Below are 72089 nucleotides of genomic sequence, written 5' to 3'. Positions count from 1 at the left end.
ATATATATATATACATAATCATAAAGATTGTAATTTTATATTCTGCATCTGAATAACTCTTTGTATATGTCTCAATACAACTTCAACCCGATAAATTTATGGGTTAAATTACTGTCTATATCCAATGTCTATCAACATATCATTACTTTATGCATATTACATTATTATATTATCATGTGTCTATATATTTGCTGAAGGCAAACCTAAAATTGACGAATTTTCCTCCAGATTATCCGAATTGTTTATGCGCTAAATAATATATAGTAATTATTTTATACTTTTATATTCTATTTCATTATTATACACCATTATATTGTTTAGATCTTTGCTTATAGTGTGTACATATTCTATATTAGATCTTTAATGGGCTTTTGTATATGTTTTCCCCGTGTATTTATTCTCTCAAAGTCATATTGTAACAATTGCCATTTCCACTTTAAGAACATGTCTTTAGATATCAATGCCAGTGTCTTAACGATAGTAGTGTACTGCATAAACGAACAATGTAAATCCTTAGATGGTTGAGTCTTTAAACATGTCTTTTTCTGAAGAAGAACTCAAATCTAATGAATGCCACTATTATTTACCCGATGAGTTTAATTCCTGTCATAATAACAACAAGTCTTATTTCAGCTTACTACATTTAAATGCCCGGAGTTTAAGTCGCAACTTTGACAATGTATCTAATCTACTTAAATCCCTGAACAATTCGCTATCCATCATTGGAGTAAGTGAATCATGGTTAAACCCTAATTCTCCTACTTTATTAAATTTAGAAGGTTATCAGATGTTACGGTCGGACAGATTACATGGACGTGGAGGAGGCGTAGTATTATATGTAAAAGAAGATATTTCCTTTCAATTAACGACCCCTCTGTCCGAATCACCAGACTTTGAGATGCTTTTTGTAGAAATTACAAATGTAAAAATGTAATTGTAGGAGTAGCATATCGTCCTCCCGGTACGAATATTGAATCATTCACTCTTCAATTAGAATCATGTATCAGTAATTTTTCGAAAGGTGGTAAACATATTTATCTAATGGGCGACTTTAATGTAAACTTACTTACAAAAAACGACCAGACTTATAATACATTCATGTCGTTTCTGAATAGTTACGCCCTCTATCCATTCATAGATAAGCCTACCAGAGTATCCCCGACATCCGCAACGCTTTTAGATAACATTTTCACAAATGTTGTAAGAGAAGATTTCCAAAGTGGTATTTTATACTCTGCTATATCAGATCACCTTCCTATTTTTACAATATCAAGAAAAACACAAGGTAAACGATGTGAATCTAATGAATATTTTAATAGACAATATTCAATCGAAAATATAAACTCCCTTAAAATCGACCTTATAAAAGAAACCTGGTCAGATGTATTTCAAGAAACACATGACGTGAACATAGCATATGACCTTTTTCTTCAAAAATTTAAGGAATATTATGATAAAAATATACATTGTTTGCTCCAAAAGAAAATAAAAAATAATATTCATAATCCCTGGATTACTAATGCGATAATGAATTCTATCCGCAAAAAGAACCGATTATATAAGTTGTATATACGCAATCCTAGCAATACCCTCCAACATAACATATTTAAGGCTTATCGTAACAAACTAACAACCGTTATTAGAGCATCACGCAAAATGTATTATACAAATAAACTTAAAAGAGTATCGGGAAATATGTCTGCTACCTGGTCCATCTTAAAAAATATCTTAGGTAGGGGCAAAAGAACAGAATTCACAAAAGAAATATACTCTGAAAAAGAAAAGACACGTGACCCACAGAAAATTGTAAACATCTTAAACAAATATTTTGTAAACATAGGGCCAACGTTATCAAAAACTTTTATAACTAATGAGCACTCTTTTAAAGATTTTTTTCCTGAACGAGCTGAAAACTCGATATTTTTCAAACCCGTAAGACCACACGAAGTTATAACCATAGTAAAATCCCTTAAAAATACCAAAACTTGTGGTCATGACGATATTAACTCACTTATCTTAAAACAAATACTATTTTTTATAGCTGAACCACTATGTCATATTTTCAACTTATCATTGTCTCTTGGATGCTATCCGAATTCTTTCAAATTAGCACGGGTCGCACCAATATTCAAAAAGGGAAATCGTATCCAATGTGAAAATTACCGACCTATATCTATCTTACCCTCTTTATCTAAAATCTTAGAAAGAATAATCCATATCCAGGTATATAATTTTTTAGACAAAAACAAATTACTTTGCACCGCCAAATATGGTTTTAGGAGACAACATTCAACTGAATTAGCAGTTGTGGACTTATATGATAGAATAACCAAATCCCTTGCAAAAAAACAATATATAACTGGATTATTTTTGGACCTTTCAAAAGCGTTCGACACGCTTGATCATTCAATATTAATACATAAACTTGAACGTTATGGTATAAGGAGTACGCCTCTTGCATGGTTCAAAGATTATTTAAAGAACAGAATTCAATACACTGAGGTCGACTTACATAAATCACAAATTTTAGAACTCCAGTGTGGCGTCCCACAAGGATCCATTCTTGGGCCGCTTCTTTTTATAATAAATATGAACGACATTGTAAATTCTTCCGAAATGCTTAGCTATGTGTTATTTGCAGATGATACGACACTGTTATATTCTCATCATGATTTTAATATAATGATCGTCACTATCAATGTAGAATTACGTAAACTAACCAACTGGCTACAATGTAATAAGTTATCTCTAAACCTCAGTAAAACCAATTATATTATATTTCACAACCCAATCAAAAAGATTATGGAAGACCAGTGCCAAATCTTAATAGACAATACCCTAATTGAAAGGAAAACTAATGTTAAATTTCTTGGCGTTGTTCTCGATCAACATTTAAACTGGAATTTGCATTTTCAGCATTTAAGAACTCATATTTCTAGAATTATTGGTATAATGTTTAAACTTAAAGATACGTTAATGCCAAAGTCTATTATATTATTGTACAATTCTTTCATATTATCTTATTTATCTTATGCTAATATTGCTTGGGGTTGGGGAACCAAAAGAAATGTTAATTCCTTATTGCTACTGCAGAAAATAGCCATAAGAATTTGCACAGGTTATCCTTACTTAGCCCATACTGATCCAATTTTAAAAAACTGAACATATTAAAAATATCTGATATCAATATCTTACAAACTGCACATTTTATGTTCAATTATACTAATCACTTGGTTCCAAGCAATTTTAATTCAATGTTTATACGCAATACCCAGGTTCATGAACACAATACCAGAGGTTCTAACAATTTTCATCTTAGTAATCCCAAAACAGTACTTGCTTATAAATCCATTAGACATAGAGGACCTGATGTTTGTGAAATAAAAAAATGTTCTTCGCTTTATTCTTTTAAACGTAAGCTAAAAAAACACATTATATCATCATATGACTCTTTAATCTTCTTAAAGTGTATTTTGATAATTTATATATTGTTACACTGGCTTCCAGTTTCCGATGGGGGAGGGGGGGGGGGTGTTAGGACATTTGTATTTATATTTTTTTCATCCTGTTCATGTTATCACCTATGCCAATATATGTATTGCCATGATGGCACTCGGGGTCTGCCTCGTCAAGACCTTTCGGTCTTTTGCAGTCTCCCAAATTTCATTTTATATTTATGTATGTTTAATTGTTTTGTTACTATGTATTTCTCTGATATTGTATCTTGTATTTTTATTGAATGGAATTTGAATAAATTGAATTGAATTGAATTGAATTGAATTGAATTGAATTGAATTGAATTGAAAATTCAGCAAGGTTTTGCGATCGTTATTACATTAAAAATTAGCAAGCTGTTTCAGACTTACTCATCACATTTTTTTCCTCCTGTTGTGTTCGTTTTATTTTTAACCTCCTCGATCGTCAACCCAGACGTGTTCTTATATGCCTAATTCAACTTTTCCTTAATCCCTTCTCTTCACTTTTCAATTCAGCTTTATTGCTATCTCATAGGTGGATCCAGGGGGCGAAGTTCCCGGGTCTCTCTAGGAGTGGCGTAGCAAAAAAAGGGAAAAGGGAAAGAGAGGAGAAAAAAGGAGGAAAAGAGGAGGAAGATATATATACATAATCATAAAGATTGTAATTTTATATTCTGCATCTGAATAACTCTTTGTATATGTCTCAATACAACTTCAACCCGATAAATTTATGGGTTAAATTACTGTCTATATCCAATGTCTATCAACATATCATTACTTTATGCATATTACATTATTATATTATCATGTGTCTATATATTTGCTGAAGGCAAACCTAAAATTGACGAATTTTCCTCCAGATTATCCGAATTGTTTATGCGCTAAATAATATATAGTAATTATTTTATACTTTTATATTCTATTTCATTATTATACACCATTATATTGTTTAGATCTTTGCTTATAGTGTGTACATATTCTATATTAGATCTTTAATGGGCTTTTGTATATGTTTTCCCCGTGTATTTATTCTCTCAAAGTCATATTGTAACAATTGCCATTTCCACTTTAAGAACATGTCTTTAGATATCAATGCCAGTGTCTTAACGATAGTAGTGTACTGCATAAACGAACAATGTAAATCCTTAGATGGTTGAGTCTTTAAACATGTCTTTTTCTGAAGAAGAACTCAAATCTAATGAATGCCACTATTATTTACCCGATGAGTTTAATTCCTGTCATAATAACAACAAGTCTTATTTCAGCTTACTACATTTAAATGCCCGGAGTTTAAGTCGCAACTTTGACAATGTATCTAATCTACTTAAATCCCTGAACAATTCGCTATCCATCATTGGAGTAAGTGAATCATGGTTAAACCCTAATTCTCCTACTTTATTAAATTTAGAAGGTTATCAGATGTTACGGTCGGACAGATTACATGGACGTGGAGGAGGCGTAGTATTATATGTAAAAGAAGATATTTCCTTTCAATTAACGACCCCTCTGTCCGAATCACCAGACTTTGAGATGCTTTTTGTAGAAATTACAAATGTAAAAATGTAATTGTAGGAGTAGCATATCGTCCTCCCGGTACGAATATTGAATCATTCACTCTTCAATTAGAATCATGTATCAGTAATTTTTCGAAAGGTGGTAAACATATTTATCTAATGGGCGACTTTAATGTAAACTTACTTACAAAAAACGACCAGACTTATAATACATTCATGTCGTTTCTGAATAGTTACGCCCTCTATCCATTCATAGATAAGCCTACCAGAGTATCCCCGACATCCGCAACGCTTTTAGATAACATTTTCACAAATGTTGTAAGAGAAGATTTCCAAAGTGGTATTTTATACTCTGCTATATCAGATCACCTTCCTATTTTTACAATATCAAGAAAAACACAAGGTAAACGATGTGAATCTAATGAATATTTTAATAGACAATATTCAATCGAAAATATAAACTCCCTTAAAATCGACCTTATAAAAGAAACCTGGTCAGATGTATTTCAAGAAACACATGACGTGAACATAGCATATGACCTTTTTCTTCAAAAATTTAAGGAATATTATGATAAAAATATACATTGTTTGCTCCAAAAGAAAAGAAAAAATAATATTCATAATCCCTGGATTACTAATGCGATAATGAATTCTATCCGCAAAAAGAACCGATTATATAAGTTGTATATACGCAATCCTAGCAATACCCTCCAACATAACATATTTAAGGCTTATCGTAACAAACTAACAACCGTTATTAGAGCATCACGCAAAATGTATTATACAAATAAACTTAAAAGAGTATCGGGAAATATGTCTGCTACCTGGTCCATCTTAAAAAATATCTTAGGTAGGGGCAAAAGAACAGAATTCACAAAAGAAATATACTCTGAAAAAGAAAAGACACGTGACCCACAGAAAATTGTAAACATCTTAAACAAATATTTTGTAAACATAGGGCCAACGTTATCAAAAACTTTTATAACTAATGAGCACTCTTTTAAAGATTTTTTTCCTGAACGAGCTGAAAACTCGATATTTTTCAAACCCGTAAGACCACACGAAGTTATAACCATAGTAAAATCCCTTAAAAATACCAAAACTTGTGGTCATGACGATATTAACTCACTTATCTTAAAACAAATACTATTTTTTATAGCTGAACCACTATGTCATATTTTCAACTTATCATTGTCTCTTGGATGCTATCCGAAATCTTTCAAATTAGCACGGGTCGCACCAATATTCAAAAAGGGAAATCGTATCCAATGTGAAAATTACCGACCTATATCTATCTTACCCTCTTTATCTAAAATCTTAGAAAGAATAATCCATATCCAGGTATATAATTTTTTAGACAAAAACAAATTACTTTGCACCGCCAAATATGGTTTTAGGAGACAACATTCAACTGAATTAGCAGTTTTGGACTTATATGATAGAATAACCAAATCCCTTGCAAAAAAACAATATATAACTGGATTATTTTTGGACCTTTCAAAAGCGTTCGACACGCTTGATCATTCAATATTAATACATAAACTTGAACGTTATGGTATAAGGGGTACGCCTCTTGCATGGTTCAAAGATTATTTAAAGAACAGAATTCAATACACTGAGGTCGACTTACATAAATCACAAATTTTAGAACTCCAGTGTGGCGTCCCACAAGGATCCATTCTTGGGCCGCTTCTTTTTATAATAAATATGAACGACATTGTAAATTCTTCCGAAATGCTTAGCTATGTGTTATTTGCAGATGATACGACACTGTTATATTCTCATCATGATTTTAATATAATGATCGTCACTATCAATGTAGAATTACGTAAACTAACCAACTGGCTACAATGTAATAAGTTATCTCTAAACCTCAGTAAAACCAATTATATTATATTTCACAACCCAATCAAAAAGATTATGGAAGACCAGTGCCAAATCTTAATAGACAATACCCTAATTGAAAGGAAAACTAATGTTAAATTTCTTGGCGTTGTTCTCGATCAACATTTAAACTGGAATTTGCATTTTCAGCATTTAAGAACTCATATTTCTAGAATTATTGGTATAATGTTTAAACTTAAAGATACGTTAATGCCAAAGTCTATTATATTATTGTACAATTCTTTCATATTATCTTATTTATCTTATGCTAATATTGCTTGGGGTTGGGGAACCAAAAGAAATGTTAATTCCTTATTGCTACTGCAGAAAATAGCCATAAGAATTTGCACAGGTTATCCTTACTTAGCCCATACTGATCCAATTTTAAAAAACTGAACATATTAAAAATATCTGATATCAATATCTTACAAACTGCACATTTTATGTTCAATTATACTAATCACTTGGTTCCAAGCAATTTTAATTCAATGTTTATACGCAATACCCAGGTTCATGAACACAATACCAGAGGTTCTAACAATTTTCATCTTAGTAATCCCAAAACAGTACTTGCTTATAAATCCATTAGACATAGAGGACCTGATGTTTGTGAAATAAAAAAATGTTCTTCGCTTTATTCTTTTAAACGTAAGCTAAAAAAAAAACATTATATCATCATATGACTCTTTAATCTTCTTAAAGTGTATTTTGATAATTTATATATTGTTACACTGGCTTCCAGTTTCCGATGGGGGAGGGGGGGGGGGGTGTTAGGACATTTGTATTTATATTTTTTTCATCCTGTTCATGTTATCACCTATGCCAATATATGTATTGCCATGATGGCACTCGGGGTCTGCCTCGTCAAGACCTTTCGGTCTTTTGCAGTCTCCCAAATTTCATTTTATATTTATGTATGTTTAATTGTTTTGTTACTATGTATTTCTCTGATATTGTATCTTGTATTTTTATTGAATGGAATTTGAATAAATTGAATTGAATTGAATTGAATTGAATTGAATTGAATTGAATTGAAAATTCAGCAAGGTTTTGCGATCGTTATTACATTAAAAATTAGCAAGCTGTTTCAGACTTACTCATCACATTTTTTTCCTCCTGTTGTGTTCGTTTTATTTTTAACCTCCTCGATCGTCAACCCAGACGTGTTCTTATATGCCTAATTCAACTTTTCCTTAATCCCTTCTCTTCACTTTTCAATTCAGCTTTATTGCTATCTCATAGGTGGATCCAGGGGGCGAAGTTCCCGGGTCTCTCTAGGAGTGGCGTAGCAAAAAAAAGGGAAAAGGGAAAGAGAGGAGAAAAAAGGAGGAAAAGAGGAGGAAGACAAATGAAAAAAATAAGGTGAGGGGAAGACTTGGAAAATACAAAAAAATAAGAATCTTTTTATATCACTATATGAGTTTTTCGCTCGCACTTGCATGTTTGATATCGAAATACAAATATTCCTCAATTGGCTGATATGGAGCTTAAAATATCACGTTGCTTGATTAACAAATTGATTTTTTTTTCATTGTGCAGCGTAGTCCGTTTATGGTCTGATCGAGTATCAATGAAGCTCGCGCTACGCCTTTGCATTATTTGTCAAGTACCCAATCTCTAGTCTTCGTATTTTCAATAAATTCTCAAAATATTCTTATTCAGGTCTGATTGTCAAAACATATCAGCTCTGATTGCCAAAACCTACCAGCTAGCGCTGCGCGCTCACATTTCGATTGGTTAGTTATTTATCTCTATAACAAACTATTTAAAATCCCTTTTTATTACAATTTATTAGAAAAATCGGTTCATGATTTGCGCTCGCATTAATTGTTAAAGATATATCAACCAATGCCTTCTATTCATAAATACAAAAATACTCAGAATATCCAGTTTTCAGAAATTAATATGAACATATTTCTCGCTCTCATTGGGCTTATTAGAGTAATGAATAAGATAATAACAATAACATTTTCATGAATTGCTAATAACTATATTAGAATTGAAAGAATTTTCATCTTGCGCTTGGGGACACTTAGTAGGTAGATAATTACTATTTTCATATGACAAAATGTCCTTAGAATGTTCCCGTCCTAGGTCAGAATAATTTCCGAAAAATATCCGCTCGCGCTTCGCGCTCTATTCATTTTTGAGTGCGATCCACATCCAATTTTCATTTTCAGTATTTGTAATAGTATTCAGATTAGAATATCAAAAATATTCTGCTCGTATTTCGCATTCGCATTACGTAGGAAGATGCCTAATTACCCATTTTCACGAATTACAAAACATGAACTATAGTGTCCCGCTTTTAGCTCTAAATCTTAATTTTTCCCATCGCGCTTAGCGCGCGTACTGTCTAGTTATATACCTACTCAGTTCAGGATGACAAAAAATGCTTAGAATGTCAATTTTCTTGGTTGGAATGTAAAAAATGTTCAGCCCCCACTTCGCGCTCACATTATTCCATTGTTGAAATAGGCCAACATGTATAGGCGTATGTATCGTCTTTATGGCTACAATTAGAACAGGTCCCTTGTTTAACAGGCCAGAATGTATATAAACAAAAATCTGCTCGTGCTTCGAATTTGCAGTATATTAGATGTTTTATTTTCAGGAAAAAAATACGTGTATATGACATTTACGAAAATTTTTAACTCGCGCTTTACTCTCGCACTATATTAAATAGTACGTATAGGATTATACATTTCAGGGGTCGCGGAAGCGAGGGGGGGGGGGGTGGCTCCAGCCCCTGCTTTTTTCCACAACTGTGTTCAAAAACGTAAAAATTACCATTTGATTGTGATTTTTTGCATGGTCACCCCCCAACAAAACCTTTTGACTCAGCCCCCCCCCCCCCCCACTTTGCGGCCCCTGCATGCATTTATGTTATTTTATAAGAATAAAGCCGACTGTTCGGTCTACACCCCTAAAAAAGAAAGAATCAAAAATCAACTCAGAGCGGTCGATCGTGGAAAATAATGGGTGAAAAAATTCTGCCCCCCCCCCTCATATTCGTGGATCTGCAGTGGCGTACCTAGGATTTTCCACAGGGGGGGCAACATCGCCCGCCAAAAAAATTGACAAGCAAAAAAAAAGTCTTCAATCTAAAATAAAGGTTTTCGTACCAGAAAAAATTGACAGGTCTTCAAGCTCGCCAGGGGGGGGGGGGGGGGACAATAAAGGTCTTCAAGCTCGTCGGGGGGGGGGGGGGCAGGGATATGTCTTTTGTATGGGTTGTGGCTCGTCAGGGGGGGCAGACTGCCCCCCCCCCCCCGTATGTACATCGTGAATTTCGTCGCCAATTTCGTCGCGAATTATTCACGACGAAATTCACGACGTCGCCAATTTCGTCGCCAATTTGAATATTGACGACGAAATTCACGACAAATTCGCGACATCGCGACGTCGTGAATTTCGTCGTGAATTTGTGTTGCTTGCCTGGGCGGTATGCGGGTTGGAACCAATTCGTCTGCTGCTAATTCCTCCACTCACAACAGGGTCTACATTCATTTAATCTAATGCAATTCTGTCCATTAACTTTTCGCCTAACAACCATGGTCCAATAACCATTTGGTCCAGTCGATCATCACTTCGTCTCATCACCAGTTTGTCTATGACCATTTCGTCTCATAACTAGTTGGTCTAATATCAATTTTATTTTCCTTAATATCGCCCAATTAACACTTAGTTCAATTAGACCAAATGGCATATGGAATAAATGGCAATTGGACCAACTTGGTTATTAGACGAAACGGCAGTTAGACCATGTGGATAGTGGACGAACTGATGGTAGACCAAATGATAGCAGACGAATACGCGAGTTGGCATTAGACCAATTGAAAATAAACCATTTAAACGACAGAACGATGTCCACTGCTATCCATATGCATATAGGCGGATCCAGGGGGATGAAAGGAAAGAAAGAAAAAAAGGAGGGAAAAGAGAGTAGAAAAAAGGAAGAGGAGGAGACGAGTGAATAAAATAAGATGAGGGAAGACATGGAAATAAAAATGTCAAAAGTTTTTAGCTCGCGCTTCGCGCTCGCATCAATTGTTTATTATATACCTATTCTGTTTAAGTTACAAAAAGTCCTTCGAATTTTCATTTTTTAGGTAAAAAAAAAATTCAGCTCGCGCATCGCGCTCTCATTATTTTATGTTTAAAATATATAACGTCTTCATGACTAACTGCATGCAGTCTTTAACAGGTAACTTTTCCACCAGTTCATTTCTGCTCGCGCTTCGCGTTCGTAGTAATTATTTATTTGCATACACATCTTTTTTAGGAAAACAAACATTGCCCAGAATGTTAAAATTTTAGGAAAAAATACATAAGATTTCCAAAAAGAATTAGCTCGCGCTTCGCGCTCACATTATATAAATAAGGATTATGATATTATATACTTATGTTGATTTATAAGAATAAAGCTAAGAAGACTACCCTTTCACAGAAATCAAAAATCATCTTCGAGCGGCCGATCGGGAAAAATATGGCTGAAAAATGATTCCGCCCCCCCCCCTATTGGCGAATGCTGTTTTGTGTTTAACAAGTCTTTACTATAACACTGTAGTCACAAACACTATACACACATGACTGCTCTCTCTGCTGGTCAAAGAACAAGTGCTTTATTCATACATATGAAACATGTGGTACCACGCAGGGTCCAGGGTATTATATCTACACGGTGGTGAGGGGTAACCATGGGAACAGATGAGATAGGGTAGGGGATGGAATGTGCTGACCCAGGGAAACGTATGCTACTGGGAAATAATGACATGAATGATTATATGCCAATGCTTGCATGGAGGCCTATACAAACACAATAGGCTGGATCCGCCCCTGGAACACCTAACAGGCAATGCGGCGCGAGCGAAAATTTGATATAGTGACATGAAAGATTCTTTTTATTTCCATGTCTTCCCCTCATCTTATTTTTTTCACTCGTCTTCCTCCTCTTCTTTTTTTCTCCTCTATTTACCCTCTTTTTGAATTTCTTTCTTTCTCCCCTTTTCATGTTGTTTGCTCCGCCAATGGAGGGGGGGGGGGGGGGGCCCTCGGCCCCCCTCCCCCTGGATCCGCCTATGCATATGGATAACAGTGGACATCGTTCTGTCGTTTCAATAGTTTATTTTCAATTGGTCTAATGCCAACTCGCGTATTCGTCTGCTATCATTTGGTCTACCATCAGTTCCTCCACTATCAACATGGTCTAACTGCCATTTCGTCTAATAACCAAGTTGGTCCAATTGTCATTTATTCCATATGCCATTTTGTCAAATTGAACTAAGTGTTAATTGGGCGAAATTAAGGAAATTAAAATTGATATTAGACCAACTAGTTATGAGACGAAATGGTCATAGACGAACTGGTGATGAGACGAAGTGATGATCGACTGGACCAAATGGTTATTGGACCATGGTTGTTAGGCGAAAAGTTAATGGACAGAATTGCATTAGACTAAATGAATGTAGACCCTGTTGTGAGTGGAGGAATTAGCAGCAGACGAATTGGTTTCAACCCGCATACCGCCCAGGCAAGCAAAACAAATTCACGACGAAATTGGCGACGAAATTCACGATGTCGCAAATTTCGTCGTGAATTTCGTCGTCAATATTCAAATTGGCGACGAAATTGGCGACGTCGCGAATATCGTCGTGAATAATTCGTGACGAAATTGGCGACGAAATTCACGATGTCGTTAATTTCGTCGTGAATATTCAAATTCACGACGAAATTGGCGACGTCGTGAATTTCGTCGCCAATTTCTTCGTGAATATTCGCGATTTGGTCTATATGCGATGTCCCTTCAGGGCCACCATACAAAATAAACTACTGTAACATGTGAACTACAGATTGGAGGGACAGCATAAGGGTAAGTTAGTCCACATATTTTTTTTTATTCTCTAACCAATCTAACGAAAACGCAACGATTTCCTGTGCTCCTCGCCGAACTCGCTGGGGGAGAAACTCGACGGAGGCAATGCTAAAACCAAGGAACAATGATCGACGAGCGTACACGGAATTAGCAGACTACGCTCACAGGGATATTTTGGTTTGCTAAAAGTGGAACGGCTAGTGATCAACGAACAGGGGGGGGGGGAATCAGTCGAGGACGAAAGTGGGCGCAATATTAGTGCGCATAAATTCAGCGAACTGTCTTATAAATTCAGCCGAGGAGAATGATTTTATTTCTCGGAGTTTATTTAAAATTTAATATTTCCAAGACGAAATTCTGTCAATTTCACATTGAATCATCATCAGCAATTGTTATTCAATAGAAAAGATCAATTCAACTGTAATTTGTGTATCCTTTACCAACACTATCCACGAGCTTTAAAAAGCCTTCACAGTTTTTCACCGTCAATAGAATGAGGTATTGGTTAGAGACAAAGAAGGAATCATCGCTATGTTTAGTTTATGAGATAGGGGGCTTTATTCTGAATTTTTGGTGGGGAAGGTTTGACAAGCTTATCCGGAGTAAAATTGTGCGCTGATTCCAAAAATGTCACTCTTATTGACCGTACTCACGCCATTTTGATGATTTTGGAAAATTTTAAACCAAAAATGACCATTTTGACCACTCTTTGGAAAATGGTCCCTTAACATAATGCTTTTGTAGCCACAAGCAATTAAAGTGGTCTATATTATGTAAAAATGCACCCAGATTTTATAAAAAAGGGTTTCATTTGCCAAATCACAATAGCAGTGGACATTTTAGCCCTGTTTTGGCAAAAAACTTACAATTTTCATGATTTTTTTGTCCGAAATGTGTTTCAAATAATGATCAGAGCTACGATTGGATGTCTTTAGAAATCCACATTTTTTTTCAAAATGTGTGCTGGATCATAATGATCAACCTCATGTAATTAATTCTGTCAGCTTTGACCTATGATGGTAATTTTGGGTACTTTAGACATAACTGACCATTCGCGCAGTTTTGAATTATTAACTGTTCAAATAGGCAGGAAATTGAGGTCTTCACCATGTTTTATCTTCTTCCCTTATAAAATGAGAATGCATTTAAAAGTCCTTCTTGTTAAGAATTTTATGCTGATCCCATATAATATATCAGCCTTAATGACCCTATTCAATAGCTTAAGGCCATTTTGGCCACTAATGGCCCTTAAAATGGCCAATAAAATTAGTTCAATTTATCCCAAAATACTTCGAATGTTACCAGAATCGTAACAAAGGTGTGCTGTGACACCTAACACTGGTGAATGAATCCTTAAACTTGAGCATCCCCAAAGTTGACTACCTCGGTCATTTTGGCCACCTTGACCCCCCGGGATTGAGCCCTGCTCTTTGTGTATGTTAATTCAGGCAATATCGAACGTGATGAGGATACATTAACGATTGCGTTAGCATCAATTATTGTTAAATGGGAAATGGATGTCTTTAGAAATCCACTTTTTTTTTCGAAATGTGCGCTGGATCATAATAATCAACTTAATGCAATTAATTCCGTCAGTTTTGACCTATGAGGGTGATTTTTGGTACTTTAGACATACTTTAGACATTCGCGCAGTTTTGCCTTATTAACTGTTCATATAGGCAGAAAATTGAGGTCTTCAGCATGTTTTATTTTCTTCCCTTATAAAATGAGAATGCATTTAAAAGTCCTTCTTGTTAAGAATTTTATGCTGATCCCATATAATATATCAGCCTTAATGACCCTATTCAATAGCTTAAGGCCATTTTGGCCACTAATGGCCCTTAAAATGGCCAATAAAATTAGTTCAATTTATCCCAAAATACTTCGAATGTTACCAGAATCGTAACAAAGGTGTGCTGTGACACCTAACACTGGTGAATGAATCCTTAAACTTGAGCATCCCCAAAGTTGACTACCTCGGTCATTTTGGCCACCTTGACCCCCCGGGATTGAGCCCTGCTCTTTGTGTATGTTAATTCAGGCAATATCGAACGTGATGAGGATACATTTACGATTGCGTTAGCATCAATTATTGTTAAATGGGAAATGGATGTCTTTAGAAATCCACTTTTTTTTTTCTCGAAATGTGCGCTGGATCATAATAATCAACTTAATGCAATTAATTCCGTCAGTTTTGACCTATGAGGGTGATTTTTGGTACTTTAGACATACTTTAGACATTCGCGCAGTTTTGCCTTATTAATTGTTCATATAGGCAGGAAATTGAGGTCTTCAGAATGTTTTATTTTCTTCCCTTATAAAATGGGAATGCATTTAATGATCCATCTTGTGTAGAATACTATGCTGATTCCAAATATATCAGTCTAAATGACCCTATTTGAAACCTATGTTCATTGCTTTTGTAGCCACATCCAATTAAAAGGGTCTATCTTTAGTGAAAAAATGCACCCAGATTCCAAATAAAGTGGTTTCATTTGCCAAATCACAAAAGCAGTGGTCATTTTCATGATTTTTTTTTCGAAATGTGATACAAATATTGATCAGAGCTACGATTGGATGTCTTTAGAAATCCATTTTTTTTTGAATGTGCGCTGGGTCATATTAATCAACCTCATGCAATTTATTCCATCAGTTTTGACCAATGAGGGTCATTTTGGGTACTTTAGACATAACTGACCATTCGCGCAGTTTTGCATAATAAACTGCTCATGTACATGTAGGCAGGGATTTGAGGTCTTCAGCGTGTTTTATCTTCTTCCCATATAAAATGCGAATGCATTCAAAAGTCAATCTTGTGCAGAATATTACGCTGATTCCAAATATATCAGTCTTAATGACCCTATTCAATAGCTTATGGTCATCTTGGCCACTTATTACCCTCAAAATGGCCAATAACATCAGTTACTTTTACCCCGAAAATACTTCGAATGTTACCAGAATCGTCACAGGGTGTGCTGTGACACCTTACATTGGTGTATTAATCCTTCAAATTTAACATCTCAAAATTATTTTAACCTCATGTAATTTATTCTATGAGTTTTGACATATGAGGGTAATTTAGGGTACTTTAGACATAACTGACCATTCTCGCAGTTTTGCATAATAAACAGCACTTTACACTGGGGAATTTGAGATCTTCAGCGTGTTTTATCTTCATCCCTTTAATGGGAATGTATTTAAAGGTCCATCTTGTATAGAATATTATGCTAATTCCAAATATGTCAGTCTTAATGACCCTAATTAACACCTTATTGTCATTTTGGCCACTTATGGCCTAAAATTACCAATATAAACATAAGTTCCATTTATCGAAAAAAATACTTCAATGTTACCAGAATCGTTACAAGGGTGTGCTGTGACATGTAACATTGCTGTATTAATCCTTTAAAATGAACATTTCAAAAAAAAAATATTTTGACCTCATGTAATTTATTTCATTAGTTTTGACTTTTGACATATGAGGGTCATTTTGGATATTTCAGACATAACTGACCGTTCGTGCATAATAACTGTGTAAATCGGCAGGAATTTGAGGACTTCAGTGTGCTTTATCTTCCTCCTTTATAAAATTGAAATGATGCATAGGTCCTTCTTGTGTAGAATTTCAAGTTGATTCCAAATATGTCAGTCTTAATGACCCCATTTAACAGATTATGGTGATTTCGGCCACTTTTTGCCCCTCCCCCAAATGACCACTACCATCTGTTCAATATTTCAAATTATCCCAAAATACTTTGAATGACAATCGTTAGTATACTACAATGAATAAATCTAAATCTAAATCGTCACACGAGTGTGCTGTGACACCTAAGACTTGTGTATTAATCATTTAAATTGCGCGTCCAAAAATATTTTGACCACCTCGGTAATTTTGGCCACATTGTCCCCTGCCCAATGTGTATACTTAATCAGCCTATAGCAACCATGGTGAGGAGACAATTCAGAATTGTGTTAATATTAGCATCAATTATTGTTAAAAGGGAAAAGTTGAAAGCCTTTGGGTGAAAATCAATGCAATGGTTCATATAAACCAGTGTTATTGGCCGAACTATTGGATCCTGTTGGCATTATGATCACTTTTTCCTCAATAATGTCTAGTGACCACACATTATTTGATTTAAAATGGGCTCAAGTGTTGTTTAATATCATCATCAGCTATACGACACAAAAAATCAAGAGTTTAATGAATGTGATAAAAAACTTCACATCAAGTATACACAAGGTTGTTTGACCACGCACTGTGGTCATTTTCATGATTTTAGGCACATTGACCATTTTGTAAATATTCATGGAAACAAATTCAGGAATGAGATATTATTAGCATCATTTAATGTTCGATAAGACATATCGCAAAACCTTTCTGAATCAGATTAATACAATGATTTCAAATATATCAGTCTTAATGACTATTTAGTGGTCATTTTGGTCACTTTTTGTCCCTAAAATTAGCAATAACAATTGTATGTATCAAAGGTATTCCAATGTTGTTGCTCTGTATTATTGTAAGATTTTTTGTATCAATTATAATCAGTGACAAATTATTTAATTCAATATGATATATCCAATAATACATAATCAACATGTGACAATTTTGGCTACTTTGACCGTTTATCCAATGTGTGAATTTTGAAATAAACATGACTGAGCAGCAATTGTAGGTTTATGAACTTGATGAAATGCATTAAATCCCTTTTGATGGGAAATATAAAAGGCTAACCTTGAGTAAGAATTGTGCCAAATATATTGCGACTGTCTACTGTGGCCCCTTTGGTCACTGTATGGTCCTTAATAGCCAGCATTATCTTCATTCTTTAAAGTCAAATAGTATTGAGAATTTACAAAGCGAAATAGGTCACAGTGAAGTTCTTTTTTTTTTTTTGTACAATGCTTCGCAAACCTCACATTGGCATGGTTGGTGAGCAGCAAATTTACCCTTAATTCTTTTGAAGAAGTACTGGGTAATAAAACACATTCTCTATATGAAATTATTCTCTGTGACGATTTTTGGTCACTCTTTAACAATTTAGGGCAAGTTTTCCACTCTCAACTTTAGCAATCATGCCAATGTGAGGTTTGTGAAACATTATACAAAATGGCAAAAGTAATAAAATTGCATCATGGTCAAATCTATTCGTGATATTCACTTTGACCAATTGCTTTGTAATGACGCACCTTTGAATTGAGGATTAGTGCCTTACTTTAGAACATAGTTCTCTTATAATGTAAATTAAAAAGGAGGGAATGATGCTATGGCTATTCAAGGACCATACATTGACCAATTGGGCCGTATTAGAAAGTGGTGAGGTATTTGGCATAATTTTTTTACTCAGGTGAGCTTTTAATATTTCCAATCGAAAGGGACTGAACGCATTTCTACAATTGCTCCTCAGTCATGTTTATTTAAAAAAGTCATACATGGGATAAATGGTCAAAATGGTTACAACATTTTGATTATGAAATATTAGTAATATCATATTGAAATCAATAATACATCTTATTAACAATACGGAGCGACAACAACATTTAAATCCTTTTTGATACATGCAGATGTGATTGGTCATTGTTGGAACCAAAAGCGACCAAAATGACCACTAGCCCATAAATGGTCGTTAAAACTGATATATTTGGAATCATAAATCTACATCAATCTAGAAAAATGTCTTAACATTACATGTAAATGTTGGTAACATGTGTCTTTCCTGAATTTGCTGCCCCATATATTTGAGGTTTCCAAAAACATTTACTGTGTGGTCAAGGGGCTAAAATAATATAAATGAACACAGTGCGTGGTCAAACAACCTTATGTATGCTCGATGTAAAGGATTTTATCACATTTATCAACACTCTTCACCGATTTATGGTAGCTCATGCTGATAATGATACTGACCAACATTTGAGCCCTTTTTAAATCATCAAAGCATGTGTGGTCACTAGTCAATATGGTCAAAATGACCACAGGATCCAATAGGAATGGAATCGTTCCATTGATTTCCACACAGAAGCTTTCAAACTTTCCCCATTTAACAATAATTGATGCTAAAATTAACGCAATCATAAATTTATCCTCATTACGTTCGATATTGCCTGAATTAACATAAACAAAGAGCAGGGCTCAATCCCGGGAGATCAAGGTGGCCAAAATGACCAAGGTAGTCAACTTTGGGGATGCTCAAGTTTAAGGATTCATTCACCAGTGTTAGGTGTCACAGCACACCCTTGTTACGATTCTGGTAACATTCGAAGTATTTTTGGATAAATTAAACGAATTTTATTGGCCATTTTAAGGGCCATAAGTGGCCAAAATTACCTTAAGCTATTAAATAGGGTCGTTAAGACTGATATATGTGGGATCAGCATAAAATTCTTAACAAGAAGAATTTTGAATGCATTCTCATTTTATAAGGGAAGAAGATAAAACATGGTGAAGACCTCAATTTCCTGCCTATTTGAACAGTTAATAATGCAAAACTGCGCGAATGGTCAGTTATGTCTAAAGTACCCAAAATGACCCTCATAGGTAAAAACCGACGGAATCAATTACTTGAGGTTGATCATTATGATCCAACGCACATTTTGAAAAGAAATGTAGATTTCTAAAGACATCCAATCGTAGCTCTGATCATTAGTTGTAACACATTTCGGACAAAATGAAAATTGTCATTTTGTGCCAAAACATGACCAAAATGACCACTGCTATTGTGATTTGGCAAATGAAACCACTTTATCTGGAATGTGGGTGCATTTTTACTTAAGATAGACCCTTTTAATTGCATGTGGCTACAAAACTATTCTGTTAAAGGACCATTTTCCAAAGAGTGGTCAAAAAGGTCAATTTTGGTTTAAAAAATTGCCAAAATGGCGTGAGTACGGCCAATACGAGTGACATTTTTAGAATCAGCGCACAATTTTACCCTGGATAAGCCTGTCAAACCTTCCCAACCCAAAAATCTGAATAAAGCCCCCTATCTCCTAGACTAGTTCTACACCAAAGCGCAAATGCACACAACAAAATCCAGGACCAGCAAAAACTCTCACATCCAAGCAGGAATTCATACTTGTGCTAATGAGGCTGAGATTAGGATTGACAATTGCATTTTTTTTGTAGCTTGTTTCAGGTATCATCTAGCACAGCTTCTCAGGTATTCAACACCTTGATTCAATTTCTTGCAGAAGAGTTGAAAAGCCTTGTACATTGGACAGATGTTCAAGCAGTGCGAAAAAACATTCCAGCTTATCTTAAAAAGAAATAAAAAAATATAAGGTGTACTGTTGATTGCACATAAATTTTTATAGAACGGCCATTTGCGTCTTCAAGCACAGACATGGTCTGATTACAAGCGTCATAACACTGTCAAATTTATTGAAGCAATAGCACCAAATTGATTAATATGTTTCTTATCAGATGCACGGGGAGGTAGAGCTACAGATGTACATATCACAAGGGAGTCTGGTTTCTTGAATTTGATTGACCCAGGAGATGTGATTCTTGCCGACAGGGGGTTCATAATCAAGGAAGACTTGCTTATTAGACAGGCCAAACTAGAAATTCCTCCACCCAGTAAAGGTTTTGAACAACAAACATCGGAAGATGTTGCAAAAACAAAAAAAAATATTATATTTACTAAATCAAAAAATTAAAGTTGATGCTTATAAAATGCAACAATCAGTTGACAGAATATGTGTTTACATCAACTCATTTTCCTTCAAGTATGCTTTTTAAACACATTTTCAAAGGACAGGACATGAATTGGGTTATTTAATTAGTAGACATACCTATCTTTTAAACCTTATGATTGTATAAAATAATGAACCATATTTACAACATTGATAGGAACATGCAGAAAAAAATGTTTATATGTTTGTATTTTTTTGCTTTAACAATGATGTACATGTATGACTAGTACACTGAATGAACGTACCCTATACAATGATAGTAAATGCAAATGAGACCAAGTGGGGAAAAGATCAAATGTTAAAAGTAATTAAAACACCACCAATTTATCAAACTGCCTCTTGTTGTCGAAAATGGTTTTGGATGTGCAATACAGATGTGATATTGTGGATGTATAACTTAACTGTTTGTAATCTTCAATTTCAAGTCACACAAGAATAACCAAGTTTGCAGATATCATTAATTAAAGTTGATGCTTATAAAATGCAACAATCAGTTGACAGAATATGTGTTTACATCAACTCATTTTCCTTCAAGTATGCTTTTTAAACACATTTTCAAAGGACAGGACATGAATTGGGTTATTTAATTAGTAGACATACATATCTTTTAAACCTTATGATTGTATAAAATAATGAACCATATTTACAACACTGATAGGAACATGCAGAAAAAAATGTTTATATGTTTGTATTTTTTTGCTTTAACAATGATGTACATATATGACTAGTACACTGAATGAATGTACCCTATACAATGATAGTAAATGCAAATGAGACCAAGTGGGGAAAAGATCAAATGTTAAAAGTAATTAAAACACCACCAATTTATCAAACTGCCTCTTGTTGTCGAAAATGGTTTTGGATGTGCAATACAGATGTGATGTTGTGGATGTATAACTTGACTATTTGTAATCTTCAATTTCAAGTCACACAAGAATAACCAAGTTTGCAGATATCATTAAAGAAATGTACAAAAAGAAATTTAATTCATAGGAACATGCATAAAAAAATTGTTTATATTTTTGTATTTTTCGGCTTTAACAATGATGTACATATATGACTAGTACACTGAATGAATGTACCCTATACAATGATAGTAAATGCAAATGAGACCAAGTGGGGAAAAGATCAAATGTTAAAAGTAATTAAAACACCACCAATTTTAATAACAAACTGCCTCTTCTTGTCGAAAATGGCTTTGGATGTGCAATACAGATGTGACATTGTGGATGTATAACTTGACTGTTTGTAATCTTCAATTTCAAGTCACTCAAGAATAACCAAGTTTGCAGATATCATTAAAGAAATGTACAAAAAGAAATTTAATTTGCTAATCACATTTGAAAAAATAATAATTAAAAATATATGGTAAGTGTATCATACATATAATATAAATGTTCCACTCCAACATATTGTCAAATGTTCAAAGGAAAGCTTTACCTTTCAAATATTCTCTGGTCACAAGCCTGCTGGCAAGCTACAATAAGTTTGATAAAAAGTTTGATACAATAGTTTGATACATTGGGTGTACATGTAGGTTTCTATTACTTATAAACACAATATATTTAAAAATTCATAATTTTTAGTTAATGCTTAAAAGATGCAATAATATGTTGACAGAATTTAGGTGATTCTCAACAAATCATTCCTAATTTTTTTTTCGAAGCACAAGATATGAATTAATGTTATTCGATATCATACATGTCTATCTTGTAAACTTTCTGATTGTATGAAATTGATAGAGCACTTTTACATTGATAGGAACATGCAGAAAAAAATGTCCGCATTTTTTGTTCCTTTTGACAAGTATGCAAATGAAGCCGAGTAGAAAAAAGATCAAATGCTAAAAGTAATTAAAACACCACCAATCCTCAGAGTGCCTCTTCCTGTTGAAAAAAGGGTTTTGGATGAGCAATACAGATGTGATATTCTGGATGTATAAATTAACTGTTTGTAATCTTGAATTTAAAATCACATGAAAATTTGGCCAAGTTGGCAAATATAAAAAGAAATGTATGAAGGCAATTCAATTTAATAATAACGCACATGTTCATAGTATGAAAAAATACAACAAATATGGTAAGTTTATCATACATACAATGTACGCAATTAAGTTTTAGGCAAGTAAAAACTCAGGCGATGTATTATTCCAGTATTTTTGCGACTTTGTACTCAATTTCATTTATGTGATGTATGCATGTTAAATTACTATCAATGATAACGCCAAGAAACCTAGTATTTTCAACTCTGGGAACAATTTGGTTGTTAAGCTTCACCACTACATGATCAAGATCAATACGCCTTGTGGAGTTACGGAATATAATGTAATTGCATTTTTTATAGTTAATGGTAAGCTTGTTTGCACAAAACCATTTACAAACATTTGTTAGTTCAGTATTTACAGTTTCACATAAGTGATAAAGATTTTTATCAAAATAAACAATATTGGTATCGTCGGCGTACATAATAAAGGAAAGGAGATTTGACGAACGATAAATGTCATTAATACATAAAATAAACAAAAGTGGGCCAAGTAATGATCCTTGTGGTACTACACATTCAATTTAGTTGAGACTGAACAGAGTCATAAATGGTGCATTGTTTACGATTTGAGAGGTAACTAGAAAAAAGGACGAGGGCAATTCCACGAATACCATAGTTATTTAGTTTTGATAAAAGTATATTATGATTAATTGTGTCAAACGCCTTTGACAAGTCAATAAATATCCCTATTGCGAATGAGTCGTGCTCAAAGGAGTCAATTATCGTATTTGTTAATTCAAGAATAGCTAGTTCTGCTGAGTGGTCACTACGAAATCCGTATTGAGATTCAAAAAGACACTTGTTATTTTTAAGAAAACTATAAGCCCTTTTATAAATGATCTTTTCCAATACTTTAGAAAAATAGAAAGCACTGATTTGGGCCTATAATTACCCAACTGCTCTTTGTCACCAGTTTTAAAAATTGGAGAAACTCGAGCAATTTTCATTTTGTCAGAAAAATACCCCCGAGGTTAACGATAAATTGAATATATGACATAAAGGTTTAACAATCTTGGGTGAGCATTCATCAAGACCCGGGGCTTTATTGTTATCGAAACGCATGACAATGTTACTTATTTCACGTGGGCTTACCGGATTTAAAAACAAAGATTTTGAATTTGGTTAAGATAGATAAGTTTTGGAATCTGTATCATTTGAGGAGTGATATTAGCTAACTTTGGACCTATTTCAACGAAAAAAATATTGAAAGTATTTGCTATTTGGAATGGGTCTGACGACCGACCTTCATCACAAACTATGGTGTTGGAGGTTGATTTTCTTCTTTTATCTAATATTGATTTGATCATTTGCCACGTACGGTTTATATTATTTCTATATTCTTCAAATTTAGATTTCTAATAATGTTTTTAGCCTGCCGTTTCAAATAGTTCACTTGTTTAAGAGAATCCTTGTATTGAATTTCATTTCTAACTGTTGGTTTATGGATATATTTTTAAATAGATTGTTTTTATGTGGAATAAATTGAAGCAAACCATCGGTCATCAAGCATTTCAGTTTAATTTTCTTACTGGGTTTTTTTTTATGGAAAATTGTTATTATACAATGTAGTAAATTTGGTTATGAATATGTCATATGATTGATCAGCATCCTGCATATAAAAAAAAATCATCCCAAATTGAATTTTGATTTAGTTTTTGAATTTCGCAATTTTTTGTGTTGTAAAAGACCTACGGAGTACGTAACGATTTGTCGATTTAGTTTTACTAACATTCATGTAAGTTACATGAAATATTGGCAAGTGATCTGACACGTCAGAGTATATCACTCCACCTTTAGTATCTAAGTCAAATTGATTTGTCAGAAAATTATCTAAAAGGGTGGTACTTGTCTTAGTAATTATTGTGGGCTGTGAATTATAGGGAGACAAAACTTACTGAAAAGACAGTTTACAAAGTTCTTACTTTGAGAATTGAGTTGTGTTTTAAAATATCTATGTTTAAGTCGCCCGTCAAAAATACCCTATTATTTTCCTTGGAAATACGGATCAAAAGGCTATCAAACTCCTCAATAAATGAATTGATGTCCAACGATGGGGCTCTATACAAGGTTCCTACAATTATATTTTTCCCTGAGCACTGTTCCAGTTCGATGAATAAAGAATCGGATGTTGCTTCGCTTAAATTGAGGTCAGTGCATACTAAGAATTTAAAAGAATCATGGATATACATTCCAACTCCACCACCTCTGGAATATTTCCTATTATTGCAAACGAACGAGTATTTGGGCATATAAACAAGGGGACTTTCGAATCTTAGCCAGGTTTCGGATATGGCAATCATATCAAATGTAAATTTCAAAGAGTTAATGCAGCTTGAAATGTCATCAAAATAATTCAAAAGACTTCTAGCATTAAAGTGAATGCTTGAAAATTTACCGCTGCTCGGGACACCAATATTTTCAAAGTTTGTATGAAATTCTTCATAACAATAGTACCGAGAGTCATTTGAACTCTCAGTATAGAACTGGAAATCTGGGTCAACATCGTCATTTGGGACAATGCTTTCATGCGCCAAAAAGGATAAAAATGTAAATGAGAAATTTTATCAAATTATTACATCATCGAGCTCGTTATCATTCAACTGGTTGAAAGGAAATAAGTGTTCAAGACAGTGTTTACAACAAGAAAAATATTCGTTCCAGTCATGGTTCCGACATATTTGCTTACACATGTAACAATATATTCGATTATGTAGTAGTTCACTGAATTCTTGTATAGGTTCACTCGTCATCAAAGTAAAAATTCGTCGCTTTATCATGTAGGAATTTTAATCCAGACTGATACCTAATTTGACAAATGTCATTAAAATATATTAGGTTACATGCTATGTGTATTGCAGCTTTGGCCATTGGAAAGATAACGAAACCTGTGAAAATTGTTGTTGCAAATTGAATGAGTGCAAACAAAATGAATACATATTGAACGTCAATTGCAAGTCGGTTGGTACACACAGTAAAGTCATGCCCACAAGAAGGTTGGAGAAAGAAAATAATGTTGGCAGAAAAGGAAATATGTGAAGAAGAAATTGCTCTTGTAATTAAGGTAATTTGGTACAAAATTATAAACATCGTGGGTATAAAAAAGATATAAAAATCCATCATATAACTTCTATAAGGAGCCAATTATAAGGCAAAAGAATAATTAAGTGGATGCGTCTGCATCAATAAGTAATATCCCTGATAGCAGAAACTGGTAAAAATGACGTTATATTTACGTCATTTTTACGACGAGTCTCACGTCATATTGACGTCGTAACATGAAGTCTTAAAGACGGGATCTTGCACCCGCGAATAACGTCATTATTACGTCGTATATTTACGTCATTATGACGTCTCTAAGAGTGACTACGACGTCCTAATGACGTCATTGCAACGTTTTTACAATTTCCTGACCAGTATCAAGGGTCAGATTGACGTCGTGTATTAACGTAATTATGACGTCTTCGAGAGTCAACCACGACGTCTTAATGACAACTTTGCAACATATTCCTGACCAATTTCAGACGTCATATTGATGTAATTATGACGTCTTTATAAGTCAACTACGACGTCTGAATTACGACTTTGTAGCATATTGCTAGTAATATATGTCATATTGACGTCGCATATTGAAATTAATATGACGACTTTTGGAGTCAACTATTATATCTGAACGTATTCTGACGTAATAATGACCTAAACATTAAATTATACATGCAATGTACATACACACATCACTTCAAAGACCTTTTCATTGAGGATTATCTATATTTGGTGAATACTGAGGTGGTCTGACAATGTCCAGCATTCCCAGTAACAATATAATGATCTTCCATGCTAGGGCCTTGCATAACTTGTCTCAGTCTCAAGAACATGACCCCCACCCCCCCGAAAAAGAATATATACAAAAATGGAAAACGAAATCAAATACATGTACGCATTTCAATTACGAAATCGTAGCGAATATTCTAATGATAAATAAAAGTTGCATAACATGATATTACCAGCAAAAAAAAAAGGAAAACAAAAGGTTGAAAACTCTAAATAGATTGAGAAAAAAACACTTTACTATGAAAATGCAGTATTAGGGTTAAAGGAATGAAATTACAATGTTTGTTATACCAATACATACAATTGTACATGTATAAATACACATTAATACATAACAGAGGCACAATGATCTCCAAGAATAAAGCTTTTTCGTTGAAATTGTAATCAAATATCAAATATAACTTCAACTTTAGACAACTACGTAATGTAGGTAAAAATATACTGCACGTAAAAAAAAAAATACCCGAGTTGGAATAATTTCAGGATTTATGGAAGCTCGCATTTAGGTGAAAGAATCATACATGTACATTAATTCTTATGAAAAGTTTGGGTTGTATTTAATTACAATATCACTTAGGGGTAAAATACAGTAGTTGCAGCAAACAATTATTTCTTCGGAAAGTCTTTTAAATTAAGGTTAATTGTCAAAATATTGTACATAATCTAGATCTGGGCCCCGCCTTACAAAGAGTTACGATTGATCCGATGAATCATAACTCTATGGAAATCCATCAGTGTCATAATTTTTTTCTACGAAAAATTTGCACAATGTACTTTGTATGCAAAGAGAAGCGCAGCGAATTTTTGAGAAAACAATGAATGCAAGAACATACATCATAGCTAGAAAATATTTTGAACAAACATGCTTAATAGATGTTAACGTTGCTGATCGTCCATAGTTGCGATTGATCGGATCAATCATAACTCTTTGTAAGACGGGGCCCTGGTAAATTAATGTAAACTTGTATCTTTGTAAAATTATGAATTTTGAACTTAAAATCAATAATTCTGATGATCACTAACACAGAAAAGCATATGTGGGACAGGACAGTGTATTATGATTGATTCGAAAAATACCCGACATTTGATAGAATTACATGCTTATTTTGCTCATTTCTCAGCAATTACACATTTTCTTCCCGAGCTATTTGGCACACATCTTTTATATATACATACACTTTGCTGGTAATTCTGTTAGATTCTGTTCGAACTCATTTTAAGATAGTTACTACTAGAGGTGGGCTATTAACTTAAGGCAACTATGTAATGTACTACAAAATATACTGTATGTAAAAAAAAATACCTGAGTTGCAAAGTTTTCAGGATTTATGGAAGCTTGCATTTGGGTGAAAGAATTATACATTAATAAGTCTGATGAAAATAGTTTGTGGAACTGTTGTATTACACTATCACTTAAAAGGAAAAGACAGTAGTTGCAGCAAACAATTATTTCTTGAGAAAATATGTAAAATCAAAGTTAATTGTCAATACATTATACATAATCTACATCTGGTACAAACTTGTCTCTTTGTAAAATCATGATTTTTTAAACTAAAAATAGATAATTCTGATGATCGCTATAAACACAGAAGAGCATATGTGGGACAGTGTATTATAATCGATTCGAAAAATACCTGACATTTGATAGAATTACATGCTTATTTTGCTCATTACTCAGTAATTGCGCATTTTCTTCCCTACATGTAGCTACGTAGGCTTTTTATGTGAGCTGAGAGATTTCATACCAGATTTCATACGCTTGATAAAGTTTTTATGATAGTCTGTGTATCAGCATAGCATGTATTTAGTGTTTTGAACCCACTGGAAATTGTGCATCATATCTTTATGTATGGAAGTCATTTTGCTTCTGCGGTCTCCATGTTTTTTTTTTTTGGATCTATGTGTTTACAAGACCAGTCCTATATTGATATTTTCGTACTGTGTAACTTTGGAAGGCCGTCTCAAATTGGTTGACTGGTGAGTTGACAGATGCACAGCCCATCCCACTTTTCAATTATATCATTACGTAATCTCTAACAACATGTCTAAGATATCCACCAGATCAAGAGGCCGCTTGCACTTGGCTAACGCGTGTACACAATCCTCTGTTTCATCATTAACTGGATCTAAACAAAACCCAGCATACCTAGATCATATTGAGACAGTCGTTGAAAGAGCGGTGGTTGTGGCAATGGAACGCGAGAGTCAAAAACTCAATGATGACATGGATAAGCGCGAAAATGAATTGCGTGAAATTCTTGATGAAAAGCTCACTAGTCTACACGTTCTTGAAATATCTATCTATACTAAATTGAAGCAACTCCGTGATTTTGAAAAATCGGTTTCTGATAACATGACTAACACCATAATGCTTTGTCAAATAGGCTTGACCACATCGAGCAGTACTCCTGTCGCAATAATATCCGTATCCGTATGAGATTGTTCGAAATGTAGCAAAGCAGATTGGTATCGATCTTACTCCATGCGACATTGATCGATACCATCATCTCCGCCGACCAACTAGCAGTCATGATGTTCAACCCCAAGGATCATACCCCGGCGTGCCCCTGTAATGCCAACTTAGCAGCTCTACCAATCAATGTGAAATTCACTTCATACAGTCCGAAACGAACGATGATGAAAAATAGAAGAAAATTAAAATGCTCAGGAACAGATGACTGGGTGCAGCAGGCAAGGCAGTTCAGGTGGGATGAAAATTTATTGGCAGGACACCTTCCGTTTCAAATTACAGCATCTGCAAAAATAACAGAAGAGGAGGAACATAAAAACCTTTTCTACATAAACTATTTATTAATCTTTATTAAAAACTAGATGGTTTCAATAATAATTTCCAATTTATTTTAAATGATTAAAAAACGATGTGGGGTTTGTTACATTTTTATACTTAAAATATTAACATGTAAAGTCGAGTGGGGGGGGGGGCATGATGCCATTAAGACCTTTAACCATCTCTGTATAAGGAAGGAAATTTTAGAATCAATTTATTTGACACATAAAACATATTATTTTTTTATAATTACGATTTTAATTTATGCCTTTTGTATGTGTTTTAAATGGTTATGGGTTAACCAGGACTGTCAGGACTGAGAATTTGAACTTCGAGACCGAAATACAGCCATTCCCTATGCCTGATTTGGCCTAAATTCATGTCAAGGATCAATTAAATAAATATTCTGCAAAAAAATCCGACAAATTTTGAGGTGGAATTAGTTTTCTGGCACCGCGAGATAGACCAATGCAAAATTTTATTAGCGCCAATTTACCATCTAAACTTGTCATTGAAATTAGAACGTCCAAACCGATCAACTACGTCAGCCTGGAATCTAGTACCAGTACAAGCACAATCAATCAGCTATGCATGTGCACCAGTTCTGTATTTCTTGCATACGTACGTCACTCGAGTTAAAGTTCATGTCGTTGCGTTATATAGCGTGGGAATTGTAAGTGCTCCTTCAAAATTTTTACCTTCCTACGATTAACATTTTTTTAAAGCCTTTGTATGCATTTAGAGTACAAAAGCTTACAAATTGGACAAATTAAATGTTTGCCCCAATATTATTGTGGGAAAGGTGGATTTTCTAAGGAAATCCATCTTAGTGTACAAAGTTCTACAGGCAACAGAGACTTGTCTAGGCTATGTGAATGAAAATACAATGAAAAAATATCACAGAGTCCTCGAAGTACAGTCAGGACCATTGACAGATTATAAGGTGCCCCGAGTTGGTACACACCCAAATCTGCGTGATTCTGATAATAGAGATTCCCAATGATCCCAAACAAAAAAATAAGCTTTACATCTGAAATAGCCTTCTTACTTACCTACTGCGATTCTAGGACATCTACCCCCTGGACATCTACCCCCCGGACATCCACCCCCCGGACATCAACCCCCCGAACATCCACCCCCTTAGGACAAGTACCCCCTAGGACAAGTACCCTCTAGGACATCCACCCCCCGGACATCCACCCCCTGGACATGTACCCCCCGGACATCTACCCCCCGGATATCCACCCCCGGACATCTACCCCCCGGACATCTACCTCCCGGACATCCACCCCCGGACATCTACCCCCCGGACATCTACCCCCCGGACATTTACCCCCCGGACATCTACCCCCCGGGTGGATGTCCTAGAGGGTACTTGTCCTAAGGGGGTGGATGTCCAGGGGGTGGAAGTCCGGGGGTTGGATATCCGGGGGGTAGATGTCCAGGGGGTAGATGTCCGGATAGGGTAAATGTCCGGGGGGTAGATGTCCGGGGGGTGGATGTCCGGGGGTGGATGTTCGGGGGTTAGATGTCCGGGGGGTGGATGTCCGGGGGGTGGATGTCCGGGGGGTGGATGTCCGGGGGGTGGATGTCCTAGAGGGTACTTGTCCTAAGGGGGTGGATGTCCAGGGGGTGGAAGTCCGGGGGGTGGATGTCCGGGGGGTAGATGTCCAGGGGGCAGATGTCCGGATACGACCTACTGCCCGATGCCTCCTAGCATGTAGGCCAGCAACGAAGGATCTCCACTCCTGGCATCCGGCGATTCTGGGCCTTCTTCTGGAAACTCCCACAGGCAAGGTCATATTCACCGACTTCATCTCCCCCTCAACTCCTCATGTGTGACACCGAGACAGGTGGTTTTGTGTCTCCCTCTCTTTCTCCTGAAACGTCAAACAGATCTATTCATTAAAAATCTTACTCAAAATGGTGCTTTTGGTAGAAATATAATGAATATAGGGCATTTCATGTGACGGCCTTAACCCTTATTAAACTGGGGGGGGGGGGGGGGTCAATTTGACCCCCCTCAACAAATGTCATCACTACGCTGTCGCACAAAATCTTTTGATCGCGCCGCTCACCGACCTTTTACTTTCAAGTCTCGCGCAAATTTTGAGACCAAATTTGTGACGCCCAGGTACGCGGTTACGACATTACGCAACATTATGTAAGTGCATGTCAGACCCAAAATTGCTCATAAACATGATTTCATGTACAAATCCAACGCAAATTGTGTATTTAGCAAAAATTCATAAATTTATCATTATTTCTACTTTTACTGATTAAACTTAATCAATTTTGCCTTGTTTTTTATTAGAATAAAGTCTGGAACGATTTCCATCGAAAATACAATAGAAACAAAAAGTGAAAAAACAAAGAAATACATTAGAAAAAAAAAAAATTAAATACATAAAAAATCGGTCTTGGTACCAGATTTTTTTTTCATTCACGATTGTAAGGAATGCTATAAAGAATATTTTTACCCCCAAAATAGCATTCTAGGAGCTTTATTTAGTGAATCAGAGCAAAAAGTATGATTTCATGAATAAATTAGCATAATTAATTCATGTAAAATGAAAATATATGAATTCAGTGAAATTTACCAATGCAACTACATAGATTACGTCATTCTCTAACATCATGCAAATTTTCGTTGTGATCGCGCAATCCGCGGCTGAGATCTTATAAGGGGGTGGCCCCCCCCCCCCCCCCGGAATGACAAGAATCAAAATACCCCCGGAGATTTAGGGTTAGTTGTCAGTATATCATCGAGGATCTACGTGTACATGTAGATCTGATACAGTTACATAAACTGAACTTTGTGAAATCTTGAAATCTACGCTGAAAAATGTTCACACTGAAAAACACCAACACAGATTAGAGCACGTGGGACAGTGTATTATTATTGCTCTGAATGTCGGCCCGATGCTTGACCCGAATCCTGTGTTTTTTTTTGCTGATTTCTCAGCAATTACACAATTTCTTCCAGAATCCTTTGGCACATATATTATTTATAAATATAGACAGACACTTTGGTGGTCATTTCATTGGATTCTGTACGAACTCATTTTGATATCGTTACCACATTGGGCCCTGAGCCCACCAGCGCAGCCTGTCCTATACAGCATACCGGCGCTCGGGGCAGCCACCGCGGCCGGGCAGTGATCTAACGAAATCTAAAGCCAAATGCAAGCTAGCTACGGTACGTATGTTACGGTCTTAAACTGTAAACTGCTGCTATAGAGTAACTCGCTCCCTAGCTTATTGAAAATGTGTCCAGTGTGTGCGCGCACTGCCTCTGTGTTATTTGGTACCATTATTTGTTGGCGATATTACATGCAGATTGCAGATATATCGACCGAATGAAGTATATAAGATCGTATAAATTCACGCCTGCAATTATATATTTACTCCCTGACATTACATAACCGATATAGTTCGATTCTTTTAATAATAATCACGTATTTATTGAAAATTGGTGGTACCGTTTCACTGACGTGATTTTCTCGCTCCAAGTCCCCATTCAGTGCGGGCGTGTACATTATTATTTGCAATAGAACACTTTTTCGCGAACTTACCCGGCGTTTTGCAGGTTGAGCGCGAGTCGTTTAACAGATCGTAACATACGTAGCTGCAAGCCGCGCTCCGAAAAGAAAATCTTAGAAAATGGTTATCTAACTTACTGTTTGGTCTACTGGGAATGCCTTCGAAGTCGTTGTCCAAATCTGACCCGTGTTTTTAAAGTAGTAGAACTATTATTAAATGCCATCTTCGTCGCACTTCATTCTCGATCCAAAATTAGGCTGCAACATTTAACGGCGAAAAACGGGCGCATACCCTTTTCAGATGATTGCGACTTGCCAGTTGCATGCAGTGCAGCGTGCATGCGCAGGCCCGACGCCCGGCGAATTTATTCTGCGGATCATGATTTTTTTTTATAGGGGGTGAGCCCGGTGGTGGGGGGAGAGTGAGCTAACTAGTTAAGGGGTTTGCATGACACCGGGGCATGACACCAATTACGAAAAATAAGTTTTAAATAGATATAAACTTATTTGACATATAAAGCTTCCTCTTTTTTGGTTTGGTTGGCAACCAGTTAAGAAATTTTTATTTTTGCCACTGCTTTTGAAGCTTTTTTCTTTGAAAAAAAAAAAAAAATGTACTATTTTCTTTTAGTTTTACTTTCCTTTTCTAAGTAGAAATAGCCTTGCTAACATGGCAAGGTTGAACAAATGGCAAAATAGTATGTGGCTTTGAAATTCGTATCATATTGGCATCTGTCTGTCTCGAGAGACAATATAGTTTGTGCTGGTAGTTTCCTTTTAGTTCCTTATTCATAAAGTGCAGCTCCTGCGATGACTAAATAGTCCAATCCGTGAGAGGCAGGTCTTGTTGCAGTTGTTGCATACAAATGTCACTTGTGGCTGAGCTGTTGGAGCCATGGCTAACTGTCGTTTTAGTTGTCTTTCTTGTCTTTTCTCCTCCCATTGTTCTACTCTTCTCTGTTCGCTCCTTTGGATGCCCATCTTCACAGCATGTCTCCATTTGGGGTGATCTGCAGCTAGGGCTTCCCAGTTTGTAGTGTTGATTTTACTGGTCTTCATATCCCTCTTGCACACAACCTTGAAGCGGAGGACAGGTCTTCCAACAGCCCTGGTCCCGGTCGCTAGCTCTCCGTACAATATGTCTTTCGGAATACGGCCGTCGTCCATTCTAGTGACATGCCCAAGCCATCTCAGTCGTCGTTGTGTAAGATAAGCATAGATGGTTGTCATTCCTCCCTTCTTGAGGACATCCTTGTTTGGGATGTGGTCCTGCCATTTGATGTTCAGGATTCGTCTCAGACAGCGGAGATTGAAGACGTTTAGACGACGCTCCTGGCGTGCATACAAGGTCCATGACTCACTGCCATACAGGAGAGTGCTTTGAAATTACACTTGTAAATTTCCTCGTCGTTGATTGACCTGATGTCATAATCACGTCATAATGTGGTCATATGAAAACGCAAATTTCTTTGTCGTTGTTTGGTAAATAAATGATGTCATAATCACGTCATAATGTGGTCATATAAAAATGCAAATTTATTTGTCGCAGATTGGTCAATAAATGACGTCGTAATCACGCCATAATCTGGTCATATAAGAAAGCAAATTTACTTGTCGTAAATTGGTCAGTAAATGACGTCGTAATCACGTCATAATCTGGTCATATAAGAAAGCAAATTTACTTGTCGTAAATTGGTCAGTAAATGACGTCGTAATCACGTCATAATTGCTGTTTGTTTGTTTTATTTCCGTATATAAAATAACAGATACAAAGTACATACAAATACATATAACATGAGATGATGAGGTCAATATTAAGATACAATAATAAAAGGTAACAAATAAAGTAAATTATACGGCTGGTAGTCCATATTTAGCTGCAATAATGCATTGCTGCTGGTCTTCCATGGAGCCAGTTTACTTACAAAAAGGCTATGATTACCATAAGATAAAGAAAGTTGACCATCAGGCATATAAGTGAAATCATTAAAAACAAAGAAAAATCATATAACCTACACCTACCCCCCTCCCCCCGGTACAAATCAGTGGTTTAATTCCATTTAGCACATATATATTTCAAAAATGTATTTTTAAAAGAATTGAAAGTGGTGACATTACGCACGCACAAAGGGATTCTGTTGAATTCAGATGCAGCTCGGTAAGAGAAAGATCTTTTACAACTATTGGTTCTAGGTCTGGGTAAACATATATTATTTTCATTTCTAAGAGGGTAAGGAGTTTCTTTTGTATGAAACAAATTTTTCATATATTCAGTGGACATGTTGTTACAAATCTTATACATGAATAATATCAAGTGAGTATACTGTCTCTTTTGAATAGTGTCCCAACCAAGAATAGAATGAATTTGAGAGGTTGAGGTGTGTGAATAGGGGTCAATTTTCAAGATTATTCTTCCAGCTCTATTTTGAATTTCTTTAAATACAGAAATTATATCATCAATAAATAAAATGAACAGTAAGGGTCCAAGGAGAGATCCCTGGGGTACTCCAAAAAATGTCACTTTCTTCAGATAAAATTCCATTAATGGATGTTCGTATTCTTCTATTAGTCAAATATTTTTTGAACCAATGCAATTCATCACCAGATATACCAATATTTTTAAGTCTGGATAGGAGAATTGCATGATCGACCAGGTCGAAATCCTTTTGAAGGTCTATAAAAAATAGCCCCTGTATACTGCCCATTGTCCATAGAATGAAACCAGTCATCCGTTACCTTAGCAAGAGCAGTAGTGGTAGAGTGTTTCGGACGGAATCCAGATTGAAAAGCAGAAAGTAACGAATGAGTTTGAATATCACGAAGCAATTGCTTTTGCACAATTTTTTCCATTAATTTAGACACACAGGGTAGAATCGATATCGGTCTATAGTTGTTAAATTCAAACTTATCACCTTTCTTGAGAATAGGAACAATTTTGGCTACTTTCCATTTCTCAGGTACAACACCATCACATAAAAATTTATTTATCAAGAAATTAATAGGTTCGATTAAAACCGGAATTGATTCTTTGATTATATATATTGAAATACCATCTAGACCAACAGACCTTGTATTCTTCAAATTATGAACCTCTTTCAAGACATCGTTTTCAGAGACAGGCGAAAATTTAAAGTTTTCATGCTGAGTGGACGCTACATGATCATGGTGTACATTTGTTGACTCGTCAGCAATTTCCAACGCCACATTAGCAAAGTGATTGTTAAAACCATTAGCCACTTCATCTGACATTACTTTGGGAAAAGTGCTATTAGACGAGTTGTTGTTTTTGCCCCTAACGGATTTTAGTATTTTCCAAGAGTCATTTCTATTTGTTACATTTGATAATTTGTCACAATAATATCTACGTTTAGATTTCCGGATAACAAAAGTGACCTTATTTTTCAGAGTTTTATATAATTTCCATAAATCATTATCGTTTTTAGTTTTGGCCTTTCTTTTAGCTTTATCTCTTTCTTTCATTAAAGACAAGATCTCATTATTCATCCAAGGAGAAGATTTTTTACGAATGCGCTTAGATTTTAAGGGCATATGTTTATTAACAACTTTTAATAGCATTATTTCCCACTTATTGACAGCGTCATTAATATCATAAAAATCTTTTCTTATCCTCCAGTTTTGATTACGAAGGTCATTTCTGAAAGACTCCAAATCAACATTTCTGGATTTTCTATACCTTATATAAGTTTCAGCAGATGAGAATTTTTGTTGGGATTTCCATATAAAATAACGAATGTAATGATCACTCATCCCATTACATAACACACCGTGAGCTTACAATTTATTCATGTTATTAGTTAACATGTGGTCAACAAGCGTAGAAGACGAATCTGTCACTCTGGTACATGAAGAGTCATTTATAAATTTTAGCGAGTATACAGTATTAATTTGGTCAACGATCTTGGTGTTTCCATAAAAAGGTTTTTTCGTAATATCGCAGTTAATATCACCCATTACAATAATGTCACAAACAAAACTACAAGCAAATTATAAAAATTGCTCATATTGATGAAATACCTCAATTCTACTATTAGGCGGCCTGTACCAATTAATTAATAATAACGGTTTAGTGTTTTTTAAGTGGACCGTAAACATATTGCCTCTAACCCAGAAAGAGAATTATGATTAATCAACTAAACATGTAAAGATTCGTGCACATAAACTGCCACCCCGCCTCCGTTCCTATCACGGTCCGCACGAATGATAGTGTAATGAGGTATTTCAACTTCTCTATCTAGTCCTTTTCAATACAAAGGGGAATCAGACAAGGTTGTCCACTTTTAGCATTACTTTTTGTCCTCGCAGCAGAATTTATGTCTAACAAAATAAGAAATAATAAATGTATAAGAGGAATACCTGTTTTGAAACCAGAAGATAATTGTGAGGTTAAAGTACTACAATATGCTGACGATACCCTGTTTTTTGTGTTAGATAAAAGATCACTAGAATTGATAAATGAAGAACTTGAGTTATTTGGGAATGTAGCAGGTCCAAAACTTAATAAAACTTAGACAGTAATCATGTGGGTGGGGGGAAGTAACTCCAAATGGTCACTCAATGATATTGGTTTATCATGGACAAATATTCCTACAAAATACTTAGGGTTTTACATCTCACCTGATATAGAAAAAGCACGTCAAATGAACTGAGAAAATAAACTAACGAAATTGCAAAGATTATTAGATAATTGGAGAAAAAGAAAGCTTACTATTTTTGGAAGAGTAACCATTGTCAAAACTCTAGGTTTAAAGGAGAATGAAACCCTTGAAACCAGCTGAATCCATATCAAAGAGAAAAATCAAAGGAACACATTGTTGAAAGTTTGAGGAAGATTGAATGAATAATAAGAAAGTTATGAGCATTTGAATATTGAGATCACTAGTGCCATGTAGATCCTCCCGTCGGCAATGCGACCAAGATCTGTGATATCACACACGTACAACTCCCTCATTACTTTAGTACTTATTTCACTTATATTCTCACTTTTATAGAGTCTATCACAAGGTGAGGTGTTCTCTTTATGAGATGACAAGTACAGAGGTTTCACAACATTATACCATTGATGAATCGTTTGTCATATGATTAGAATGAGCAAAAAGAAATGTTTTGGGGTATATTTTCAGTGTCCAAAAGGGAGAGTTGTACGTGTGTGACATCACAGATCTTGGTCGCATTGCCAATGGGAGGATCTACATGGCACTAGTGATCTCAATATTCAAATGCTCATAACTTTCTTATTATTCATTCAATCTTCCTCAAACTTTCAACAATGTGTTCCTTTGATTTTTCTCTTTGATATGGATTCAGCTGGTTTCAAGGGTTTCATTCTCCTTTAAGTCAGTTAGTACATATTCTCATGGTTGACATTATTCCTGAGAAAATGTTAAAAAGACTGAATTCTTTAATATATACTTTTATTTGGCAAACAAAGATAGAAAAAGTGAAAAGAACTATAATGACCAACAAACTGGACAATGGAGGGGTCAACATGATTGATCTATATACCCAAAAATTGAGCTTTCGACTAAGATGGCTGGGGCGCACTCTTGCGTCTCGTAAAGGAATGTGGTGTAAATTCAGCCTTTATTGGTTTAATATTTTAGGTGGTTTGAAACTACTCCTTAATTCAGACTTTGATGCTTGGAATATTAAACATATATGCAAGCACCATCTTCCAGTCTTTTACATTGAAATATTACAGGCCTGGTTAAAGATAAAGAATAATGCTTGTTTAAAATATCACCCTAAAGTATATGGTATACAATACGAAATTTTGTGGCACAATAAAAATGTAACCTTTCGCAACATCACCCTATTTTTTGAAGGATGGTATAAATCTAGGATAGTATTTTTGAAAGATATTCTCAGGAATGGAAATTTCTTTCCTACAATGGAAATTTATTCCCTTCTTAAATCGCAGAAGAGTAAGCAAAGATTGATATTTGACTATACTTTATTACGTCAGGCTATACCTAAAATTTTGATAAATGATATTACAACACATTGTACCAACCGCAATAATAAACCTTTTTTAGAGTTTCCCAAAATAGATGTAGGAACAAAAAATATTCATGATATTTCAAGTAAACAATTATATAGACTATTATCCTTAGATTCATCGAGCATTAACATATGCTATTTGTATTGGGAACAGATAACAGGGTCACCATTAGATTGGACAAAAACTTTTAAAAGAAATTTGTGTCACTGTAAAGAAAATAAACTGAAATAATTCAATTTTAAGGTTATATATAATATATTGCCAGTAAGAAAGAATTTGTTTAAATGGAATGCTGTAACAGATGGGAGATGACCGCATTGTTACGTGGACGAAGATGTTGTACATGCTTTCGTTGAGTGTAAGCTAAATAAGAGATTCTTTTCTTATTTGACAACAGTAGCTAAGAATGAATACAATGTCGACCTTCAAATAACAGAATTGCATTTACTTAAGGCTCACAAAGAAACCGAACTCGATTCATTTCTTACAATTGCTTTTTGGTGCATTTATAAATGTATACTTATAAGAAACAAAACAGGAAAAGATTGTCGAGAACTTAATTTTGAATATTTGTTTGAAAAAGATATATGTAAACATGTGATGTTATTTTGAATGTTCAATTATGTATATAATAAATGCCCATGGTGGGTAAAAAAAAGCAAGCTATCCAATCTAGTTTCGTTTAAAGCAAAAACGTGTATGTCATTTACATTCAAAATATGTTTAATTTCATCGTAATTTTTCAGAAGGCTGGCTACATTCAAGTGAACAAACTTAATACCTTTATCAGACATCTGATCATATTTCAAACAAACGCTATCTTTCTTTTTACGATGATGTGTATTACTTTCATTTTCATTATATGCTTCATTGCTTTCTTCTATAAAACATGGTAGATGCTTGAAAATACATTTTGTACACTCCCAGTTGAAAAAAGACCATTGAAGTATCATTATACACCTTAACTGGAATCCGTGCGCAAGATATGTGTACCCATTTACAACACGTAGTGCATTTAAGTGATTTATGATTTGAATTTACATTTTTGTTACAAAGAACACAAGGAAATTGTACCATTACCCCCAACAAGTATATGCAATAACAATAAAACAAAGTTAAAACATATGATACAACTATGATATTAGAAAAGTAAATGAATAAATGAATAAATAAATACAATATACATAAAAGTTTGTTCAAAAGTACCAAAAATTAACCGAAACAGTGACCCAAAGGTCTGTGTGGTAACAAACGGCTACGTTTAGAATATTACAAAATGGTTCCTCAACAGTTCATAGAACAACACCACTTCATCACTTCATTAGGCAAACCCAAAAGGTATACTAAATACGTTACAGTCAGTGTTCTTTCAGAGAAGATCAGATTAGAAGCTGAAATCAGTAATTGTTTACGTGCGATCAACTATAATCCTGGGTGTGAAGGATAATCCTGCATAGTACGTCGGACAAGCTTAAAAGTTAAAAAGAAAAGTTCAATGGTAACAAGGTAAATCCGAGATCAGGGCCGACTTCTATAAAATAAAGTAGTTTGACCACGACAACCTATAATGAACAATATGTAGTTCACTGTATCCAAAACCCTGAAGAGATGCTATTGTAGATGCTTCCACTGTTGTAGATGATTCCAGTAGATTATAATCTTCGAATATGGGCTTCCTTTGTCAGCGTATGTCGATGACCATCGTTTGTTATGACGCAAATGCGGCCATCTTGAGTCCATATACTTTTATATTTGTTTTTGTATTTGGACTTGATTTCCCAAAACAGAGTAGATCTCGACTTAGTCAGGCTCTCCTGTATGAAGACGGGGTCTCCTTCGAGACCTCTCAAGATCCTCCTAGCTTGGTAGATTCGGTTACGAATGTCGTAGCTAGTAAAGCGCGCGATGATCCCACGTGACTTCTCCCTTTTGGCGCCCAATCGGTGGGACCTATCGAAGTCGCCATCTTGAATGTTAATTTTCAGTTTCTCCTCACATACTTCTTTCACAATCTCATTTGTGTTGTCATCCTCACTCTCCTTCAAACCATGAAACACAAGACAGTTCCTTCATGAGTACTGCTCGGCTTCATCCTGCTGCTCCTTTATCATTTCTATCTCCTTTTCTAGTTTGTTTATCTTTTCATCCCTCGACGCAATTTCGAAATTCAAGTTTTCCCTTAGGTTGTCACCAACCTTTTGGGTAATCAATGTAGTTAATTCATCAATAATAGTAGCCTTGATCTTACTTACAAGGGGGTCGAGGAATTCACTGTTGGCCTCAAGTACTCTCTGAACTTCCTCCCTTATATCCTTAGCAAGGTCATCAGCGGCGTTCCGTTTGCTCCTTGTCATGGCTATGTACACTCATTACAAGTGGTCCAGAATGAAGAGAAAATTATCATCAACGATGATAAAGATGGAATGTAGATACTATCCACTATAAGATGAGAATGAGGCGATATAATTTAATGAGGAGAAAATAAGAATCTCAGCCGTTCAAACACACAAAGTCCATGGATCACGGAGCTCAAATCAGACACGCCTGTTCACGACCATGGTCACTCGAAGTTTTGTCAAATAAAAATGCAAAAGAAAGTTGCCATTCTAAGTCGTCAAAATGACGTCGTAAGAACGTCATAAATACGACGACATGACGAGTATTACCACTTTACGATCAGTTAATGACGTCATTACGACCGTGTCTGCTATCAGGGATGCATTACGACATGAATTATTCAAAATAAATTGCCTTGAATGCTATCATATCTCTTTTCTTATACACATTTGGTGAGTAAAAATGAATACCATTAATCAGATTTTTAAAAAATACATTATTCATAGTCTTGTCATAAGTAAGGACTGAGATCTTCTTAAGAAATTAAGAGTTGTTGGACAAGATAAACTTCATACAATCAAAACTATTACTATTAGAATATATTAAATCAAAAGGCGAGACTATCTGCATACACCACAGTTTGATGATTGTTTTATAAAGACAATGTAACAACTAAAAAACGCAAATACCTGCAGTTATCTTTACATATATTTTACTAAACTGATATGTGCATCTTTAATCTGTAACTAAGTGAATTGCCACAAATTTTGAAAGTGCAACGTTGCAATATAGACATAAATACTTTATATTCTCGAAAATTTGTGATAAAGAAACTTCATCAAACAGTAATAAAATCCTTCAGCAGATTCTTGTTTTATCTAAGTTAATTTTATCTTTTATTTTAATATGTTTTATCTTATTCTTTTTTTACACGCTAAGGTATATCATTTTGCTTACAATAGTTTTGTTTCATAGCTCAAAGTTGCACATCTGAGCAGAGAAGAAAACAAATAAATATCCGTTTAGTTAGATGTGTTAACATAAGCCTTTATATATTGTAAACAACATATTTCAAAAACTCATTAGGCCTGAATATGGCTGAAAAGGAATGATCTAAGGATAGATGGGAATACATGTACGATACATTCGATTGAATATTATTATTTAAAATGGATTGATATGTATTAAAAAAAAATGAGAGAACCTAAAAACCATGATATGGGATGCGCATGCCCAATAAAAACTTGAACACGGGAATGCTAGGCTTTTGGTATAATAATGTAAACATTTTCATTCAAAGTGGTGTAACAAATTTGTTTACATCTCTAAGAAAGGGCACACATTGTAGATACAATATCTCACCATCCGGGATCAAAGCCTACATCATGATTCAAGACACCCTCAATCTCATACCTAACATAAAAAATAAAGGACAATGTGCATCACTCGCCAGAATGGAAAGGATACTCCAACGTGTCCAAGGATCCGTGTTTAAAAATAAATGCGAGATATCCACCAACAGTTTCCAGTTGATATTAAAAATTGAAAAAAAAAAATAAATCAGGCTACAGATTTTCATTAGCATAATCACTATTATTTTCGTGTGATTACTGTCTGAATGCATCCTAGAGGCGAATAATAAACATGTACGTTTTATGGACATTTTGTTACAATTTTTTTCAATATGAATTTATAACTGCTGCACTGAAATGAATAGGGTGGATTCAAACAACATGTTAGAATAATTGGCAAGTGATGTACTGACTGCAGTGATAGCCTACATGGCCTATAGAATAATTATATGTACATTGAGTCAATTTTTTTTTAAATGTAAGAAATATTTGGGCACAATTTTATAAACGTTTCCTTAAAGGAGAATGAAACCCTTGAAACCAGCTGAATCCATATCAAAGAGAAAAATCAAAAAAACATATTGTTGAAAGTTTGAGGAAGATTGAATGAATAATAAGAAAGTTATGAGCATTTGAATATTGAGATCACTAATGCCATGTAGATCCTCCTATTGGCAATGAGACCAAGATCTGTGATGTCACACACGTACAACTCCCTCATTGCTTTAGTACTTATTCTACTTATATTATCACTTTTATAGAATCTATCACAAGGTGCGGTGTTCTCTTTATGAGAGGACAAGTACAGAGGTTTCACAACGTTATACCATTGATGAATCGTTTGTCATATGATTAGAATGAGCAAAAAGAGATGTTTTGGGGCATATTTTCAGTGTCCAAAAGGGGAGAGTTGTTCATCTGTGATATCATAGATCTTGGTTGCGTTGCCAATGGGAGGATCTCCCTAGCATTAGTGATCTCGACATTCAAATGCTCATAACTCTTCTATTGCTAGTCCTATTTTACTCAAACTTTTGTTGATCTTATTCTTTGATTTTTTCTGCTTTCACAAAAGCTAACTTGCTCCAAGAGTTTCATTCTTCTTTAATAAAAACCAGGACACAATAGTGGAAAAAGGTATTTAAACTTAGTAACATACATCAGAGGTAATTATCAAGATACAGAAAAGTTATGTCAAGGATTAATCTCAATACCAGGTATTATTTAATGTAAATGCCCATGAACATGATGGAGCTGACGTATTAATCAATAAAAAAAAACCTTAGTTAAAAAAAATACTTATTGAAAGACAGTAAAGAGAGCATAGGCAATGACCTTACATGCTACATGTTATGTCTTTCATTGATTATCAATAATACAAGACATAGTATATATGCGTATCATAAAAGTATCATAATTATAGGGCAGAGTTCACGCTCTCTGTTACTGATCTTTTTCTTTTTATATATTGTGCATTATCGGATCTGACTGAATAAAGGTTAGATTAAAAATGCATCAATTCAAAATTACAAATAGGCAATTGACAGCTTGACTGGTATTGATATCATGAGTTACTAGAATGCAGCTACTAGCAACAGACTATTGAAATTATATAGTTAATAAATTGCATTAGGTCAAGTGTTCAACATGTTCAATGCAAGGAATATTTGGACGCCAACGTAAGCAACATGGCCAAAAAAATGATTCAATTTTGGGATCAAATTTTTAGGCCTTTGCTAAAAGGTACACCTGCTGAAGTGAAGTAAATGAAATAAATTGAGTTTTCATTTATGTGTATAAAAAAGGCTGGTTCAAGGCAAGCTTCATAGAATGTTGATTAATATGATAGTCTAATAAGCAAAGCCAGTGAGGTATAGCGTTTAGCTTTTAATTAAAAGAATCTCTATTTGTTACACATGCCTCAAAGCGTGGACCTACCATGCTCAAATGAAAACAAATACTATTGACAACTAACGTCAATGTGAGTCAATGGTGATGTACAGTGCGTCCCACAAAAAACGAAACCGAGATTTATAGATGATTTATCATAACTTAATCACAAATACAATAGACAAATGACCTACCATTGTAAAGCTTAGAATCTCCTCTTTCATCTGGAATTTATTTTTGTATGTTTCATTCACGCATAAGTGAGCAAAAACAACTTGAAGAGGGGATACCAAAAGTCATTTAGCGGGCCGTATCTGGGTTTCAAAAAAAAAAAACCACATTTTTAAAAAGTTCAATATCTGCTCTTTAATTTGATACCTCAATTACAGAAAATGGTCAAGAAAAAACAAAGTTCTGCTTATTTGAAATAAGGCTTGAATTTCAATGATTTCATAAAATGAAGAGGTTTTACAGGCTAGCGTTCAAACTCACTCGACATTCCGTTTTTTTGACGATCAGCCATGCATTAAGTCTTTTGTTAACCGTGCGATAGCTTCTTAGGAAACCGGTTAAAACACGTTTATTTAATGAAATTATGGAAATACAAACATTGTTTCGAGGGAACATAACTTTTTACTTCTTGCCCATTTTTTGTGATTAAGGTATCAAATAAAAGAGCAGATATTGAACTTTTTAGGCATGTGATTTTCTTTTTGAAATTCAGATCCCCCTCCCCCCGCCAAATGAGTTTTTGGTGTCCTTTCTTCAAATTGTTTTTGCTCACTCATGCGTGAATGAAAAATAAACTAATCAATTTTAGATGAGGGAGGAGATTCTAAGCTTTACACTGATAGGTTATTTGTCTATTGTATTTATGATTAAGTTATGATAAATCTTCGCTAAATGTCGGTTTCGTTTTTTGTGGGACGCACTGTATAATAACTAAAAAAAACAAAGGTCTAGTGTGTAAAGGATGTAGATTTACCAAGCAAAATGTTGCATCAATAGTTACAAAATACACGAGTGATACATAATCATCATAAGTTAGTGTCAACATCCAAAAGAGGCCTGGCCACTGGTGGGGGGGGGGGGTGTCTGAGTCTTAGGTTAGTAAGGTATATTAATATATAATTCTCCTTGAGGGTTTTCCGTAATCCATGATGGCGTCCAATATCACAATATCAAGTTTATATATTCAAAACCAAAAACATCACATCATAATCAAAATAGATGTATATACAACGTAAATGAATACATAAACATACGTAAATTAGATTATAGCATAGACGAATTGGTTTTAGGACCCCCTTTAAAGCAAAGCTTGTGAGTAGGGCCCTGTAATACTTATGATTATTAACATTAAACATATGATATACTAATCTACAAGATACAAAAGGACAGAAAAAAATATATATAATAAGGTTAAGATGCTAAAAATAGAATGGAACACTATTACAAACACACATATATACACACACCCACAAACACAACCACATCCACCCATTATGCACATATTAAACATAAATTCTGAGTAGGTCATCAACTTAAATGCAAATACATCAACTTAAAATACATATTGAAGGAAAAAAATCATAATCTGTCATGAAAGCAAGATTTGGATAATCTTTTTAACATGAAAAGAGTTTTACTATTTTCCATATCATCAGGTAAATTATTCCACTCTTTGATACATGATATATGAAAGGAGGTCAGAGTGACATTTGTTCTCGCAAATGGCTGACGAATAAGATCCTTTTGTGCTCATCGATATATAACCCAAGAACAAAATATTCGCACTTGGTTCAACATCATGACCCCCTATATGAAGACAAGTTATACGCCCTGGAAGCCTTTTACCTTTAGAGCGGAAAATTATGCACTTGGTTTTTTTAATATTCAACAATAGCTTATTGCAACAAAACCATGAATACAGCTTCTTAATTTCTTGATTTGCAACCAGTAACAATTTTTCTACTGACTTATCAAATAGTATCAGACTGGTATCATCAGCAAACAGGGAGTATGAGAATAATGTTGATGAATGTATTATTAGTAGAGCGGATTAGCCGAACAATTGTGCAAATTTTGACTAAAGCATGAAACTTTCACAAGTATAAGTATATGCCGTAAGATTTATTTTAAAGATGGGAGGTAAATTTTAAAATGCCATTTTCGGCCGTTGCCATGGCAACGGATTAATTTCTCGAAAATGACATACATTCCCATGTAAATGGTAAATAAACATGATATAGATGACCAAAATGATAATTTTCAAGTTCCCAATTGAATATATATAAAATTTAGAAACATTCAAAATTAACAAGATAGTTCCAATTGGTCCGTTGCCATGGCAACGACTTGTTTTTCCCCAGAAAAATTAAAAAATTGATTAAAAAAACGTTGTAGAATAGGATTTATCTTTAATTTCCCCTAATTTTACAGTGTTAAACAATTATATTTTGGTTGCTCAATGTATAAACTGCATCTCAAGTCATTGCCATGGCAACCAAATAACATCAATTTACAAAAATAACATGGTTAACAAGACAATGGACAGGTGGAAAATACAACTGGAAATGACTTAATCTGTAAGCTTAAGTTTTGACCCCCTCATTTGAACAAAAAATACAGAAAGTGTTCTGCAGGAGTTCTTTATAAAGATAAAACATTATGTTGCCTTGGTAATGCTTGAATTAAATTAAAAAAAACGAATGTTGCAAAGGGCCCGTTGCCATGGCAACAGCTTATTTCCCTCTAGAAAGGTAAAAATATTGATAAGAATGTAGAATACAGACATGTATGATCATCTTTCCATTTTCAATAATTTTAAGGTACTAATCGAGATATATTTGTGACTAAATTTATAAATATAACATCTTAAGCCATTGCCATGGCAACCAGATAACATCTAATTAAAAAAAAAACATGGATGACAAGGATATGGACAGGTGAAAAAAAATGAAAATTAACTTGATGTGCATCACTGTATGCATCAGGATTGACCTCAATTAATCTAGGGGAAACAATACAATGAGTGTTCTGCATGAACTAATTAGAATGATAAACATTGATGTTACCTTGGTAATACTTGAATTCGATAAACATCAACGTTGCAAATGACCTGTTGCCATAGCAACTACTCATTTCCCCAAGAAAAGTACCAGTTTTGATCAGAAAATCTGTAGAATCTGATTTTTTCCTTTCATTTCCCCTAATTTTAGGGTAAGAGTGGATATGTTTCCTGTTAACATTCAAATTACATCTTAATTAAGCCATTGTCATGGCAACCAAATAACATCTAATTTGAAAAAAATAACATGGTTGACATGATAATGGACAGGTGGAAAATGCAATCTATTAACTCAAGGTTTGACCCAGTCAATTAATTTTGAACAAAGATTACAGTGGTTCGCATTAGTTCATTAGAATGATAAAATTTGAGGTTACCTTGGTAATGCTTGAATTTAATGATAAATATCACTGTTACATATAGCCCGTTGCCATGGCAATGACTCCTTTTTTCCCGTATAAAGTACCAAATTTGATCGAAAAACAGTTTAGAATCTGCATTTTGTCATAAATTTACCCTAATTTTAGAGTGCAAAGCATTATGTTTGCTGTTGATATACAAATAACTTATGCCATTGCCATGACAACCAAATGACATCTAATTTCAGTGGCTTAATGGGGTTTCTATGCAATGGTTTTAAGGGTGAAGTAGTATATTGTGACTAGTTACAAGGACAGCCAGTGGTCTGATGTGTCCAAGACCCTGAGAAAATGGAGTTTGAAATGGCTGTTGATATATAAATGGACATAGCTTATTTCATATCCGTCTGGGATATATGATTTGGTGTCTAGACCATGGTTTCAATGGCCAAGTAATACACTATGACAAGTTACACGGACAGTCAGTTGTCCAGTATATTTAAAAAAATCCAAGATGGCTTCCAAAATGGAGTCCAAAATTGTTGTTGCTGCATTTAAAAACGTAGTTTGTTTAATATCCTGGAATAAGTTTATGCCATGGTGAAATGTGTCAAACTATACATTAGGACAAGTTACAAGAACAGTCAGTGGTCAAGTATGACAAAAATCCAAGGTGGCTTCAAAAAATGGATTATAGAATAGCCCTGTTACAAAAAAATTGACATATTTCGTGTAATATCTGCCAATTGCATATTATTTTGATATCTAAACCATGGTTTTAAAAGTCAGTAAATACATCATGACATGGAACAAGTTACAAGGACAGTGAGTAATCCAATATGTCTAAACATCCAAGATGGCTTCAAACAATCGGGGTTTAATTGGAGTCTGTTGCTTAAAAAATGACATAGTTCATTGAAAGTCAACCAAGGAAAAATGATTTTGGTGTTCAAACTTTGGTTTACAGTTTCGAAAAATACGTTTAGACTTGTTACAATGATATCCAGTTGTCCAAATTGCCTAAAAATCCAAGAGGGTGACCAAAATGGCATCTAAAATGACTTCTATCACTCAAAAAATATCAGAGTTCATACAACCTGTCAGAAACAATTTTGGTGTCTACACTGTGGTATGAAGGGTCCACTATTACATTAGGACAAGTAACAAGGATGGTTAGTTTTCAATTTTGTCCAAAATCCAAGGTAGATTCTCACAAGTGGATATCATATCCACTTCAAAGTAACAGTCGTCATTTTTTAACCCATTCATTGAAGCCATCTTGGATTTTCAGGCAAAATGGACAACTATACATCATTGTAACCAGTCCCAACGCATCATTTGATCCTTGAAATCCTAATGTAGACACCAAAATAACATCCCCAGGAGTATTTTTTTAATGTACTATGTCCACTTTTAAGTAACATTAAAACCCCCATTTTTCAAACAATCTTTGAATTTTTGGACACAATATTGACACCTGACTGTTTATTCAACTTGACACAATGTACAGTATTAGTTGACCCTTGAAACACTAGTGTAGACACCAAAATCATATCCCCAATGTGTATTATTAATGAATTATATGTCCATTTCGAAGTAACAACAGTCAATTTAGACCCCATTTTGGAGGCCATCTTGGATTTGTTAACATACCAGTCCATTGGTTGTCCTTGTAACTTGTTCTAATGCATTAAACCATGGTTTTATGATGATGGTTTAGACATCAAAATCATATTCCCCAGACAGATATTGAACAAACTATGTCCTAATTTATTATTTCACTTTTGAAACTATGGTTTAGACACCAAAATCATATCTCACAGGTGAATATAAAAGGAGCTATTCCACTTTTAAGTATCAGCAGCCATTTTAGAATAGTTTTTGGAAGGCATATTGGATTTTCGAGGTATCAGGACAACTACCCCCTGGACAATCACCCCCCGGACAACTACCCCCCGGACAATTACCCCCCGAGGACAATTACCCCCCGGACAATTACCCCCCGGACAATTACCCCCTGAGGACAACTACCCCCCGAGGACAATTACCCCCCGGACAATTACCCCCCGGACAACTACCCCCCGGACAATTACCCCCCGGACAACTACCCCCGGACAATTACCCCCCGGACAACTACCCCCCGGACAATTACCCCCCGGACAACTACCCCCCGGACAATTACCCCCCGGAAAATTACCCCCCGGACAACTATCCCCCGGACAATTACCCTCCGGACAACTACCCCCGGACAATTACCCCCTAGACAAAGGGAGTGCACAGAGTCATACGTCGTCCGTACGTTTGACGTGAGAAGTACTCTATGCATTCTCGAGTATCTTGAAATCAAACGTACGCCGTAAGAAAGCTGTAAAATTGAGCTCCATCCATAGGCGGATCCAGGGTGGCCGAGGGGCCCGGCCGGCCCCCCCCCCTCCCCTATCGGCAGAGCAAAAAAATGAAAAAAAGGGGGAAAGAAAGAAAAAAGAAAAAGAAGGGGAAAGAAAGGAGGAAAAATAAGAGAAGGGAGCCGAGTGAAAAAAAAAAAGGTCAGGGGATGACTTGGAAAATGATAAAAAAATATATATCATGTCACTATATGAATTATTTTGCTCGCACTTCGCGCTCGCATAGCCTGTTCGATGAGATACACATCTTGCTAAATAGGCTGATATGTAGCTTAAAATATTAAGTTTTGAAGTTGATATTACAAAGCATATTTCAGCTCGGACATTATTCATTATTTTGTTTGATTTACAAACTGATTTTTAAGTGCTCTGTTTGATGTCCGTTTTATATAACAAACTACTTAAAACCCCCCTTTTATGACAGCTTACCAAAAATTTCGTCTAACGATTTGCGCTCGCATTTTTGTTAAAAATATATCAACTCACAAATCCTATTCATGATTACAAAAGTGCTTAAAATATCCAGTTTTCAGGCCTCAGTGTCAACACATTTTACTCACTCATTTAGGCTTATTACATTAATAAATATGATAATAAAATTTTCATGAATTCTTAATGACTAAATTGTCCCTTTTCAGAAAAGAATATCGACAATATCACAGTTTCATATGTTTCATATCGCACTCAGGAAGAGGAATAAGAAAGTTGTCATCATTTTCATATGATGACAAAATGTCCTTAGACCTAGAATGTCCAGGTCCTAGGTCAAAATAATAATGAAGATATCCGCTCGCGCTTCACACTCGCATCATTTATTAAGTGCTTTCCACATCCACTTCACAATTTCCCTACACAATGCTTTAGATAGGGCTCAAATTCACCATTTTCATACCGGAATATCAAGTATTTTCCGCTCGCGCTTCGCGCTTGCATTGCTTTTTCGATGAGATTAATATCTTGCTCAATATAGGCTGATATGGAGCTTAAAATATCAAGTTCCGAAGTCAATATACAAAACATATTTCATCTCGGATATCGAGCTTTCATTATTTTTAAATTTACAAATTGATTTTTCAAGTGCTCTGTAAAATGTCCGTTTTATGGTCTAAATATTAATATTTTTAGCTCACGCTGCTCGGTCGCATTATTTGATTTGCATAGGCCTACTTCTTTATAAATTCTTACAAACCGTCCTTAAAATGCACCTTAAACGAATTGTATACTATCATGATTGCCAATTTGTATAGAAAAAACACTGTATTTGATTATGTCATATTGTTTACAATTTAGTAAATTTGGTACTTAATTTCCTTCTTTAATGTTTAATTGCTTTCACCCAAGAATAATACACACAAAAACACCTTGTAAGTTACAAGGTGTTCTTGTGTGTATTATCTTTGCATAAAGTTTTTTAGCTTACTGTATTAAGTTATAAAGCCACATCTTAATCTGGAATGTGCACCAATTGTTTCATAATTCTTAGCTTCTTGTTAGTTGAACTGTTTTAAAATAACAGATTTATAGGTCTACTTGACAGTGTTAGTGTTGATAGTTGCCTTATCGACTTTCAATATTTCTACCTATGAAGGTGTCTTTTTACGTTTTATCTATTTGCCTGATTTCATTCCTGAAATTAAACCCAAAATAGATATTTTAAAAAATCAGATCAGTTTGAATCAGAGATATTCAGCATTTGTGATTATTATGACTAATCGTGTTCAATTGTTCTATGAAAACTTTGAATGAGGGCCAGTTTACAAATTTTCTGATGTATATATGCATAGCCAAACGGGAGGTTTCGGGTGCAAGCCCCCCCCCCCCCATTTTTCATGATGCAGAAGGCGCAGCTAAACAAAAACAAAAAAGGAAAAAAGAAGAAAGTGAGAGAACAGGAGAAAGAGCAATATAAAAGAGAAAGAAAAAGTTATTAACGTAAGATAAAGTAGAAAATATTTCGGAAACCTGTGCCACCGACCAAAACTTACAATGGGTCCCGCTTAATTCTAACAATGATGCTGGAGAGAAAGGGGGATTTTCTGAAGGTAATTATCCGGGGGGTAGTTGTCCGGGGGGTAATTGTCCGGGGGGTAGTTGTCCGGGGGGTAATTGTCCTCGGGGGGTAGTTGTCCTCGGGGGGTAATTGTCCGGGGGGTAATTGTCCGGGGGGTAATTGTCCTCCGGGGGTAATTGTCCGGGGGGTAGTTGTCCGGGGGGGTGATTGTCCAGGGGGTAGTTGTCCTAGAACCGATTTTCGAATATACCTGACTGTCATTGTAACTTGTACTAATATTGTTAGACTCTTGAAACCAATGATTTAGACACCAAAATATCATCCTCCAGGCCAATATGAAATGAGCTATGTCCGCTTTAGGTATCAGCAACCATTTTAGATTCAATTTTTTTGAAGCCATCTTAGATTTTTGGACATTCCAGACCACTGGCTTTCCCTGTAACTTGGTCCAATGTACTACTTGATCCTTAAAACCAATGAATAGAAACCAAATTAAAGCAATTTTATCAAGTAATGGATGAATTGTGGATTTTTAGCCTATGGCACCCACTGAGGGCACCATCTTGGAATACCCTTGAGTGCTTAAATTATTTTTAACCTTTCAACCAGTAAAGGTATTTTTTATCTTATTTGACCAGTCTACTTTTCATGTAAAATAACCAGTGAATAGATTACACTTGGCGTTGAATAGATTCATATGTTACTTTAAAAATTATCACAGTATTACAACATTTTCTTCGTCAAAATCAGCAGTGCAATTTTAAGGGGGCCAGATATGACGTATCAAGCAAAATTTACTTAAAAATGTTCTCACCGAGCCAGCGACAGAGCAAAATTTTCCAAATTTTTCATTTTTGGTATATTATTCGTAAAATAATCATATTTTATCCATCTCTCTTTCACTTTCTCTGTATTTTTTCTTGATAATGATTTTTTTTCTTTTTTGGGAGGGGGGGGGGGGGAGACGGGTTGCAAAATTCTCGGGAATTTTCTTGATGGAAACTTTCCATGGGAATAAACGTGACTTTTGTGGGATTGTTTTTAAATTTCGGCAATTTTCATGAATTTTTAAAGAAATGATGGGAATTTTCACAAAGTAACAATTTTCTGATATTTGTATGCAGGAATTAAAGAGTGTATCCTGGCAGATGATGCCTAATAGTGCTTTGCTATCGTATTTCAAGCCAAGTATGCTAAAACAGTCGGACAAGGCATGATTTCATGATCTCCATGTAAAAGTTGATTTACTGTATTTACCTTGATTAGGATATCAAGACCATGTCTACTCCTCAAATAGACTTAAGATTTTGATTTATCAACCCCTATAATCCCCTTAGATATTGATATGATGAACAGCTTTAAAACACAAATTACCCCAAAACGCTTTCTTCAAAATGGCCGCCTGCGAATACTTTGAACGTAATTGTCCAGCATCGAAATTAGAGTTTCGGGAATTTATTTGAGCCAAAAAAAGTCTGATGTGATTTTTGTAGGTCTTATTTCGATGCCATGTATTATGAAATAAGATGGTGCTTATCATTTAGCATATTTATGTTCAGCAACCTCCTATAAGGAAAAGGAACTAAATAAACATATTTTTATCAAAATTTGTACTTTTCTGGAGCCATTTGTAACATTGATATTCATCATTATGTTCAAGCATTACCAAAACAAAAGTAATTTTTGTCATCCTAATGAAATCATGCATAACACTTAATGTAACTTTTGTTCAAAATTAAAAGAGTAGGTCAAACCTTACGCATATTCAGTTAATTTTATTGTATTTTCCGTCGGTCCATTATCTTGTCAGCTATGTTTTTTTTTAAAATGAAATGTTATGTTATTGCCATTTCAACGCCTTAAAATGTTATTTATACATTTAACAACAAACATGTACGTGTATGTGTTTGGCACCCTAATCTTAGTGGACATTAATGAAAATAAGATTCTACTAGGTATTTTTTTTTATCAAAGATGGTATTTTTTTGGGGGAAAATGATCCGTAGCCATGGCAACCGAACACACATTTGCAAAAAAATGATATCATTAAATTCAACCATTACCAAGGCAGCATCAGTTTTTATCATGCTATTGTACTCATGCAGAACACTTACTGTAATTTTTGTTCAAAACTTAATGACTGGTCAAACATTATGTAGCTTAAGTAAACCTTTATTTTACATCCCACCTGACCATTATCATTTCAACAGTATTTTTTTTTGTATTTATAAATTACATCTTGATTGGTTGCCAAGGCAATGGCTGAAGATGTTATCTACATATTAACAGCAAACATATATTTTCTAACACCCTTAACTTAGGGGAAATGAAAGAAAAATCAGATTTTATCATGTTTTTATTTATCAAAGCTGCTGATACTTTTCTGGGGGAAATGAGCTGTTGCCATGGCAACAGAACATTTGAATTACTAATATTTATCGTTTAATTCAAGTATTACCAAGGCAACATCAATTTATTATTCTAATGAACTCATGCAGAATACTTAGTGAATTTTTTGTTCAAAATTAAATGACTGGCCAAAGCTTTCGCATATTGAGTTATATTTGTATTTCCACCTGTCCATGATCTTGTCATCCAAATTAATATTTTTTGTGAATTAGATATCATTTGGTTGCCATGGCAATAGCTTTAGATGTTATTTAAACAATTTGCATCAAACATATCTATGTTTAACACACTAAGATTAGGGGAAATGCAAGAAAAACCAGATTCTATAGTCCTTTTTTAATAAAAGCTGGTACTAAATGATTCGTTGCTATGGCAACAGGCAATTTGCAACATTGATATTTATCGTTGAATTCAAGTATTACCAAGGCAACATCAATCTGTATCATTCCAATTAGTTCATGCAGAACACTCACTGTATTATTTCCCCTAAATTAATTGAGTAGGTCAAACCTTATGCATATTACATAAGTTAATTTTCATTGTACTTTTCACCTATCCATAGCCTTGTCATCCCTGCTGTTTTTTTTTTAATTAGATGTTATCTGGTTGCCATGGCAATGGCTTAAGATGTTATATTTATAAATGTAGTCACAATCATATTTCGATTAGTACCTTAAAAATATTGAAAATGGAATGATGATCATACATGTATTCTATATTTTTATCAATATTTTTACCTTTCTAGAGGGAAATAAGCTGTTGCCATGGCAACGGGATCTTTGCAACATTCGTTTTTTTTAATTTAATTCAAGCATTACCAAGGCAACATAATGTTTTATCTTTATAAAGAACTCCTGCAGAACACTTTCTGTATTTTTTGTTCAAATGAGGGGGTCAAAACTTAAGCATACAGATTAAGTCATTTCCAGTTGTATTTTCCACCTGTCCATTGTCTAGTTTACCATGTTATTTTTGTAAATCATATGTTATTTGGTTGTCATGGCAATGGCTTGAGATGTAGTTTATACATTGAGCAACCAAAATATAATTGTTTAACACTGTAAAATTAGGGGAAATTAAAGATAAATCCTATTCTACAACGTTTTTTTTAATCAATTTTTTTATTTTTCTGGGGAAAAACAAGCCGTTGCCATGGCAACAGACCAATTGGAACTATCTTGTTAATTTTGAATGTTTCTAAATTTTATATATATTCAATTGGGAACTTGAAAATTATCATTTTGGTCATCTATATCATGTTTATTTACCATTTACATGGGAATGTATGTCATTATTGAGAAATTAATCTGTTGCCATGGCAACGGCCGAAAATGGCATTTTAAAATTTACCTCCCACCTTTAAAATAAATCTTACGGCATATACTAATACTTGTGAAAGTTTCATGCTTTAGTCAAAATTTGCACAATTGTTGTGATTTTTGGAGCTAATCCGCTCTACTATATATCGTTTATACATGTATAGATCAGAAATAACAGGGGACCAAGAACAGAACCCCGAGTACACCATAGTTAATCGTAGCATGTTTGGATCTAGATCTATCTATCATAACAAATTGTGTCCTATCACACAAATAGCTTCGGAAACATGACAATGCTACACCACGAATTCCAAAGTGTTCAAGTTTTTTGAGAAGGATATCATGGTCAATGGTATCAAATGCCTTTGACAGATCTAAGAATATCCCCAGACAATATTTGTTTTCATCAATAGCCTTTACGATATTACTCATGAAGTTAAAAACAGCATTTTTGTGGAGAAATTTGTACGAAATCCGCACTGCTGACGAATCAAGATGTTCTTTTTAGATAAAAATTCATTTAAACGTTTATAAATTATTTTCTCTAGAATCTTTGAAAAAAAATCGGTAACAATGCTATCGGCCTATAATTTATGACATACTTACGATCAGATTTTTTAATACACCGGCACAACTTTAGCTACATTTAGTTTTTCTGGAACGACCCCCTCCTGAGATAATGACATATTAATGATTTTTTACATAAACGTTCAACAAAACTGTGAATACTCTCCTTTATAAATCGAGGTGAAATATCATCAGAAACACTCGATTTAGACAGTTTTAAAGACGATTCAATATTAATCATCTCAGCTTTTGTAGCAGGGTTTAAAACAGAGAAGCATTATCTTTACATCGTTTCATATATTCACGATGAGATTGTGGTACTTGAGGAATTTCTGTCGATATTTTCTAGGGCAATCCAATGAAATATTTGTTAAAGCTTTCAGCCTTATCCTTGGTTGATGATAAAAGTACACCATTACAAATCATCTCTTGTGGAATAGAATGCCTAATTGAACGTCCAAGCAATTCATTAATGTGAGTCCAAGTCTTCCTGATATCACCTTTAACTTCGTTTAACAAATCATCGTAATAATCTTTCTTGGCTGAGCGAAGAACATTAATCAATACATTCGTATAATCAATATACCTCTTTTTACTTTCAGCTGTAAGTCTCTTGATGTAAGTACTATAAAGCTTATGTTTATGATTCATCGACCTCAGTAAACTATGAGTTACCCAGGGCTTCTTACATTTTTTTTTCTTGTTGCTACCTTAACTAGTGGGAAAGAAAAGTTGTATAGGCCGAGAAACCTTTGTAGAAAAACTTCGTAAACATCATTAACGCCTTCCACTGAGGGCAGAGCCTGCCAATCAATTTCAGCTAAGTGTTGTTTGAACCTTGAAATTCTTACATCATTAATAAGCCGTTTCATATCTTTCTCACTTTCTTAACAGGAGTTACTAAGGAATCCTTTCTTACACAAAATATGGGCATATGATCTGAAATATCGGAATAAATTACACCAGAGCAAAACTCATTTTGAATGCAATTAGCGAAAATAGTATCTATCAGGGTTGCACTGTTTTCTGTTACACGAGTAGGCTTTGTGATAACAGAGAATATTCCAAAGGAGTACATGAAATCAACAATCTTTTAACACATTGATCATCGTCATAATTCAATAAAATTTATGTTAAAATCACCCATCAAATAGATCTCCTCGTTCTCTCTACTCACAACCTGTAGCTGATGTTCAAAATCCTCAATAAAAGACATACTATCATAGTCTGGTGCCCTATATACATAACCAATAATAACCTTTTTAGAGACAATTGTTGTTTCAACAAAGACTACTTCATACCCTGTCTTAGAACCAGACAAATCTTCACGTAATTCAAAATTTAAGTCATCTTTTACATACATGCATGTCCCACCACCGTTTTTTTCCTGCCCTACATTTATGAACACAAGAATAGCCAGGTATCTGAAACATTCAGATATTAGTAGCATCTTTAAACCAAGTTTATGTAACACCTATTACTGAGAAATCATGTTTCAAGCATGAGAGTAAATGTAACAGATCATCATAATTTTTACATAAACTTCTGGCATTCAAATGCATAAGATCAAAATTCCCCTCTTTATTTTGATCAAATACCTCACAATTAATGTAATCACAGCTTCTTAATATTATGTTTACATCTTCTTCAACAACGGTATCCACTAGGAATTATTATAGAAAATCGATGACACATTAACTATTTTGTACATATATGATTTTCTTATGATACTACTCCGAGTTGATCTACCTTACAAACATACGTGGCTTATACACATATTAAACAGACACCGAAACAAAAACAAGCCACTCACACAAACAATTCATACTTGTAGGTTATGGGGCGCCAAGTGTCCGCCAGTGAATTCCGTCCAAATCACGGCATTCCGTACACAAAATGTGTTTTTATTCAGACGAAAATCATTTCGTCATGACGCTTTTTTATTTCGTACACAAAATTTATTTTTTGTCACACAAAATCAATTTCGTCTCGACGAAATGCACGAAATCAATTTCGTCTAGACGAAATGTAATTGCGTCCACAAAGTTTATTTGGCGTGCCATACGAAATGAATTTTTATCAAACGAAATGGCGCACCAAATGTCCGATGGTAAATTCCGTCCAATTCACGCCATTCCGTACACAAAATGTGTTTTTGTTCATATGAAAATCATTTCGTCATGACGCAGTTTTATTTCGTATACGAAATTATTTTTTGTCACACAAAATCAATTTTCGTCGAGACTAAATGTAATTGCGTCCACAAAATTTATTTCGTTGCGATGCGAAAATCTATTCCGTCGACGAAATCATTTTGTGTCAAAACCACAAAAAAATTTCGTTGACGAAATGATTTTGTGTCAAAACACAAAAAAATTTCGTCGACGAAATGATTTTGTGTCAAAACCACAAAAAAATTTCGTCGACGAAATGATTTTGTGTTTTGAGTCTTTTTGACATAAAATCATTTCGTCTCCTCTGTCTCGAAGGGGACATAAGAAGGTCGCTGATTGGCTGCACCTTGCTCAAGCTGTTTTCGCTCCGGGACGATCACACTTTTTCACAGCTCAGATTGGCATGTTGGTGAACTTATTAGCTTAGATTTCACGTTATTCATGCCTACATGAGCTGCATACAACTGCTCTAATCGGTAGGATGTGGACGGACATTGCATTCGTAAGTTCAGCTATGTTTTCGACTTCAAAATTACGTTGAAAAAAAAATGGGAATTCGTTAGTCGTTACCAAACTTGCATTTGCAAAAAGCTGTGTAACAATACTAGTCCCGTGTATTTAAGTTTATGTACTGTAGTCAGCAGACCATTGGGGGGGGGGGGGGTTGGTCTTTTCTGCACACCTAAAAAGTAAAATGGTTATGAATTATACAGGTTGAAGATATTTAGGCCTTGATCTTGATAAATAATGTAAAATTCATTCCGAGCAAAATGCTGAAAATTTCATTGAAATTGGATGACAACAAAAGTTATTGATGCCTGGCCGTACATGCCGTATGAAACTCTAACGTTAGGCTACTCCACTCAGTGACTCACGCGTATTGCGAGGTTAGTATTAGTATACTAACCTCGCACCATTAACCACGTTTGGCAATGGATTTCTAACTAGTGGGTCACGCGTGCTGTGATCCCACTTCTGGTGTCCACAACACACAACTTCTATTGCTTGATTTTTCTGTGCGCGGCGGCATGTAATGAACCCTTGACTGAGTGACTAGGCCTAAAAAACTCAGGCAATGGTTCGTATAGCCAGCCATTAATCAGTATAGGTGAAGCAGAGGTTAGCAGTAGTGAAGTGTAGTGGAGCTTACACGAACCATCGCCTGCTGTACTAGTATAGTTGTGGTAGCCCTGGCCCCACTCATTACTAGTTCGAGGTTAGTGGCTACATATAGTTGCTACAGTACATGTATAGATCTATAGTACTAACCTCGTACACCGAACTGCATTTGGCCCTGGATTTCTGTGAAGTTGGCAAACATCGCTTCATTACAATACAGAATTAATATTTGCCGAAACTCCTCGCTACTCACCGGGGCGCTTTGCGGTGAGTAGCCATAATACAAAAAGTCAATAGTATATTTTTAATTAGGCCTAAATCAAAATCATATTTAAAAAAAAGCAAATTTGATTACTTTGGAGTTTGGACTAGAAAGTGACTTTGCGTGTCTCTTCTTTTTACGCAAATAAAAGGAAGCCTGATGGTGGCGCTAATAAATTTCACAGCCTTGATTCAGGCTCGCTTCAAATGCAGCTCTAGCTCGGTAATTATGCCCCCGCAGACAAAGTCCGGAGGGGGCATTAAGCGTTGCCCCTGTCCGTTGATTCGCCCGCCCCCCCAATTGGTTTCCGCGCAATAAATCGAAATATATTTCGATTTATATATATTGATTTAAAAAAAAATTGGTGTGTAGGTACATGACACCATAGTACAGGCTAACTTTGAATTCGGAGTCTGCAGGTCCAAGGTCACAGCTCATGAAATATCCGAGTTGGTTTCCGCATGATGACTTATGAAATATTCAACAGATTTATAAAAATTAGGGTGTGTAGGTAGATGACACCATATACAGGCTAAGTTCGGAGTCGGCAGGTCAAAGGTCACGGCTCATTAAATATGCAATTTAGTTTCCGCATGATTACTTATGAAATATTCTACATATTTAAACGAATTTGAGTGTGTAGGTAGACGACACCAAAATACAGGTCAAGTTCGAATTCGTAGTCGGCAGGTCAAAGTTCACGGCTCATTAAATATGCAATTTAGTTTCCGCATGATTACTTATAAAATATTCTACATATTTAAACAAATTTGAGTGTGTAGGTAGATGATACCAATACAGGCTAAGTTCGAATTCGGAGTATGCAGGTCAAAGATCACAGCTCCTTAAAGATATCTTATGAAATATTCAACAGATTTTTAAAAAATTTGGGTGTGTAGGTAGATGATGATGATGCACAGCATTTTTACAGCGGCGTAACAGGGTTCGGTGGCCAGGGGGGGGGGGGGCAAGAGCCAAAAATTTCCCGGTCATATCATGGTATGAATATAGGCGTAATGGTGTAGTAAGGCGACTATTTTGAGAAGGCCAGAACTTACCTTTAAAAAAAGTTGCGAGCGAGCGAAGCGAGCGAGCAATTTTTTAAATACCTTTTTAATACAAAAATCCAATTTTGTGATAGATTTTGACATGATATCCAGATAATAAATTTATTTAATTCTTCTCTCTTTAGATTCCTTTTTTGTCACGGTGGTCTGTACGCCACTGTGAAGAGGATTCTTTGCGGCAGTAGCGTGAAGAGTAAAAAACAAAACAAAAAAACAACGAGGAGCGCAGTATAGAACATGTGCCAAAAGGCTGCTTTATATATATAAGTCCTGAGCGAGCGAAGCAAGCGAGAAAAAAAATCAACTTTTCATGAGAATCTAACTTTGAGCTATTTTTTAACATATTCAGTAATTAAAATCATATCCTACAATACTTTTCCAACAAAAAAGGAGGTAATTCCTCCTTTTTTTTGTTCTTGGCTGTAGAACTTTTTGGGGCCATGGCCCAACCCTTCCATACGCAGTGCTGTGTGTTTGGGGTCCAGGGCAGAGCCCCAGGAACTTCTTGATATCAAAGCCATTTAAACCTTGCAGATTTCCCCAATTTTAATCAAATCGCGGGCATAATATAGCTTTTACACAACACATTTATTCAACCCAGTTGCGTAATGAACCAAATATTTTGAGGGGGCAAAACATAGAAATGTGGGAAAAATTTGTAAAAAGTCGCCAGTGTGCAAAGCGAGCTGGAAAAAATTGCCTATTGAAATTAAAATCTAATTATGTGATAGATTTTTCCATTATTATCAGCAAATAACACATTTCCTTGTTTTTATTCATTTCATTATACGTCATGTACGTTGTCTCCTATAAAATTTCTTTTATATCCTCTTGGGTGTGGAACCACGACCCCCCCCCCCCGCCTGTATGGCAGTGATTGAACGTGATTGAACGGGGGCGTTATAGAGCCATTTGAAGATTATAAATGAAGAGCCCCTACTTTGTGGGGTCTGGGGCAAAGCCCCGGTAGCTTATTTGCATAAAATTTAGAAAACTTATAGCACAATGTTGTATGCAGTCCATCTTTCTTCCCGCTCTTTAATTTCAATCATCAGCAGCCCGGTCGTGTTATTTTTTTTCTTGTTCCTTTTCTTTGTTTTCTAATTTAGCTCTTGACTAATTACATTCTACCTTCGTTTCCCGCTATTGTTTGCCATTTTGTCATCTTTTAATTTATTTCCCACCGTGCTATTGCAGTACATAGGCCCTTTTCTCAATGATTTGTTCTTTTTCAAATGTTAATTCTATCGTACATTTTCCCGCTTTCCTCCCTTTTTTACTAAAAACAGTTTTTTCTTCGTTGTCTTTTTCCTTTTCTCTTTCCATTTCCCTTTCCTCCTTTTCTTTCCCCTTTCCTTCCCCTTTCCCTTTCTTTCTCCCTCCTTTTTTTCTTTTTCCCGTTGTTTTTTAATTTTCCCGGTGAAATCCGCCAGGGGGGGGGTAACTTGCCCCCCCTGCCCCCCCCGCCTGTTACGCCACTGCATTTTTATAGCACCATATATCTGTCAAAGACATTCAAAGGCATATTGGAGGAGCCAGCCAATCTGGGTCGCCTACAAGGGCGCGCACACAGAACTGTGACCCGCAGGTCTCTCCTCCCGATAACTGGTTGGGGGAATGCAGGTGGACCACTACACAGGGTCATTAAATATGCGAGTTGGTATCCTCATAATAACTTATAAAATTTCAACAGATTTTTTAAAAATTGGGTGTTTAGATAGATGACACCATAATACATGCAAATGAGCCTCGAAATTCGAAAATTATAATATTACATAATAATTCATAGAAAATGAATTATATTGTACACAAGTGGGATAAATCATTCAATAGTAATTGTAATGCACAGAATTATAACAAGTGTTGGTAAAACATCACAAAACCATTTATTTTAAAGTAGTAAAATAATTGAATTGACAAAGATTCTACCACTTCAGGCCATCCATAATTGGACTCGTACTCGTCGCTTTCAGACCCTTCTCTCTCTAATATACGCATAGAATTTATAAAATCGTGTGTTTCGGTATCTAAAGAGTTTATTCATGATGATAATATTTTGATGGTGTTTGGAATCCTAAAAACCTGTATAATTATCATCATTTTAGGAAGAAAGCCTGTATGGTTTACTTAAACTATTCAAATTTTATATCTGGGGATACCCATCTCAATGTCCACATACATGTGATTTTTTTTTGTCATGAAATGAATTACTGATAATTTCATTTCATCAGCAATTTAATGCCCATGTCTGCATGTTTGAGTATGTTTTATGCATATTTCGCCTCTGCTATTATTTTGATAGGATGTATTTCCAAATTCATCACAATAATTGTAAGTTTTATCATAATTTTACTTTTTGAAAATTATGCTATTTTTGTTCCACCAATAGTATCAATATGACGATATCAATGGATTCTAGTTAATCCTTTTGGGTAAGATTGGAACTAACTCTGTGTTTAATAGATAAAGATATATGACTAACTTGTCCAGGTAATGAGAAATGGGCCCCTGCTGAGTAGGCCTAGAGTTTTTATGCCCCAGCAGACGAAGCCCGGAAGGGGCAGTAAGCGTTGCCCCTGTCCGTCCCCCCACTTGGTTTCTGCGCAATAACTCGAAAAATATTTAATGGATTTTAAAAAATTTTGGTGTGTAGGTAGATGACCACAAAATACAGGCTAAGTTCGAATTCGGTGTACGCAGGTCAAAGGTCACATCTCATTATATATGCAAGTCGGTTCAAAGGTCTAAATTTGTTAATTAATTATATGCATATTGGTTTCTGCATGATATTAAGTTCAATCATATTGAATGGATTTCTGATCGCGTTAAAGGGGAATCCAGCCTTGGCCATTAAATGTTGTGTTGGGAAGGAGAAATATAAATTAAACAGAATGGGGAAAGTTTGAAAGAAATCAGACAAGCAATAAGAAAGTTATAGCTGCTTTAAAATTGAGATCACTAATACTATGTAGATTTCAAATTGGCAACTGGATAAGTAAATTATGACAAGGGGCAAGGACAACTTTCCCATAGGCCATGTACTTTATTATCAGGGATTAGTGGTTTTCTCCTAAGTACCCATTCCCCTGGGGCAGTAATCTAAATATAACCCAGGTAGTATATTGTTTTATGTCCTCATGAAAGAAAAATATTAATTTGAAATAAAACTTTTGGGAAAAAATCACATTTTCGCCATAATATGAATTGGAGTACATGGAAGAGTAGTCCTTGCCTTACATCACTATGACATCCCATATGCAGCCAATTTGAAGTCTCCATGGGTACAGTGATTACCAATATTTACAACTTTTAAAAATTCATAACTTTCTTGTTGTTTGTCCAATATTGTTCAAACTTTCACCTATCAACTTGTCTGATTTTTCTTTTCCTTATAAAAACAATTTTTTATTTGGGTTGGATTCCCCTTTAAGCGGGGGCATCTGTGTCCTTTGGACAAGTCAAATTTTCTTAATTATGTGTAATTGATTTTATGACATGTGTTTACATTTGCTGCAGATTCCCATTCAGCCGTTGGACTGAACCTGTACTGTCTGTAACACAGTATGGATGGTCAATATGAAGCGAGCTTCATTGAATTCCTCCAAGAGCTCTGTACTCCGTTCTGACCATTTTGAAGATGGTTGCTTTGACAGGACTGGGCAAGTGACTCGTCTTAGACAGGATGCTGTCCCAACCATGTTTGATTTCCTGCCTCGTCTTCAGAAGGTACAGTAGATCTATATCATACATGTGTTCTAAAGAAATATTTTCTCTGTATTATCTACCTTTGGTTTGATAGAACATTGCTTTAAATATTCCATTTTCAGTAGCCAAATAGAGATGAAAATTATCCTATTTGGGAGGGTAACCATGGACCTGGGCCTATACTGTGTATTTACAGTAAACTCTTACTAAATAAACAAATATATTAAAAATTTGGTTTACCCTACATAATAATCCTGGGCTACTTTGAGATTGCATAGCCCGGGGGGGGGGGCCTTTTTGGTCCCCCTCTTCAGATCTCCATGCACTGTCGATCGCAACGAAAACCGATGCACACGTCACCATCAATGTAATCTGCAAGCATGGAGCTCGACATTTTTTTGACCGCGTCACTCGTTGACTTTTTACTTTCAAGTCTTGCGCAACTTTTGAGACCAAAATTGTGACCCCCAGGTACAGGGTTCCGAAATTACGCAACATTTCGTAAATGCATGCAGAACCAAAATTGCTCAAAAACGTGTATTTGTGTACAAATCCAATGCAAGTAGTGTTTTTAGCCAAAATTTATAAAATGTATCATATTTTTCCTTTTACTGCTCAAAATCAATTAATTTTATCTTGTTTATGGTAAAAAAAAACGTCTCCGACAATTTCCATTGAAAAAACAATAAAATACATAAAAAAATGAATGTGATGTTGACAACTTTTTTAAAAATTAATTTAATCAGATGCCTATAAAGAGTAAGTGAAACAAAAATGAGCATTTTAGGGGCATTATTTTGTTAATTAGAGCAAACTTATGATTTTACGCATTAATTAACATAATGAGCAATGAGATTTTTCGCAGATTTTGATATTATGGTATTGTAGATAATGCCATGGGTAACGCGCGTGCCAATTTTCGTCGCGATTGCGAGATCAACGGCCAAGATCATAAGGGGGGCTGAATCAGCCCCCCCCTCCCCCCCGTCTTCTTAGGCGTCGAAATAGCCCAGTCTATTTAGGGTTAAAGATAAATCCCTTAATAATTCCCCAAATTCTATGATTTCTAAACAAATGTGCTCCTGAAGAAATGGTAAATCAAATTTCTACTTTTATGTATTTTATTGGTTCTATAATTCCATACGTATTTCTTTGTTTTGGGGCCTTATGTATTTTATAGTTTTTTTTCAATGGGATCACTTCGTGGCACTATTCCAATTATAAAAAGCAAGATTTGATTATTTCCAACCAATTAGTGCAAGAATAATGATGCATTTGTCAATTGTGACTGAAAATAGAATTTCCATTGGATTAAATATGTATACAAAATAATATTTTTGAGCAATTTTCGGTCCAACATGAACTCATAAAATGTTGCGTAACTGCGTATCTGGGCGTCTCGAATTTTGTCTAAAAGCTCTGCGAGAATTGAACGAAAAAGAAAATTGTGGTACCTCGTTTCTCATTGTGGACTTATCGTGAAAAATGTGGATGGGGGGGGGGGGGGGCTTATTAAGCCCCCCCCCCCCCCCCAGGGGCTAGATAGGGTTAATATATCATCATGAATATTAAAAAAAAAAAACATTTATTTTGTTGCAAGTCACTGGAAAAGGTTTGATTCCTAAATAAATATTATTCTTCATGTATTATCAAATATTTAATTGAAAAATTTAAAGCTATCTTTTCATTCTTCTATCTGTTTTTGTTCAATATTTCTTATATGTTTCTTTTTTTTAATTCATTCATCTCGTACAGAATTCACCCAAGCCAAGGAATTCCCCGAAAGAAAGACGTTTTGATTCAGCAAACAACCTCCCAGATACTGCAAAGTCTTCAGCACCTTCATTTCTCGAGGACCACTCCTACTCAACATCAGAAAGTCCAAGAGAGGTAAAGTGGAAGATAACAGCAATAATGGACTGTATTAAGAACTTGGAGAAGAGGCTGAAAACCACACACGAGAAGTCCCGCCGTGTACATTACTTGCTCTTAAGTTTGGACAAACATAACTTGCAAAACTTTACAACAAATAATTACCCCAATGTGCATTCTGATTATTTAAAATAGCTCAATGAAATAGTTTATCAGTGGGCATGTAACAAAAGTGAATTCATTAAATTTGAACGTGTTGCAAAAATGATGTCTTACAGTATATTCATTCTGACTTAGAATGTCAGAAGAGAAAAAAGTTTGTGAAAAGTAGGAATGACGGCAAGATGACAGAAGAATAAAACAGGATAGAGCAAGGGGGACAGATAAAGGACAAGTCCACCCCAAAAATTGTTGATATGAATAAAAAGAAAAAAATCCAACAAGCATAACACTGAAAATTTGATAAAAAATCGGATGTAAAATAAGAAAGTTATGACATTTAAAAATTTTGCTAAATTTTACAAAAGAGTTATATGCACATTCTGTACACAGTCAGTATGCAAATGAGGAGACTGATGACGTCATCCACTCACTATTTCATTTGATATATAGAATAAGGTATATTCTAATTTTCTCCTTGTCATGTTAAACAAAATTTTATTCCTCCCTGATCATGTGGAATTAGCATTATTCAATACTTTTTTGGTTCAGTAAAGTTTGTCCTTATGGTAAAATCTGTAAAAAATGAAATATTGTATGATTCAAACAATAAAAAACAAAATAAACAGTGAGTGAGGGACATTATCGACTGTCTCATTTGCATGTCACTGAGTTGTAAATATTTTTGTTTTGTGAAAAATAAGTGAAAATTTAAAATGCCATAACTTTCTTAGTTTACATCCCATTTTGATGAAATTGTCAGCGTTATGCTAGTTTGATTTTTCTCAATTTAACTGAACCAACAATTTTCTTGGGTAAACTTGACCTTTACTAATGAGCTGTTGGATAGAGACAAAAAGATGAATTGAGATTGAGGGTGATAGAGAAAGAGAGACAGGTGTGGGGGAGCCTTTGATGAATGCCTGAGAAAGCGAACATTACCATAATTTTTTTTTAGGATTTGGACAGTAATGAATAGTACATGTTTTTTCTGTTGGTATTTCTCAAAATATGTGTATGTTGTATGTAAGGAAATGGGTATAATCCTTTTGTAAGATACACTCATTCAGAAAATATTAACTAAACAAAAAAAAAAACCAAATTATATTTTACTTATTTTCAACTGTTCAGACACTCTCATATCAAAAGTACCCCCCCCCCCCTCATTTCAAGGTATTGGAGAGAGAGAGAGGTTGGATGAGAAATGGATTGGCTGTCTGCAGAAAAAAATGCAGGGGGAGCAAAACATTTTTAGGATATGTTCAAGGGAGCGAAGCGACCGAGCAGAAAAATTATTCTGGGGATATATATGAGAGAGCAAAGTGACGAGAAGAACAAATGCAGGGGCCAAAATATTTCGAGAATATGTGAGAGGGAGCAAAGTGACCAAGCAGAAGTAAAAGGAAAGAGGGACAAAAATTGTGGTATGTGTGAGGGAGCAAAGCATCCGATAAAAAAAACCAGAAAGCAGGTCAATCAAAATATTTTTTGAATTTGTGCTGGTGCGCGACACGTTCACTCCCGAGCGATAGGGACTTGTTTAAAAATGGCATAGGAAATATGCGTTTTCTATAATCATGGTAAACTGATAATATGGTAGAATTTAGGTGTTGTAAGAGTTAAATTCTGAATGAACTGTATTGGCTGGTTAGACATGCGCAGAGGATTATTTGTCTTTATCCATTTTTATTTTCACATTTTCTTTTGTTTGAATTTATTTTCCAGGGGGTAAGCCCCCCCTCCCCCCATTCCTGTGGATACCAATGGGGCGGGGGCTTGGAATAGTGCAAGTTAGAGAGGGTGAATCTGAACTTTATAGATATCAAAAGAGAAAGAAAGAATTGTAAAATGAAAATGAATAAAAACAAAGATAGAGAGGGGGAGAGTGAGAAAGCAGGTGAACTTTCGAGGGGCATTAAAAAGTCTCAGATTAAAAACAACATTTTTGTTTTTGTAATTGTTTATTTTATTTACCCAGGGTCAGTCAAAATATTTTGGAATATGTGCGAGGGAGCGACACATTCACTCCCGAGCGGTAGGGACTTGTTTTAGGAAACATGCGTTTTCTAAGAATGGTAAACCCATATTTTAAGGTAAATTGCCAATTCGTCTACTGCCATACAGTCCACTCACCACATGGTCTACCTTCATTTTGTCTATAAATGCCATTTCGTCCAATAGCAATTTCGTTTACCACCCATTTAGTCTAATTCTATTAAGGCTAATGCCATCTCCATTAATCAGTTCGTCCAATGTTCATTTAGTCCAAGCCATGTTGGCTAATATCAGTTGGTCCAATATCCAAATTATCTACCGGATAATTGTCATTTCGTCTATCATTTCGTCCACCACCCATTAGGTCCAATAATCAGTTTGTCTAACAACCAAATCGCCCAGTTCGTCCAATTCTCAAATCGTCCAATAGTCATTTAGTCTAATAGCCAATTGGTCCAATAGCCATGTTGTCTAATACAAATATAATGCATCATCCGGGGGGGGGGACGAAATGACTTCTTAAATATACCTTGAAATTCCTGAAGATAAAAAAATATATAACTAGGCCTGCTATCAGGAATGGAATGATGCGGTACAGCATGCAGCCTCCTACCCCCCCCCCCCCGCTCTCTCTACCACATCACGCACACAAAAGGGGGAATTGGAGTGGTTAAAATTGATAAAATTGAAATAGGGTCCTTTGATTTGGAATTTACCCTCATTTCTTTTTTTTTACAAATGCACACCTAAAAATGATAATCATCACTCATCATATAACAATGATAATAATTGTAATAATAGTAATTAATGATAGTACTAATAAACAAGAAATGTACTATAATAATAACGATAACAGCCTTGGACGGTACAAAAAAAATTAAAAAGAGAGAAAAGTGGGAAAGGATGGGGAGAACATTACATAAAAACATAAAATGTATTACAATGGAGCTTAAAAAAACACTAATAACAGATTAATCAAACGACAGGTGTAAATTAATAACAAATCACAAGAGCAACAGGAGTCGAGGTAGCAATACACAGGCACCAAACTAGAAGGACTGCTAATAGGAGACTATTCCTATTTGATTGTAGACGAAACGAATATTGACCGGGATGGCAATTGGACCCATTGATGATTAGACCAAATGATTGTTAGATGAAATGGGTTTAGACTAAGTGACAGTGGATCAACTGCAGTTGGACAAAATGGAACATAGACAAAATGTAAGTAGACTAAGTGGTCAGTGGCCATTTGCCCTTAGACCAATTGGCTATTGGACTAAATGGTAATAGACATAATGAAAATGGACAAAGTGGCTATTGGACAAATTGGCCAAAAATGCAATTAGACCAAATGAAAGTAGACAAATTGGTTATTAGACGAACTAGCTATTGGACAAAATGGTAATTGGAAGATGTGGAAAAGGAACAACTGATGGTAGATGAAATGACATACCATTTGGTGAGTGGACAAAATGGCAGTAGACGAAATGGCAATAAACCTATTATAGGCCTACGGTAGAATTTAGGTGTTTTACGAGTCAAATTCTGAATGAACTGTATTGGCTGGTAAGACATGCGGCAAGGATCTGTGTCTCTTATCCATTTTTATTTTTCAAATTTCTTTTGTTTGATTTCAGTTTTCAGGGGAAGCCCCCCCCCCCCTCCTGTGGAAGCCAGTGGGGCTGGGGCTTAGAATAGTGCACGATAGAAAGGGAAAAACCGGAACTTTAGATATCAAAAGAGAAACAAAGAATTGTAAAAATGGGTGAGCTTTCGAGGGGCATAAGAAAGTCTGAGATTAGAAACATCATTTTTATTTATTTCTTTATTCATTTATTCTGTTTTATTTACCCAGGGTAGCCTCTTCAGTACAAAACTGCTTTACAAGAGAGCACTGCACATCTAAATGTATTTATCAGCATTAATAGTTTATACATAATTTTTAAAATGAGCGCGAAGCTCAGGATAATGTTTGATATTCCAACCAGAAAAAATGGCATTTTAAGCATATAATCCCCTGCCCCATTGGCATCCACAGGAGGGTTGGCCTTTCTGCCTGGAAACTGAAATCAAAAGAAAAGTGTGGAAAATGGATGAAAGACAAAGATCCTCTGCGCATGTCTTACCAGCAAATGCAGCTCATTCAGAATCTAACTCTTAGAGCACCTAAATTCTACCGTAGGCCTACAATATGTGTTTACCATGCTTAGAAAACGCATATTTCTTAAGCTATTTTTAAACAAGTCCCTACTGCTCAAGAGTGAACGAGTCGCTTCCTCACACATATTCGAAAATATTTTGACCTGCTTTTTTTATCGGTTGCTTTGCTCCCTCACATACCCCAACAATTTTATGTCCTCTACATTTCTTCTGCTTGGTCACTTCGCTCCCTTTCACATATTCCCCAAATCTCTTGTCCCTTGCATTTTTCTTCTCTGTCATTTCGCTCATTTCGGGGGGGGGGGGGGGGCTGATTCAGCCCCCCTTATGATCTCGGCCGTTGATCTCGCAATCGCGACAAAAATTGGCACGCGCGTTACCCATGGCATTATCTACAATACCATAATATCAAAATCTGCTCAAAAATATTATTTTGTATACATATTTAATCCAATGGAAATTCTATTTTCAGTCATAATTGACAGAGGCATCATTATTCTTGCACTGATTGGTTGAAAATAATCAAATCTTTGCTTTTTATAATTGGAATAGTACCACGAAGTGATCTCATTGAAAAACAAGTGGAACGCCTCTGGCAGTCTCGCCTGCATTATGCAATTTAATATAGCAGCAGTGCTAACTTTGAAAACTACTATAAAATAATCATTCACAAAAAATATTTTGACCTGCTTTTTTTATCGGTTGCTTTGCTCCCTCACATACCCCAACAATTTTATGTCCTCTACATTTCTTCTGCTTGGTCACTTCGCTCCCTCTCACATATTCCCCAAATCTCTTGTCTCTTGCATTTTTCTTCTCTGTCATTTCGCTCTCTCGCATATATTGCAAAATAATTTTCTGCTGTCGCTTCGCTCCCTTGCACATATCCCAAAAATTGTTTGCCCCCCCCCCCCATATTTTTTTTTTCTGCAGACAGCCATGTCCCGTTCATACTCTCTCTCCAATACATTGAAATGATGGGGGGGGGGGGCACTTTGGATATGAGAGTTACTGAACAATTGAAAATCAGTGAATTATTTGGCTTTTTTTCTTTTGTTTAGTTAATATTTTCTGTGTGAGTGAAACTTCCGAAGGATTATACCCGTTTCGTTACATAAAACATACAAGTATTTTGAGAAATACCAACAGAAAAAAAAACCCAGATTCTTCCTGACTGTTCAAATCCTTAA

At 35.1% G+C, this 72089-nt stretch overlaps 1 long non-coding RNA gene across 1 annotated transcript; it reads left to right on the top strand.

The window, feature by feature from the left end:
• Window positions 1-58890: 58890 nt before the first annotated feature.
• On the top strand, window positions 58891-67661 carry LOC135157695 (uncharacterized). Its single transcript, XR_010296662.1, has 3 exons — window positions 58891-59059; window positions 64522-64731; window positions 66466-67661. It is a non-coding gene; the product is annotated as an uncharacterized LOC135157695 (long non-coding RNA).
• Window positions 67662-72089: the final 4428 nt, after the last annotated feature.

This window comes from Lytechinus pictus, unplaced genomic scaffold (genome assembly GCF_037042905.1).
Source record: "Lytechinus pictus isolate F3 Inbred unplaced genomic scaffold, Lp3.0 scaffold_19, whole genome shotgun sequence".
NCBI lineage: Eukaryota > Metazoa > Echinodermata > Echinoidea > Temnopleuroida > Toxopneustidae > Lytechinus > Lytechinus pictus.
The sequence above is the reverse complement of the archived record's forward strand: the minus strand, read 5'-3'. Positions and strand labels throughout refer to the sequence as shown.